Source organism: Oncorhynchus mykiss, chromosome 2 (assembly GCF_057628025.1).
Source record: "Oncorhynchus mykiss isolate SJ-2025 chromosome 2, ASM5762802v1, whole genome shotgun sequence".
NCBI lineage: Eukaryota > Metazoa > Chordata > Actinopteri > Salmoniformes > Salmonidae > Oncorhynchus > Oncorhynchus mykiss.
This window is the reverse complement of record NC_143023.1, coordinates 28,095,958-28,168,046: the sequence shown is the minus strand read 5'-3', so window position 1 is coordinate 28,168,046 and position 72,089 is coordinate 28,095,958. Positions and strand designations below refer to the sequence as shown.

At 41.7% G+C, this 72,089-nt stretch overlaps 1 protein-coding gene and 2 non-coding genes across 4 annotated transcripts; 2 read left to right on the top strand and 1 right to left on the bottom strand.

The window, feature by feature from the left end:
- Positions 1 to 13,239: 13,239 nt before the first annotated feature.
- On the bottom strand, positions 13,240 to 13,312 carry trnat-ugu (transfer RNA threonine (anticodon UGU)). Its single transcript has one exon. It is a non-coding gene; the product is annotated as a tRNA-Thr (tRNA).
- A 9,546-nt stretch (positions 13,313 to 22,858) lies between these two features.
- Positions 22,859 to 22,931, top strand: trnat-ugu (transfer RNA threonine (anticodon UGU)). Its single transcript has one exon. It is a non-coding gene; the product is annotated as a tRNA-Thr (tRNA).
- A 1,312-nt stretch (positions 22,932 to 24,243) lies between these two features.
- On the top strand, positions 24,244 to 58,486 carry LOC110485998 (protein O-linked-mannose beta-1,4-N-acetylglucosaminyltransferase 2). 2 transcript variants are annotated; one of them, XM_021557276.3, is made up of 3 exons: positions 24,256 to 24,544; positions 49,604 to 49,663; positions 50,399 to 58,486. In XM_021557276.3, the coding sequence occupies exon 3, from the start codon at positions 50,473 to 50,475 to the stop codon at positions 52,246 to 52,248; it is 1,776 nt and encodes a 591-aa protein (XP_021412951.1). In that variant the 5' UTR covers positions 24,256 to 24,544; positions 49,604 to 49,663; positions 50,399 to 50,472; the 3' UTR covers positions 52,249 to 58,486. The 2 variants fall into 2 exon arrangements, with proteins under 2 accessions (XP_021412959.1, XP_021412951.1); XM_021557284.3 differs by lacking the exon at positions 49,604 to 49,663 and having other exon boundaries at positions 24,244 to 24,544.
- The last annotated feature ends 13,603 nt before the right edge of the window (positions 58,487 to 72,089 follow it).

The following is a 72,089-nucleotide window of genomic DNA, read 5'->3' as shown; positions in this document are numbered from 1 at the left end:
ACCGATTAATCGAAATGGCCAAATAATTAGGGGCAATTTCAAGTTTTCATAACAATCGGTAATTGCCATTTTTGGACACCGATCATGGCCGATTACATTGCACTCCACGAGGAGACTGGCAGGCTGACTACCTGTTACACGAGTGCAGCAAGAAGCCAAGGCAAGTTGCTATCTAGCATTAAACTTATCTTATAAAAAACTATCAATCTTAACATAATCACTAGTTAACTACACATGGCTGATGAAATTACTCGTTTATCTAGCTTGTCCTGCGTTACATATAATCGATGCGGTGCCTGTTAATTTCTCATCGAATCACAGCCTACTTCGCCAAACGGGTGATGATTTAACAAGCGCATTCGCGAAAAAAGCACTGTCGTTGCACCAATGTGTACCTAACCATAAACATCAATACCTTTCTTTAAAATCAATACACAAGTATATATGTTTAAACCTGCATATTTAGTTAATATTGCCTGCTAACATGAATTTCTTTTAACTAGGGAAATTGTGTCACTTCTCTTGCGTTGAGTCAGGGTATATGCAGCAATTTGGGCCGCCTGGCTCGTTGCGAACTGTGTGAAGACCATTTCTTCCGAACAAAGAACGTAATTAATTTGCCAGAATTGTACATAATTATGACATAACATTGAAGGTTGTGCAATGTAACAGTAATATTTAGACTTAGGGTTGCCACCCGTTAGATCAAATATGGAACGGTTCCGTATTTCACTTAAAGAATAAACGTTTTGTTTTCGAAATGAGTTTCCGGATTTGACCATATTATGTATGACCTAAGGCTCGTATTTCTGTGTGTTATTATGTTATAATTAAGTCTATGATTTTATATTTGATAGAGCAGTCTGACTGAGCGGTGGTAGGCAGCAGCAGGCTCGTAAGCATTCATTCAAACAGCACTTTCCTGCATTTGCCAGCTGCTCTTCGATGGGTAATGATGCTTCGAGGCTGTTGTCGATGTGTCCCTGATTCGAGCCCAGGTAGGGGCAAGGAGAGGGACGGAAGCTATACTGTTACACTGGAAATACTATAATGCCTATAAGAACATCCAATAGTCAAAGGTATATGAAATACAAATGGAATAGAAAGAAATAGTCCTATAATTCCTATAATAGCTACAACCTAAAACTTCTTACCTGGGAATATTGAATACTCATGTTAAAAGGTACCACCAGCTTTCATATGTTCTCATGTTCTGAGCAAGGAACTTAAACGTTATCTTTTTTACATGGCACATATTGCACATTTACTTTCTTCTCCAACACTTTGTTTTTGCATTATTTAAACCAAATTGAACATGTTGCATTACTTATTTGAGGCTACATTTATTTTATTGATGTATTATATTAAGTTAAAATAAAAGTGTTCATTCAGTATTGTTGTAATTGTCATTATTACAAATAAATAAATAAAAATATAAAATCTGCCGATTAATTGGTATCGGCTTTTTTTGGTCCTCCAATAATCAGTATCGTCGTTAAAATCATAATCGGTCAACCTCTAGTCCAAGCACCCCCGCCTGGTCAATCTGGATGCACACTCAATCTCCAGAATTCAGCCTGTGCCCTTGGTTATCTCTGCTTTCACCTGAGGATTTACACACTGCAACCCATGGGTCATTTCCTGACAACACACTCTTATGGCAAGATCACTAATTTGTGACATTTGAATAACAGCCTCCCCTCTGTACTCCCATCGGTCTCCCAGTTACCAGTTACTAAGCCATGTGGCACGAGTCCTCAAACTGATATCCCAACAATGCTACTAAAATAACCTGTGCTACTACTAATATGGCCCATGCCTATTGCCTCCTTCAATTACGGTCCCTACAGCGACTGACGTGAGAATAACTCCTGCATGTAATCTGTCAAGTGTTCTGTTACGAGAATTATATTCTCATGTTCATTAACCAATTCAATTCAACTACTCAGTCTGCAATATCAGGATTTGTAGGATACTGATAGAAATTAAAACAGAGGCCCAGCTAAAATAGTCAAATGTTTATTCACGGAAACGTTCTAAAGTCAAGAATACAAAACAATTAATTTTATACTGGCTTCTCACGCACACACATTCACCCCACCATACGCACACACATTCACCCCACCATACGCACACACATTCACGCTAACATTAGCACACAATGTCCCGCTACGCACACACACATTCACACTAACCAGCAGACAAAGATAAGGGGATTCCGTGAGACTTACTCCCCCTCCTCCATCAAGATAGGGAGACTGGGAAGTACTGTCAGTGGCCCCAGCCAAGGTCGGCCCTGAATCATGCTCAGACAGTCTGTCTGTTATTCAAATGAGGTTTATAGACATATTGTACAGACTATGGTCATACATAATTCTAATCAATTTCATACTCATACGATTATACAGCTTCAGGGTTCAGGGTGGATTATTCTAGTCATTCATATAAATTCCATCAACACATCCACCCTTAATGACTAAATAATACACCCTGATACCTCATTTACTGTATGGAAATATAAATGGTATCCAAGAATAATTCAAACCAATACATGTATGTACATTTGATATTCATCAATGACTGTTATAGGCCTACATCCAATCATAATGCTTCCTGTTAGGATTTTTATTACAATCTCCATAAAAATACAGTCTTAACCCTCAAAAACAGTCTCATCCAACATTGGCTCCTCGTAGTTAAAAGAAACGGAGCCATCTCCTAGGCCTGGAGGCCCGTATTCGTCATCACACTGGCCGAAGCTCGAAATCGGTCCATAACTCACCATCTGTTGCGTCATTGACCTCTCCAGAGTCCTGGTAAGCAAACCTTTCACACCGGGGACCAGACAACATCCACACAGAACCAAAACACTCATACAGGTGAAAGTTGCCCACAACACAGTGATTATGAAATTTTTCCATTTCCCAAACACACTATCAAACCAATTTGTTAGAGCATTATCCACCCCAGAGGTCTCTGCTAATTCGTGAGCTAATGTGGTTAAACCAGCCAGGGCCTTGGTCACTGATCCGTCTGGAGCTGTGTTATCGGGGATGAAAGTACGACATTCTGCTCCGAACCTCATACACCCCCCTTTTCCGCCAGTAACATATCTAATGAATTAATCCAATCTACATTTTTATTGAGAGTTGACCACTCTAATCCTGCTAAGATCTGATTTCTTGCTTTAATCTCATCTAGCACTCCCCGTGGAACTCCAATGCTATCAATGTAAACTCTATTGTCAGAAGATCCTGATGGAGCACTCCTTCTTTCTCTTCTACCTGACCCTAGGTCCTTGTGTTTGATAAGGGTGAAGGGCATGCCTAACTGCACTAGTGTACAAATACCGGTCCAATTGGTAGGCAGGTTAGGCCACAGCCTCACACCTCCACAAACCACCAGACATCTGCTCTAGGCCTTTTCATCTGCCAGTCAGGTCCCTCATTGTCTTGTCGGTTGTAACATTCTCTGTCCTATTGCATGTTCTTACTTCCCCTACGTCCCATCCGTGTGTGATGTAGCGAGCCATACAATAATAATGTCCTCCTGTAACTGTGAAAGGGGGAAGTCTGGATGTAATGGGCACATGGGGATATAGATAATGCAGATCAATGCAACTGTCATTGTCTGGCTTCCCTGCCTTCATGAACAGCTTTACCATACAGGCCATTCCCCTGGGTGTATCAATTCCATCAAATGGAAAGGGAATGGTTGTCAATTGAGGTTTTGGTGCAGGCATAACATTCTTCTTTCACCACTGATCTGGCTGTATACTGAATCCATTCTAACCATAGGTTAGAATCCCCATAACCAGTTTCCACCTAAATCACTTCCTTAAGATCTTTCGTCTGCACTATCCGTACCGGCCCTTTGCTCTGGACGAGTCCACTGTCAGTATCTGTTTTGTCAGGGGCTCTGCTGATATTCTGGCTGACTATAGAGCTATCAACTGCCCTAACCTCTTCTACCCGGAATGGTACTATGGTGTCAACTGAAACCTGAGCAAACCCAACATACCATAACCCTAGATACTCCTTTAAGTTTTTAACAGTAATTCGTACCTTTATGCAATACATCTCTTGCTCCGGATTGCAGTCAAAAACCCTCATCTTCCCTATTCTCCACCTCCTTCCATACTGGGTAAGTGGATTCATATAGCCCTCTCTCTCTGTGTGGGCTATGACCTGCTTCCATGAACTACATGGGGACCTGCACAGATATCTTCCATAATGAATCATAGTCCTAGACTGCCAAGGAGTCAGAGACCCCATTTGGTCTACATAGAACTCCACTGAGACATCCTTCCCAATCTCCACTTATTCTTGGTTAATACAAAATCCTCATCGTCTAACTATGGGTCAAGTTACCACCATTCTCGGATTGGTCATGGTGTATTTATTCATATTGCTCCCACAATAAGACAGCTCAGACCAATCAGCACTCCTGTAAATCCCCACCCTTTCCCGGAGAACATATCATCAGCTAGAGTCCAGACCATACTTTCACTTCTATGAACGCACACAGGGAGGATAGGGCGGGGTCAGGGAATCTTCGTTAGAGAGATAACCCAGAACCCTATTGGTATTCGGTTCTTCTCCTAACTCTGTGATTGTTCAACAGTGTCAGTGTCTTACCCTCTTGCAATGTGTGATATGAACCCAGGTAGCTCTTAGAGCTATTCTCACCACGAAGGCTGTCACCCGGAGTACTTGGTATGGCCTCTCCCAACGGAGCTGCCTCCCGTCTATTCACCTCAGGGACTGGATTGAGTGAATCACCTTCTCCTGTAATTCACCTGTAGAGCATAAAATCTTGGACATACATACGGGTTTGGTTAACAAACAGTCTTCTCATGTGTTCTGCTAGTATATCTTCAACTTCTCTGCCTACTTGTTCTGCTCCCTAACTCTGTCATTCTAGTTGTTCTATCTGATTAGCTAGAATGTCATCCATTATTTAAAGAAATAGATCCTAGTAAACCAACTCTAATATCTTTACACGATTATGGTCAAATAAAATTGTTATTATTATCCAATAGGCCACAAAGTGTCCTATCCTATCCCCCCTTTGATACATGGCTCCACCCCTGTATCAATATTGCCGCATATCTAAACAATGACTTAGGTAAGATAAGTAAATTATCCTTATGTCAGACATTATCATGTAGGAGCGCCCCTATCATTCTCTACGTGTCCAATTCTCCCTGGGGCGTTCGGTCATGGCCATCCTGTAACAATTACAATTCTCTGTCAAGTGTCTTATCTATTTTAAGAGTTATCTGTGCTGCTTTGTATGGTCTTAGATGGTCTTAGATGTATATGTGCTTGACTATGTAAACAGTTGGGTCAAATCATTTCTGGGCAATGTTTCCGTGTTTAACACCTTAGTTCCTGCAACCAACTAAGCTTTCATTCCCCTTTTTTCTCCACTCAGTAACTGTTATCTACCCATTCTGTGTCACTCCTATCTTGCTGATTTCCTGGCCCCCCTTCCCCACCTTCTCCTCTCTGCTCCCAAACCTTCAAGGTCTCAGCAGTGCGGGGAGGGCTCCTCCGTCTGCCCTTTCTCCTATCTTTCTGTCGCTCTTTCTCATAACAGTCAGTATCAAATATGGGTTGTTTCCAAATCTCGACTAAGTGTCTCACTGTTTGGCATTGTCTGAACTCATGGATTGTAGAAAATAAACATGTTTATGGAAGTAATCTGTAAGTCTACCATTAGCCCAGGGCTATGACTTTTCTTTCTTCTCATTGGTTCAAATTACAACTATGTCAAAGAACTATAAAACTTGTTCATAATTATCAATTACTCAATTTACCCAACCTCTTATGGATAGGGGAGACGCTAGCGTCTCAACTGGCCAATTGCCAGGGGTAATGCAGAGCGCGAGATTCAAATAAAATGATTTTAAAAATGCTTTTCAGCGAAAGCATAAGAAGCTATTATCTGATAGCCTGCACCCATCTGCACCAGCAGTAAACAAAGGAGCTAGCATAGCAGGCGCTACACAAAATGCTGAAATAAAATATAAAATATGCATTACCTTTGACAAGCTTCTTTTGTTGGCACTCCAATATGTCCCATAAACATCACAATTGGTACTTTTGTTCGATTAATTCCGTCCATATATATCGAAAATGTCAATTTATAAAGCGTGTTTGATCCAGAAAAAGACAGCTTACAAAAACGCAACGCCACTACAAAATATTTCAAAAGTTGCCTATAAACTTTGCCAAAATATTTCAAACTACTTTTGTAATACAACGTTAGGTATTTTTAAACGTTAATAAACGATCAAATTGTAGACGGGGCAATCTGTATTCAATACAGGAACGAAAACAAACCAGCACTGCTGTTCACGTCTTGCGCAACTCACAAAAGTGTCCCCAGTTCCGAGTTGGCCTACTTCATCATAGAACAAAGGAATAACCTCAATCATATTCCAAAGACTGGCGACATTGTGTGGAAGCGGTAGGAACTGAAAATGGGTTCCTATTAAATATCCAATGGAAAAGACAATATAGTGAACAGAAAGGGAACAAAAAAAGAATTCTGAACAGTTAGTCCTCAGGGTTTTGCCTGCTACATAAGTTCTGTTATACTCACAGACATGATTCAAACAGTTTTAGAAACTTCAGAGTGTTTTCTATCCAAATCTAAGAATAATATGCATATCTTATATTCCTGGCATGAGTAGCAGGAAGTTGAAATTGGGCACGCTATTTATCCAAAAGTGAAAATTCTGCCCCCTAGCTTTAAGAGGTTAAAATCAGTATCACAAATGACCTTAAATTCATTATCCAAATGGCCCTCCCATGAGGCTGATCAGACCACAATGGAAAGCCATGGTAGACGTCAAAGGTCATACCACCCTTTTACAGTCCTGTTCCATACTATATTATACAACTTAAAGAAAAACCATCAAAAATGTTCTACAGGTTCCCAGAGCATCCCCTTTATCAGAATTCACGTGTTTAATTAAAACTCCATATGTGAGTGTACCCCTTTACCATCTCTAGGATAGGGGGCAGCATTTTGAATTTTGGATGAAAAGCATGCCCAAATTCAACTGCCTGCTACTCATCCCCAGAAGATAAGATATGCATATTATTAGAATATTTGGATAGAAAACACTCTGAAGTTTCTAAAACTGTTTGAATCATGTCTGTGAGTACTTATTGTGAATGAATTAGTCTTTCAATTTAACCTAAACAAGCTATGAAAACGTTCAGTTTATATCTTAAACAAACGTATCTTTCCAGGCAAAACCTTTAATTACCTGAATGAATCTGTCTATTGGGGCCCAGGCTGAGATGCGAACCCGAGTCTCCCGCATTGTAGGGAAGAGTGCTACCCCTCGACCACATGTATCTGTCTCATTCTCACAATCTATGTGTATGTATTTCTATGATCTATGTATGTTCTCTTTAATTATATCCAATTACTATAGTTGCTCTCCTGCCTGACTATGTGTGTGGTCTATTTAATCTCTTAATCTATGTGGGTCTCTCCTTTCGTGGAATAGTCAGACCTAATTTGCTATATCTATAGAGGTGTCGATCGGACATTAGGTCTCACCCGTATACAACAAGCTATTTTCCAGGGGTCGTAAATTCCTCAATTCAGAGGTCAGGTCTTTGTCTTACGGATCCTGGATCCACCCGTGCATGGTTTTCAGCAGTTCCTTGGGACAACAGAGGCAGGTATTGAGATCCGGCTCAAAGGACCAATTGTTACGATAATTATGTTCTCATGTTCATTAACCAATTCAATTAAACTACTCAGTCTGCTATATCAGGATATGTAGGATACTGATAGAAATGAAAACAGACAGAGGCCCTGCTAAAATAGTCAAATGTTTATTCACGGGAACGTTCTAAAGTCAAGAATACAAAACAATTAATTTTATACTGGCTTCTCACGCACACACATTCACCCCACCATACGCACACACATTCACGCTAACATTAGCACACAATGTCCCGCTACGCACACACACATTCACACTAACCAGCAGACAAAGATAAGGGGATTCCGTGAGACTTACTCCCCCTCCTCCATCAAGATAGGGAGACTGGGAAGTACTCTCAGTCGCCCCAGCCAAGGTCGGCCCTGAATCTTGCTCAGACAGTCTGTCTGTTATTCAAATGAGGTTTATAGACATATTGTACAGACTACGGTCATACATAATTCTAATCAATTTCATACTCATACGATTATACGGCTTCAGGGTTCAGGGTGGATTATTCTAGTCATTCATATAAATTCCATCAACATGTTCGCTTGCTGTTAGAAATTGGGAAAGATATTAATTAGTTGGAAGAATATCAAACCTAACAAAAGAGTCACAGTTTCTTTAAAGTTTACCATAGTGTCTGAAATGCCACCACTATCTCTTCTATTCTCACCATAACCTTAATTTATGAGCTCCAACAGATCTCCCCTGCAGTCACGTTCCCTCCCACTTAACAACTCTATGTAAACATTGTCTCAAACACCTCACCTCCTGCTACAGACACATTTGCACATACACTACCATCTAACCCATAACACACTTGTCACTACTCCTAATGCACTTCTTCAGTTATAAACATACTAAAACATCCTCAAATCAATTAGTGAATATATTTCAGTCCCTTCTCTGGAACAATGATCACTCATGTTCCACAAAACCTAAAAACGTATTGACTTGAAAAAAAGTACATGTTTAATAATTTCACACCACCCATTAACGCATTTAACATTCAATTTCTGATTACACGGTAAAACAAAAGAGAACAAAAAAGCTTGGGTCAACCATGAAAGTTATCATCCAGTGATTTCACTAACAAACAACCTCCCTGTTGGAGGACACTTACAGATAAGGTTTCTGGAGCCTCCCTCAGCCAAATACATTTTAGCATCGCCCCCACCTCTCACCGTTTTGTAGCAACTCTCTCTCGCTCTATCCAAATCATAACTAAAATATTTGATAAATTATCCAACACAAATTTTAAATTACAGTCCTTAGTGCTTACTTTGAGTATAGGACTCGAATTCCAGCTTCTAAACAGAGCACACATCATCCCTGTTAGAATGTACAATTATAAATTAAACCTTTTATTGCCGGGAATAACTCTTCTCATTATAGCCCCCCTTTGTCCCTGTTATCCTGTCAAGAATGGCCTGGTAATGAAAGATCAGTATCTCAACGGATCCTTAGTCTAAATTGTTCGCAGTGTGTAGACCACCCCCGTACTTCTTCCAGGATGTATCATTCTAGCCTGTCTTTTTCAGATATCGTTTACAGTTCATCTTCCCAACGGCACATTTAACTCTTGCCAACATCCAAATAGATACATCCGTTTCTCCAAAGGAAAGAAATCTCTCACCTGAGCTGTTCTCAGCACTCTGGTTTATGGCTCGGACTCAGATAGAAGTGTTAAAAAGTCACTGTCGCATTGCACGCCATCGTCGCTCTTTCTGCAGCCGGTTAGGGAGGGTTAACACATACTGTTTGTGGTCAAATTATTCCTACCATGCATTAAGACACGATCTGACGTCACCTTACATGATAATCTCAAAAAAGCACAGTTTAGAACAACAGTTTAGTTCAATTCAATTCTGTTTCAGGAAATCCAGACAAGCATTGACAATATGAAGAATTATTACATTAACCATTTCTTAATAACATTATCTCTACGACAAATGTCAAAGAGCATAAACTACTGTTATTGCTAAAATAATTTTCAACATTAGTCCATACTCCCTTATTCTACTGGTGACCTCTCTGAAGAGTTACTAGATCATGAAGTTAGCACCATAACCCCTCGCATAATCTCACACTCAAGTATCCCAATCTGGTGAAATTTGTAACGAAACAAACACAAAATGAAATCAGAAATTCCTGACATTTAATCCTCGTAAAAATTCCCTATTTTAGGTCAGATAGGATCACCACTTTATTTTAAGAATGTGGAATGTATGAAAAATAGTAGAGAATTATTTATTTCAGATATTTCTTTCATCACATTCGCAGTGGGTCAGAAGTTTACACACATTCAATAGGTATTTGGTAGCATTGTCTTTAAATTGTTTAACTTGGGACAAACGTTTCAGGTAGCCTTCCACAAGCTTCCCACAATAAGTTGGGTGAATTTTGTCCCATTCCTCCTGACAGAGCTGGTGTAACTGGTCAGGTTTGTAGGCCTCCTTGCTCGCTCACGCTTTTTCAGTTCTGCCCACAAATTGTCTATAGGATTGAGGTCAGGGCTTTGTGATGGCCACTCCAATATCTTGACTTTGTTGTCCTTAAGCCATTTTGCCACAAATTTGGAAGTATGCTTGGGGTCATTGTCCATTTGGAAGACCCATTTGCGGCCAAGCTTTAACTGATGTCTTGAGATGTTGCTTCAATATATCCCCATGATTGTCCTACCTCATGATGACCTCTATTTTGTGAAGTGCACCAGTCCCTCCTGCACCAAAGCACCCCCACAACATGATGCTGCTACCCCCATGCTTCACGGTTGGGATGGTGTTCTTCGGCTTGCCTACCTTCCCCTTTGTCCGGAGGACATTTCTCCAAAAAGTACAATCTTTGTCCCATTGTGCAGTTGCAAACCAGTCTGGCTTTGTTATGGCGGTTTTGGAGCAGTGGCTACTTCCTTGCTGAGCGGCCTTTCAGGTTATGTCAAGATAGGACTCGTTTTACTGTGGATATAGATACTGGAGGAAACGGGTACAAAAGTGTCTTCACAAGGTCCTTTGCTGTTGTTCTGGGATGGATTTGCACTTTTCGCACCAAAGTACGTTCAACCTCTAGGAGACAGAACGCAACTCCTTCCTGAGCGGTATGACGGCTGCGTGATCCCATGGGGTTTATACTTGTGTACTATTGTTTGTTTGTACAGATGAACGTGGTACCTTCAGGCATTTGGAAATTGCTCCCAAGGATGAACCAAACTTGTGGAGGTCTACAATTTTTTTTCTGAGGTCTTGGCTGATTTCTTTTGATTTTCCCATGATGTCAAGCAAAGACGCACTTAGTTTGAAGGTAGGCCTGGAAATAAATCCACAGGTGCACCTCCAGTTGACTCAAATTATGTCAATTTGCCTATCAAAAGCTTTTAAAGCCATGACATCATTTTCTGGAATTTTCCAAGCTGTTTAAAGGCACAGTCAACTTAGTGTATGTAAACTTCTGAACTCATCTCTCATGGCTCCCCCTCCCCATAGGGCATAAACCAACCCCTCTCCGTATTGATACTGCTACTACACGTAAATCAAGCAATGTTCAAATATCTTATTTTTCCATTTTGTTTTTTAACTCATTAGCTTCTAGAACTCTCGTCTTACAAAAACTCACTGCAACTGGGACTTTTGTCCCTTTTACAGACCTTGCAGGGGAATACCCCCACTGGGGACCTATCCTAATACGGAACCTACCCTCCACTGTATTGAAATGTTTCAGCAAAGGCAGCATTACTAGCTCCAGAGCATTGACACGATAGAACAAACCTCCTTAACGATATGCCTCGATGTAGGTGCAACTGTACGAAATACCAAAGCATTCACTCAAGTTTAGGTTAGACAGTATTTTTTTCATGTTAGTTGTCAAAAAGGCAATTTCGATTCTTCTTGATATCCTGTCTCCACCTACTGCAAAGTCAAATCCCACATCCAAACCTCGCAAGATGTTATCGGCGTTTTCTCCACACTCCCTGATGATGTGACCATAATGATAACATAAGAGGATTTAAAATGAGGTCCCAGAATTTGTACAACGATTTGATTGTATAATTTATGGCGACAAAAGTATGTAAAATGAATCCTTCTCCCTTGTATTATGTTTATCTTGCATAGACCACTAGTTACAATTAACTCACATGCAAACTACTTTGTTTTTCAGGACAAGCTATATACACATAACAAATTGCATGTAAAATGTTTATATAAGAAAACATTTGCACATACTGCATTTCTCCTCACAACTCCATATTACCTTTGGCATTTCATTAATCCTAGCTTGCACCCTTCTGACAGGAGGTTAGGGGACATTACTTTTGCATTAATCATGCTCAATCTTTAAATAAATGGAATCTACGGATTTCACATGACTGGGAATACAGATATGCATCTGTTGGTCACAGACACCTTAGAAAAAATAAAAGAGCACGCTTTTCCAGCGTGCCAGTGGCCATCAACGGTGAGCATTTGCCCAATGAAGTTGGTTACAATGCCGAACTGCAGTCAGGTCAAGACCCTGGTGAGGATGATGAGCACGCAGATGAGCTTCCCTGAGATGGTTTCTGACAGTTTATGTAGAAATGATTTGCTTCTGCAAACCACATTTTCATCAGCTGTCCGGGTGGCTGGTCTTAGACGATCCAACAGGTGAAGAAGCCGGATGTGGAGGTCCTGGGCTGGCGTGGTTACACATGGTCTGCATTTGTGAGGCCGGTTGGACGTACTGACGAGGGGAGAGTGAAATAAATGCTCAAGTAGGACTTCTTTCCTACTGCCATATACAATAATACATTGATCTCTGCCAGAAAAAGATCAATGGAAATAAAATGCAGAAACAAAACAAATCTGTAGTGGTGACATGATCAAATACAACGACATCCACAGTTTTCACACATTCATCTCATATGTCAACATTGATTGCATTGGTCCCTCAAGCAAGGCCCTTCCCCCGGGGACAAAGCTCCACACATGCCCCACCCCGGCTCCCGATCCAGGCATTGAAGATGTTAATAAAATATCTGCCCATAGGTGGAACAGTAGGCTACTCTGGCAAATTTCAATGATGTTCTGTCTGTCCATCAAATTGTGCAGCGTTGAATGATCATTGAGAGGCAAATGAACAGTTGTATGTTGCTAATAATCACCTGGTTTTACTGCAATGTAAAACAATGTTAGGCTGCACAGACACAGTGTGTGTAGTGCTGCTAGAGCACACATCAGCCGGGCTTAAACATATGACCCCTCAAGGAAGGCCCCAGCGTGACCTGAACTCACAACCCCTGGTTTACAAGACCAGTGCTCTAACCACTGAGCTATGGAGCTAGGACTGAAGGTAATAAAACCCAGTAACTCGCCAAAAAAATGTAAAAATAAATATAGATAATGTCAATAATGTAATTTCTGTTGACAAGAGACATAAGCTACTACAACAACATAATTCTGGGGAGCAGAATTGAACACAAATCGGGATTGTACTGACCTGGATTAAAACATGCGACCATTTAGTCAAGGCCCCAGCGAGAATTGAACTCGCGACCCCTGGTTTACAAGACCAGTGCTCTAACCACTGAGCTATGGAGCCTTACCTACTCACACCTTGAGACAACAGTCCATTTACATATTACAACGGATCTTGCCAATTCACAGACAGAAGGCCACACCTCATGCCACTCACTCCACCACACAGCTGTTAGTGCAGTCTGGCCTAACCAGCTAAACAGGTTGTTAGCATATGAAGCAAAGTGACCTACTCCAGGCTTTAGTGTCTGCTGGTTTTCAATCTTTCTGTTACATCATGATCTACATGAGATTTAGACCAGAAAAACATAATACACATTTTTAAATGCCAATTGGACCTGTGCAATAAAACACACACACACACACACACCCCTGTGGCACTGCAAGGACTTGCCACTAGAGAGCAGCAACAGACCATAAAATGCTTTGCCATTGCCAGAGAACAGCCTACAAATGATCACTGCATTTTATTGCCTGTTGCTGCGCTCTAGTGGCGTGTCCTAGCAGTGCCACAGAGAGTGTTTATTAGTCACATGCGCAGGGTTGCAGATGTAAATGCAGGGTACAGTGAATATCTTAAACTCCTACAGTGCAGGTCAAAGGGAAGTGAATGAAACAATAGCAACATAATAATAATTACATGTTTACAACTAACATGATAAATGTCCATTGGGTGGGGGCAGGTTAAATGTCAGATGAGGTGGTAGTGGTGGTGGGGGGGGTTAGGGGGAGCATCAATGTATAAACTTTATCTCCACTATAAAAAGCATGTAGACATTATCTCCCATTTCTTTTAGACTAGCATTTAGTTCTCAACAGCAGAGATTTGTATAAACTGGTCTGTCTCTCCGATCTTTTCAATATTGAATTGCGATCTCCACCGTCTCATATAAAGTGAATGTGTCGGAACGAGACAGACAGCAAATTGAGCTGGTTGTCATACAGTAGCAACATACAAAACTTTTTTTCAGTTGGCTGGCTAATTCGATAATTTGTTGCCAAAACTAAAATGGATGAGTGGAACATTTTTGGGCGGCATGACTATGGAATAATTGGGAAAAAGAGATGGCAATAATACACAGGCATGCATATTTGGAGGATACTGATTTGAATGACCTAGAGAAAAGCCACAACGGGGAAAAAACACAGTTAAGAATACAAACTGGGCTGTGCGTTGCTTCGAGGGCTGGCTAGCAGAGAAGAAAAAGGTTGTTGAGCCCTAGGACTACCTGACATGATGACTCCTTGCTGTCCCCAGCCCACCTGACCGTGCTGCTGCTCCAGTTTCAACTGTTCTGCCTTATTATTATTCGACCATGCTGGTCATTTATGAACATTTGAACATCTTGGCCATGTTCTGTTATAATCTCCACCCGGCACAGCCAGAAGAGGACTGGCCACCCCACATAGCCTGGTTCCTCTCTAGGTTTCTTCTTAGGTTTTGGCCTTTCTAGGGAGTTTTTCCTAGCCACGTGCTTCTACACCTGCATTGCTTGCTGTTTGGGGTTTAAGGCTGGGTTTCTGTACAGCACTTTGAGATATCAGCTGATGTACGAAGAGCTATATAAATTTGATTTGATTTGATTTGTTGACTTCAAAACTGTCACTAAGGAAGAGTTTACCATTGTTCTCCGACAGTTTTATGGAAATGTACGAAATGGGAAGGGGGAGGAGTACAGCATAAGTAGCTATCTGGCACTCCTGAGTGGGCTCAACGGGTTTCTAAATGACCCAACCACCAGTCGCAGCTAGTGTCTTATGAAGGACACTGAATTTACCACCTCGAATCATGCATTTCTGGCCAACATCAAACAGCTAAGGCAAGACAAATATATCACAAACAGCCACCCTCCCATCACTGATAAGGACATGGCCCAGCTCCAAAACTTCCAGGCTCTGAATCCCGGTACACCAAGGGGTCTGGTCCAGAAAGTGTGGTTCGACCTCCAGTTACATCTGGGTCAAAGAGGAAAAGAGGGGAACAGACAACTAAAACCCAACTCATTCCTCGTAAAAACAGACGAGAACAGTCTAAGGTATGTTGTTCATAGCCTGTTTGTTTTATTTCTAAGTTGTACTCGTAATAGGCTACTGGAAAGCAATATTATAACACCACATTCTCTCTCTCAGATACGCCACTCTCGCATATAAACAAGGCCAAGGGAGAGGAGCAGGGAGTCCATGAGGGGATTCATGTTTGAGCAGCCAGGGAACCCACTATGCCCGGTGGCTTGACTGGAGAAATATCTGCTGAAATGCCTGGAGAACAGCCTTGCATTTTATCTCCACCCAAGGAGGGGAGTGTATCGGGGACTCGATCTGGTACACGTCAGTGCCGATGGGCGTGAACTATCTGGCAGCACTTCTACCCAAGATCTGCAGGGCAGCGGGAAGAACTACAAACACAAATCACAGCATCAGGACCACGACAGTCCAGAAACTGGCCAATGCTGGTTTAGATGCGACGGAGATTATGTCAGTGAGTGGGCATCGGTACAGAACAAAAAGACTGGGTCTCGTCCATAGATACAGAACAAAAACAATGAATGACTGGGTCGCATCTCTAGCAACCCTAGATTTGTGTCGGGACTATATCTTGTGGAAGGATGACATTGTACGAATAAATTAATCAAAATATAGTTTTTAATTAAAATATGTCGATCATTATTTGAATATGTTGGTAACCCGTTGTATAAAAGTGATAATGTCCTCAAAGCCAGTGTTCGGCAGATATATTGGGACGGTTTGCCGGCCCTAGTCGAACACCCATGCCAATATGTCCTCCAAACACCGGCTTCTCGGGCATTATCACTTAAATGTCCTACACAGTTTTAGTGTAATTTTATGATTTCATGTCTATTGACTGTTTAGTGATGAACAAAACTGGAAATTGCTTCTCTGATGTTTTCAAGTAGCATCCCTGAGATGACTAATACAAGAAATTATGGATAGTGTAGCTCACACATGCATAATCTATGAGCAGAATTACTGCCTTACCTCAATTAGCCACAAAATTCCTAGTTTGAAAGCGACTGTTTTCTGGAAGCTGTGCCATTCCATTTTCCCTAGACTTCCCCCCATGTGGGCCAGCCCTCTATCAATTCGTGTTCCAGTCAATGAGTTCAGCCCCTCGCTACTTGATTGACAGCTAGCAAGAATCAGAGTAGAGCAAGAGAGAGCGCAATGACGTGGTGCACACATCTGCTGTCCTGTTGCACTTATCCAAGATGACCACTTGAGGGTACCAAACATCCACAGGAGTGCCTGCTTTCTCCACCACACACTGAATACAGAAAACACAATGTTTTAGGTCTGAAAAATACAATTCTACACCTCAGGGGGAGAAAAGTTGGAAACGCTTCCGGTTATGCGGGTGGTGGTGCATAGCTTTAAAATGGCAAAATTGTTTTGAGTTCGATGCAAAACTGTGTACAATTTCTGGAAATTAGCTTAAAAACTTCAAAATGTTCTCAGCTCAATTGACAGATGTAGAATTGCAGAAAATGTGCTTTACAACAGCAAAATTCTCTACACCGCCAAGATACCTTTCGAGCTAATAGACTATGTTAGTTTACATTTCCTCTTCCAATGAACTGTGGGGATGTGAAAACAATAACAGTCTACCAAATCTCTTCACTTTTAAAATGTTGATTACTTCTACTTGCCATTATCATTCACCTGATAAGAAGTGATTTTACATTTTTGCTAACATATGATGAGGGTTTGCCTGGCCGGGAGTCTCTGGGCAAGAAAAGTTTGAAAACCCCTAGACTATATCATTAAAATACATTATTAAAATATGTATACTATTGAACTACACTTCTACTAAACTCAGCAATAAAAGAAACGTCCTCTCACTGTCAACTGCATTTATTTTTAGCAAACTTAACATTTGTAAATATTTGCATGAAGATAACAAGATTCAACAACTGAGACATAAACTGAACAGGTTCCACAGACGTGACTAACAGAAAAGGAATAATGTGTCCCTGAATAAAGGGGTGGTCAAAACCAAAAATAACAGTCAGCATCTGGTGTGGCCACCAGCTGCATTAAGTACTGCAATGCATCTCCTCCTCATGGACTGCACCAGATTTGCCAGTTCTTGCTGTGAGATGCCCCACTCTTCCACCAAGGCACCTGCAAGTTCCTGGACATTTCTGGGGGGGTTGGCCCTAGCCCTCACCCTCCGATCCAACAGGTCCGAGACGGCTCTTCGCTGGCCATGGCAGAACACTGACATTCCTGTCTTGCAGGATATCACGCACAGAACGAGCAGTATGGCTGATGGCATTGTCATGCTGGAGGGTAATGTCAGGATGAGCCTGCAGGAAGGGTACCACATGAGGGAGGAGGCGGTCTTCCCTGTAACGCACAGCATTCAGATTGCCCACAATGACAACAAGCTCAGTCCGATGATGCTGTGACACACCGCCCCAGACCATGACGGACCCTCCACCTCCAAGTCTATCCCGCTCCAGACTACAGGCATCGGTGTAACGCTCATTCCTTCAACGATAAATGAGAATCCGACCATCACCCCTGGTGCGACAAAACCGCAACTCGTCAGTGAAGAGCACTTTTTGCCAGTCCGGTCTGGTCTGCGACGGTGGGTTTGTGCCCATAGGCGACGTTGTTGCCGGTGATTTCTGGTGAGGACCTGCCTTACAACAGGCCTACAAGCCCTCAGTCCAGCCTCTCTCAGTCTATTGTGGACAGTCTGAGCACTGATGGAGGGATTGTGCGTTCCTGGTGTAACTCAGGCAGTTGTTGTTGCCATCCTGTACCTGTCCCGCAGGTGTGATGTTCGGATGTACCGAAACTGTGCAGGTGCTGTTACACGTGGTCTGCCACTGGGAGGATGATCAGCTGTCTGTTCTGTCTCCCTGTAGCGCTGTCTTAGGCATCTCACAGTACGGACATTGCAATTTATTGCCATGGCCACATCTGCAGTCCTCATGCCTCCTTGCAGCATGCCTAAGGCACGTTCACGCAGATGAGCAGGGACCCTGGGCATGTTTCTTTTGGTGTTTTCAGAGTCAGTAGAAAGGCCTCTTTAGTGTCCTAAGTTTTCAGAACTGTGACCTTAATTGCCTACCGTCTGTAAGCTGTTAGTGTCTTAATGACCGTTCCACAGGTGCATGTTCATTAATTGTTATTGGTTAATTGAACAAGCATGGGAAACAGTGTGTAAAACCCTTTACAATGAAGATCTGTGAAGTTATTTGGATTTTTACAAATTATCTTTGAAAGACAGGGTCCTGAAAAAGGGACGTTTCTTTTTTTGCTGCATCACACATGTGCAGATGTGTGCACCACGTCATTGCGCTCTCTCTCGCTCTACTCTGATTCTTGCTAGCTGTCACTCAAGTAGCGAGGGGCTGAACTCATTGACTGGAACACGAATTGATAGGGGGCTGGCCCACATGGGGGGAAATCTAGGGAAAATGGAATGGCACAGCTTCCAGAAATCAAACTAGGGATGTTGTGGCTAATTGAGGTAAGGCAGTAATTCTGCTCATAGATTATGCATATGTGAGCTACACTATCCATAATTTCTTGTATTAGTCATCTCAGGGATGCTACTTGAAAACATCAGAGAAGCAATTTCCAGTTTTGTTCATCACTAAACAGTCAATAGACATGAAATCATAAAATTACACTAAAACTGTGTAGGACATTTAAGTGATAATGCCCGAGAAGCCGGTGTTTGGAGGACATATTGGCATGGGTGTTCGACTAGGGCCGGCAAACCGTCCCAATATATCTGCCGAACACTGGCTTCGAGGACATTATCACTTTTATACAACGGGTTACCAACATATTCAAATAATGATCGACATATTTTAATTAAAAACTATATTTTGATTAATTTATTTGTACTATTTCATCTTTCCACAAGATATAGTCCCGACACAAATCTAGGGTTGCTAGAGACGCGACCCAGTCATTCATTGTTTTTGTTCTGTATCTATGGACGCGACCCAGTCTTTTTGTTCTGTACCGATGCCCACTCACTGACATAATCTCCGTCTCATCTAAACCAGCATTGGCCAGTTTCTGAAATGTCGTTGTCCTGATGCTGTGATTTGTGTATGTAGTTGTTCCCGCTGCCCTGCAGATCTTGGGTAGAAGTGCTGCCAGATAGTTCACGCCCATCGGCACTGACGTGTACCAGATCGAGTCCCCAATACACTCCCCTCCTTGGGTGGAGATAAAATGCAAGGCTGTTCTCCAGGCATTTCAGTAGATATTTTTCCAGTCATGCCACCGGGCATAGTAGGTTCCCTGGCTGCTCGAACATGACTCCCTGCTCCTCTCCCTTGGGTCCAGACGATTCTTTGTGGCCTCGTTTATATGCGAGAGTGGCGTATCTGAGAGAGAGAATGCGGTGTTATAATATTGCTTTCCAGTACCCTATTACGAGTGCAACTTAGAAATAAAACAAACAGGCTATGAACAACAGACTGTTCTCGTCTGTTTTTACGAGGAATGAGTTGGGTTTTAGTTGTCTGTTCCCCTCTTTTCCTCTTTGACCCAGATGTAACTGGAGGTCGAACCACACTTTCTGGACCAGACCCCTTGGTGTACCGGGATTCAGAGCCTGGAAGTTTTGGAGCTGGGCCATGTCCTTATCAGTGATGGGAGGGTGGCTGTTTGTGATATATTTGTCTTGCCTTAGCTGTTTGATGTTGGCCAGAAATGCATGATTCGAGGTGGTAAATTCAGTGTCCTTCATAAGGCACTAGCTGCGACTGGTGGTTGGGTCATTTAGAAACCCGTTGAGCCCACTCCGGAGTGCCAGGTAGCTACTTATGCTGTACGAGGAGTACGAGGAGTTCCCATTTCGTACATTTCCATAAAACTGTCAGAACAATGGTAAACTCTTCTTTAGTGACAGTTTTGAAGTTTGAAGAACTTTTTTATTCTCTGCTAGCCAGCCCTCGAAGCAACGCATAGCCCAGTTTGTATTCTTAACTGGCTTTTTTCCCTGTTGTGGCTTTTCTCTAGGTCATTCAATTCAGTATCCCCCAAATATGCATGCCTGTGTATTATTGCCATCTCTTTTTCCCAATTATTCCATAGTCATGTTGCCCAAAAATTTTCCACTCATCCATTTTAGTTTTGGCAACAAATTATCGAGTTAGCCAGCCAACTAAAAAAAAGTTTTGTATGTTGCTACTGTATGACAACCAACTCAATTTGCTGTCTCTCGTTCCGACACATTCACTTTATATGAAACGGTGGAGATCGCAATTCAATATTGAAAAGGCCGGAGAGACAGACCCGTTTATACAAATGTAACGATTGTCTCTGGGTGAAAGAGAGGAGGACCAAGATGCAGTGTGATGATAATCCATATTTAATGGAAATACTTAAACCGAACAAAAACAACAAACCGACAAAAGGAACGAAGACGAAACAGTCCCGTAACTGGAACACTGGAACAGGAACAATCACCCACAAAATAAACAAAGAATATGGCTGCCTAAATATGGTTCCCAATCAGAGAAAACGATAGACAGCTGCCTCTAATTGAGAACCAATCTAGGCAACCATAGACTTACAAAAAACCTAGATAGGACACCCCCATAAACATACAAAACCCCTAGACAAGGCAAACACATACATCACCCATGTCACACCCTGACCTAACTAAAATTACAAAGAAAACAAAGACTACTAAGGTCAGGGTGTGACAGTACCCCCCCGAAGGTGCAGACTCCCGGCCGCACACCTAACACTATATGGGAGGGTCTGGGTGGGCATTAATCCGAGGTGGTGGTTCTGGCTCGGGACGTGGACCCCGCTCCACCCTTACTTAATGTCTCTGGAGCGGGAACCCTAACCGCCGACCCCGGCCTAGAGGACGCCACTGGACTGATGGTCGAGACTGGAGGGGAGACTCTGGCGGATCCGGACTGGAGGGGAGACTCTGGCGCATCCGGACTGGAGGGGAGACTCTGGCGCATCCGGACTGTAGGGGAGACTCTGGCGCATCCGGACTGGAGGGGAGACTCTGGCGCATCCGGACTGGAGGGGAGACTCTGGCGCATCCGGACTGGAGGGGAGACTGGCGCATCCGGACCCGTCGTGGGAGGTTCCGGTGTGCGGCCCGTCGTGGGAGGTTCCGGTGTGCGGCCCGTCGTGGGAGGTTCCGGTCTGCGGCCCGTCGTGGGAGGTTCCGGTCTGCGGCCCGTCGTGGGAGGTTCCGGTCTGCGGCCCGTCGTAGGCTCTGGACCGGGCACTGTTGCCGGACGCTCTGGACCGGGCACTGTTGCCGGACGCTCTGGACCGGGCACTGTTGCCGGACGCTCTGGACTGGTGAGGCGCACTGTAGGCCTGGTGCGTGGTGCCGGTATTGGTGGTACTGGGCCGAGGACACGTACCTCAGGGCGAGTGCGGGGAGGATAAACAGGGCGTACTGGACTGCCGAGGCGCACTGGTGGCCTGGTGCGTGGTGCCGGCACTGGGCCGAGAACACACACCTCAGGGCGAGTGCGGGGAGGAGGAACAGGGCGTACTGGACTGCCGAGGCGCACTATAGGCCTGGTGCATGGTGCTGGTACTGGTGGTACCGGGTTGGGAACACGCACCTCAGGGCGAGTGCGAGGAGGAGGAACAGGATGTACTGGGATTCTGTAACGATTGTCTTTGGGTGAAAGAGAGGAGGACCAAGATGCAGCGTGATGATAATCCATATTTAATGGGAATACTTAAACACCGAACAAAAACAACAAACCGACAACCGGAACGAAGACGAAACAGTAACGTAAACACTGGAACAGGAACAATCACCCACAAAATACCCAAAGAATATGGCTGCCTAAATATGGTTCCCAATAAGAGACAACTATAGACAGCTGCATCTAATTGAGACCCAATCTAGGCAACCATAGACTTACAAAAACCCCTAGATAGGTACCACCCCCATAAACGAACACATACATGACCGATGTCACAACCTTACCAAACTAAAAACAAAGAAAACAAAGAATACTAAGGTCAGGGTGTGACAACAAATCTCTGCTGTTGAGAACTAAATGCTAGTCTAAAAGAAATGGTAGATAATGTCTAGATCCCCCCCCCCCCCCCCCCCCCCCCCCCGTGGCACACGCCACTAGAGTGCAGCAACAGACAATAAAATCCAGTAATCATTTGAAGGTCGTTCTCTGGCAATGGCAAAGCATTTTATGGTCTGTTGCTGCTCTGTAGTAGTGTGTGTGTGTGTGTGTGTGTGTGTGTGTGTGTGTGTGTGTGTGTGTGTGTGTGTGTGTGTGTGTGTGTGTGTGTGTGTGTGTGTGTGTGTGTGTGTGTGTGTGTTTTATTGCACAGGTCCAATTGGCATGTAAAAATGTGTATTATGTTTTTCTGGTCTAAATCTCATGTAGATCATGATGTAACAGAGAGACTGAAAACCAGCAGACACTAAAGCCTGGAGTAGGTCACTTTGCTTCATATGCTAACAACCTGCTTAGCTGGTTAGGCCAGACTGCACTAACAGCTGTGTGGTGGAGTGAGTGGCATGAGGTGCGGCCTTCTGTCTGTGAATTGGCAAGATCCATTGTAATATGTAAATGGCCTGTTCTCTCAAGGTGTGAGTAGGTAAGGCTCCATAGCTCAGTGGTTAGAGCACTGGTCTTGTAAACCAGGGGTCGCGAGTTCAATTCTCGCTGGGGCCTTGACTAAAGGGCCACATGTTTTAATCCAGGTCAATACAATCCCGATTTGTGTTCAATTCTGCTCACCATAATTATGTTGTTGTAGTAGTTTATGTCTCGTGTCAACAGAACAGAAATGACTGCCTCCGTGACAACCTGTGTAGCCTAACATGCAGTCTTGTCTACACATTGCATTGGAGAAAAACAATGTGATTATTAGCAACATAGAACTGTTAATTTGCCTGTCAATGATCATTCCACGCCTCACGATTTGATGGACAGACAGACATCATTGAAATTTGCCAGAGTAGCCTACTGTTCCACCTGTGGGCAGATATTTTATTAACATCTTCAATGCCTGGATCGGGAGCCGGGGTGGGGCATGTGTGGAGCTTTGTCCCCGGGGGAAGGGCCTTGCTTGAGAGACCAATGCAATCAATGTTGACATATGAGATGAATGTGTGAAAACTGTGGATGTCGTTGTATTTGATCATGTCACCACTACAGATTTGTTTTGTTTCTGCATTTTATTTCCATTGATCTTTTTCTGGCAGAGATCAATGTATTATTGTATATGGCAGTAGGAAAGAAGTCCTACTTGAGCATTTATTGCACTCTCCCCTCGTCACTACGTCTCGTCTAAGACCAGCCACCCGGACAGCTGATGAAAATGTGAGTTTGCAGAGGCAAATAATTTCTACATAAACTGTCAGAAACCATCTCAGGGAAGCTCATCTACGTGCTCATCATCCTCACCAGGGTCTTGACCTGACTGCAATTCGCCATTGTAACCAACTTCATTGGGCAAATGCTCACCGTTGATGGCCACTGGCACGCTGGAAAAGCGTGCTCTTTTATTTTTTTTAAGGTGTCTGTGACCAACAGATGCATATCTGTATTCCCAGTCATGTGAAATCCATAGATTCCATTTATTCAGAGATTGAGCATGATTAATGCAAAAGTAATGTCCCCTAACCTCCTGTCAGAAGGGTGCAAGCTAGGATTAATGAAATGCCAAAGGTAATATGGAGTTGTGAGGAGAAATGCAGTATGTGCAAATGTTTTCTTATATAAACATTTTACATGCAATTTGTTATGTGTATATAGCTTGTCCTGAAAAACAAAGTAGTTCGCATGTGAGTGAATTGTAACTAGTGGTCTATGCAAGATAAACATAATACAAGGGAGAAGGATTCATTTTACATACTTTTGTCGCCATAAATTATAATCGTTGTCCAAATTCTGGGACCTCATTTTATATCCTCTTATGTTATCGTTATGGTCCCATCATCGGGGAGTGTGGAGAAAACGCCGATAACATCTCGCGAGGTTTGGATATGGGATTTGACTTTGCAGTGGGTGGAGACAAGATAGCAAGTTGAATCGAAATCGCCTTTTTGACAGCTAACATAAAAAAAATACTGTGTAACTTTAAACTTGAATGAATGCGTTGGTATTTCGTACAGTTGCACCTACATTGAGGCATATCGTTAAGGAGGTTCATTCTATCACGTCAATCCTCTGGAAGGTTTCTGCGGAGAGTATGCTCTGGAGCTTGTAATGCTGCCTTAGCTGAAACGTTTCAGCTGCAGTGAAGAAAAGAAAATACCTTTCCGTTTTATCGAAACTCCCCGGTAAGAATAATAAAGACGTTTTATTATCGGTGCATGTCATGTTTTCAATGTGCTGTTTGAAAACTTTTAGTTTCATGACAAAGTTTCGAATTCAAAAGCACTGTGGCTCTTGGCGAATTATCTTGACGCTACTGTATCTTGACGTTACCCATGCATTCTGCTCATGGGCATGACACACAATTTATTTTAATGCAAGAGTGTAACGTTAACAGTTTGCCTGGACAAATTACGTTATGGCTTCAAATATGAACAGGACCTGTTGTATCTAAGTAGCTCATGGAGTCTTTATGAATATCAATCAAGTTTATTCCTACAATGGCTAGGCTATACTTGTTCAATCATAACTATGGTAATCTGAACCGACATTTTTATCAATCGCGATTGTTCATGAACACAGTTTTGTCTAGGCCTAAACAAGACTGAAGTAGTAAACACTAATTTGTCCTTGCTTTAAATCTGTCATTACTAGGGTTATATGTGCGTTCATCTCAATTCAGGATGACTTAAATGGTAACTTCTAACACAGTTTGGTCAGGTAGTATTGTCTGGGATTGAATGTTTTTCCTTCAAATCAATCATCCTGGAGAGATTTAGCTAGACTAGGACAATCACAAACCAAGTAATTAATCCCTTAGATTTTCAACAATTACCTAAATCCATGTTGACTGAGGATGACTTTTATGAAAATCCCACCAACTAAAATTGAAAACCAGCATTCACGGTTGGGATGTGTTCTTGGAGTTGTACTCATCTTTCTTCTTCCTCCAAACACGGCGGGTGGAGTTTCGACCAAAAAGCTCTATTTTTGTCTCATCAGACCACATGACCTTCTCCCTTTCCTCCTCTGGATCATCCAGATGGTCATTGGCAAACTTCAGACGGGCCTGGACATGCGCTGGCTTGAGCAGGGGGACCTTGCGTGTGCTGCAGGATTTTAATCCATGACGGCGTAGTGTGTTACTAATGGTTTTCTTTGAGACTGTGGTCCCAGCTCTCTTCAGGTCATTGACCAGGTCCTGCCGTGTAGTTCTGGGCTGATCCCTCACATTCCTCATGATCATTGATGCCCCACGAGGTGAGATCTTGTATGGAGCCCCAGACCGAGGGTGATTGACCGTCATCTTGAATTCTTCCATTTTCTAGTAATTGCGCCAACAGTTGTTGCCTTCTCACCAAGCTACTTGCCTATTGTCCTGTAGCCCATCTCAGCCTTGTGCAGGTCTACAATTTTATCCCTGTTGTCCTTACACAGCTCTCTGGTCTTGGCCATTGTGGAGAGGTTGAAGTCTGTTTGATTGATTGTGTGGACACGTGTCTTTTATACAGGTAACGAGTTCAAGCAGGTGCAGTTAATTCAGGTAATGAGTGGAGAACAGGGGGCTTCTTAAAGAAAAACTAACAGGTCTGTGATAGCCGGAATTCTTACTGGTTGGTAGGTGATCAAATACGTATGTCATGTAATAAAATGCTAATTAATTACTTAAAAATCATACAATGTGATTTTTCTGGATTTTTGTTTTAGATTGCGTCTCTCACAGTTGAAGTATACCTACGATAAAAATTACAGACCTCATGCTTTGTTAGTAGGAAAACCTGCAAAATCGGCAGTGTATCAAATACTTGTTCTCCCCACTGTGTGTGTCTATCAGCAAATTCATTGGTGTGTTATTGACAATACTCAGTTTCTGCTTTTTATGAAGATCTGTGTAATGCACACAATGCTTCTTAGACCTATAAATGGGGCGGCAGGTAGCCTAGTGGTTAGTGTTGGACTAGTAACCGGGAGGTTGAAGGATCGAATCCCTGAGCTGACAAGGTAAAACTCTGTCGTTCTGCCCCTGAACAAGGCAGTTAACCCACTGTTCCTAGGCCGTCATTGAAAAATAATTTGTTTTTATCTGACTTGCCTAGTTCAATAAAGGTAAAAATAAAATAGATGTATTTTCTTCTGGACTATTTCATACTATTGCATTTAATTTTCTGGCCTTTTAGGAGTCTGTCATGTGGCTGAATTCTGTGCTATGCTGCAATGTTTCCATAGGATGATCTGTCCTCCCTTGTGTCTGACATTTCTCCTCACCCCCTGCAGAATAGATGCATCAGCACCCATTTCTCATGGGCACCTGGGGCAACGTCTGGAAACAATCTAGAGGTCGACCGATCGTGATTTTTCAACGCCGATACTGATTATTGGAGGACCAAAACATGCTGGTAGTGATTTAATCGGCTGATTTGTTTTGAATTTTTATATATATATATATATATATATATATATAAAATGACACTTTTTTTAAACTTAATATAATACACAAATAAAAATCTATTTAGTCTCAAATAAATAATGAAACATGCTCAATTTGGTTTAAATAATGCAAAAACACAGTGTTGGAGAAGAAAGTAAAAGTGCAATATGTGCCATGTAAAAAAGGCTAACATTTAAGTTCCTTGCTCAGAACAAATGAAAGCGGGTGGTTCAATATTCCCAGTTAAGAAGTTTTAGGTTGTAGTTATTATAGGAATTATGATGCGTCGACTCTTTCTCTCTATACCATTTTGTATTTCATATACCTTTGACTATTGGATGTTCTAATAGGCACTTTAGTATTGCCAGCCTAATCTCAGGAGTTGATAGGCTTGAAGTCATTAACAGCGCTGTGCTTCAAGCATTGCTAAGAGTTGCTGGCAAACGCAGTAAAGTTTGAATGAATGCTTACGAGCCTGCTGCTGTCTACCACCACTCAGTCAGACTGCTCAAATATCAAATCATAGACTTAATTATAATATAATAAACACAGAAATACGAGCCTTTGGTCAATAATATGGTCAAATCCGGAAACTATAATTTTGAAAACAAAACGTTTATTCTTTCAGTGAAATACGGAACCATTCTGTATTTTATCGAACGGGTGGTAACCCTAAATCTAAATATTGCTGTTACATTGCACAACCTTCAATGTTATGTCATAATTATGTAAAATTCTGGCAAATTAGTTCCCAACGAACTAGGCGGCCCAAACTGTTGCATATACCATGAACCTGTGTGCAATGAACGCAAGAGAAGTGACACAATTTCCCTAGTTAATATTGCCTGCTAACATTCATTTATTTTAACTAAATATGCTGGTTTTAAAAAATCTACTTCTGTGTATTGATTTTAAGAAAGGCATTGATGTTTATGGTTAGGTACATTCGTGCAACGATTGTGCTTTTGTTAAATCATCACCCGTTTGGCGAAGTAGGCGGAGATTCGATGATAACTTAACAGGCATCGCATTGATTATATGCAACGCAGGACAAGCTAGTTAACCTAGTAATATTATCAACCATGTGTTAGTTAACTAATGATTATGTGAAGATTGATTGTTTTTTATAAGGTAAGTTTAATGCTAGCTAGCAACTTACCTTGGCTCCTTGCTGCACTCGCGTAACAGGTGGTCAGCCAGCCACGCAGCTTTCTCGTGGAATGCAATGTAATCGGCCATAATCGGCGTCCAAAAATGCAGATTTACCAATTGTTATAACTTGAAATCGGCCCTAATTAATCGGCCATGTCGATTAATCGGTTGACCTCTAAAATAAACGAAGTACTGTTAACTTTAAGGAATCTGGAAGATTTTTTGTAAGGAGAATAATCTAGGCTATTAAGTGGTTTATTTTAGAATGATTGGAAACCTTACAGACTACAGTGGCTTTAACTGTATCTGGGTTGTTGTGGCAGGCTGACAGTGTGTCCCCAGCAGTGAGAAAGAGAGGGAGAGTATGGTACAGCCACTGTTGTGCATTGGGCTGTAGCTCTAGCTAACATGAGCACTAGGAGGCTTGATCCAACCTGACATGCCACAATTGGGCCAGGAATAAAAATGACAAGCCTGGAGGACACAGGCAATAAAGCAGCCGAGAAGAGAGGCCTATTAAGTGGTTCTTTGTGAGAGTGGAGAGGTGAACAAGTTGTCCTTCAAAAGGATGAGGATACAGAGCAGGGAGGAAATCTCCAAGGTGATCCTGAAGGGACAAGCCAGCGACAGGCAGTGAGGAGAAATGCCAGAGTAAGATACTAGCAGCGCTGTTTGCCTATCGTGGAGCGGGAGCCTTATTAAAATGCATTAGAATCTCCAGGCTGCTCCGCTCTACGCTACTTCTCCCATCCCCATCATCAGGGTGCTTATCGTCTCCAAGGCAAACGGCAATACAAAACACTAGGGAGCCGTGCAAGGCCTGTCAGCCAAGTCCTGATAGAAGAGACCTGGCACTCTCGGCCTTAGCTCAGTTGCTACAGCTTTGATGGCATCAGAGAGGCTTAATAACATTCGCCTTGGTTACTGCTGCTACTGCTCACCCTTTTGTAACCAAACCCATATAGGAGCAGTTTGGAAACACTACTGTCTCCTGCTCCCATCACTACAAATGTCAGAGGTGTGATCATGTATAGATGAAAGAGAATGGTGACTATGTGAAAAGGATATAGTGATTTCCATATAAAAGAACCCATGAGCAGCAACATGTGAAGTTCATAGGAGCATGTCAAATTTAAGTCTTTTTTTATTAAGTGATATCTAATTGTTTTTACAATTTTCCATCTTAAAATGTAGGAATAAGCAAATATGGAAAAGGGGTCTTTAAAAAAAAAAAAAATCTACCAGAAATAGTTTAAAGGTATTAGAAACACATAACACTCATATTGATGTAAAAGACCCCTTGCCAACAAATATCAACACTTTATATTTAGTTTTGGATATATTTGTCTGCCTTCTGTACGTTGTTGAACAATTGCCTTGTGCCTTAATATTCTGTTAGCAAAAACCCACATATCTTTAAGATATTTTCTAATTGCTCTCCCTCATTAGGATGGGAGCATAATGAACGTTCAGAAGTAACAAATAAAGGTAGATCTATTAATTAGTCAGTGTTTTATTGGTATCAATTTTGTTTATTAATTATTGTGACGATAACTTGTTCGCTAACTGTATTTCTGCAGTTTATTGGCTACAATGGGGAAAATCATAATAGTCAGAAGTTGGGTTCACAAGTTTGGACAGCAAAGTAGAGCACAGAAAAGTATAGCACAGGGCAGTACTGTTCAGTAAATAACTAGAGTATAGTTCAGTAGAACACACAAGTTAAATACACTAGAGTACTGTACTCGAATGCACTCTGCTGTGCTGTACTCTGCTGAGCTCTACTGTGGAATTGCCCAGATGCTGAATTGTCTTTACTATTTCAAAGACCTTTTCAGCTTCCGTGAAACAAGGGCTCTTTTTCAATTGTCTTTCCTTGATTCCTCGCATCCTCTCTCTTTGCCTCCTCAAAATGCATTGGAGGAGAAGATTAGACAAAGGAACCTAGGCTCTTCTGTGCATTTTGAGGATGTGAAGAGAGAGGATGTGAGGAATCAGGAGGACAATTGAGAAAGAGCCTAGGGATTACTAGGTCACCCAGGGACATCTCAAAAAGACAGAACTACTCCAGGCTGTTTGTCTTCTCAGAGAGACAAAAGTAGAAAGCCATTTGTATTGTAAAAGCATAGAGAGAAGTCAGGTGAAACATCAGGCTAGAAATGTGTTGTCCAGTCTGGTTGGTTTAACAGTTTTTCTACGCACGGCATATTTACTTTACTGTATCGCCTGCCTGCTGCCTTCTAAGGGACTATTTACTTTTCTTAATGCCTGTTTCATTATTTATAAGCAGAATTCAGTATAACAAAGATTTTGGGACGATTAGGGGAAAGCGGATGTGGGCGAGGTGGTTGACTGAGAAGCGTGGTGGGTGGGTGGGATCTCTAGGGAGACTGAATACTGATGAAGTGGAGCTGGAGCGGTAACATTAAACCAGACAGAAATATAATTTAAATGTGAAGCATTCCCAGTTGTAGCCCGAGTTCATGCATATGATTATGATGGGAACTATGCTGACCTTTCTCCAATTGGATCATGTTACTCTTAAGGCAACATTTACTTCCTCACACAGAAAATGTCAAGCAAAAAGCGCTCTGTTTACTCTTCATTCAGATAGGCTATGGGGAATAACACAAACTTCTATTGCTATGTGAGGACATCAGTTTTCAAACAATCTAGGCTGTCAATGTCTATTTAGGCCTAATCATTTGTTTAGAAGAAGTGTAGTTCTATACTATATCTTTCTTTAATTATTTAGTCTAGGGGTTTTCAAACTTTTCTTGCCCAGAGACCCCCGGCCAGGGGGTCCCAGTGAATGATAATGGCAAGTAGAAGTAATCAACATTTTAAAAGTGAAGAGATTTGGTAGACAATTGTTTTGACATTTGAGAAAATGCAGAGCGCCAAATTCAAATAAATTCCTATAAAAATCTAACTTTCATGAAATCACACATGTAAGATACCAAATTAAAGCTACACATGTTGTGAAGGCTTTTCGGCGAAAGCAAACGATGCTATTATTTGAGGATAGCACCTCCGTAAACAAAAGAGAGAACATATTTAAACCCTGCAGACGCAACACAAAACGCAGAAATAACAATATAAATCATGCCTTACCTTTGACGAGCTTCTTCTGTTGGCACTCCAATATGTCCCATAAACTTCACAAATGGTCCTTTTTGTTCGATTAATTCCTTCCATATATATCCAAAATGTCCATTAATTTGCTGCGCTTGATCCAGAAAAACACTGGTTCCAACTTGCGCAACGTGACTAAAAAATATCTCAAAAGTTACCTGAAAACTTTGCCAAAACATTTCAAACTACTTTTCTAATACAACTTTAGGTATTTTTTAAAGTAAATAATCAATAAAATTGAAGACGGGATGATCTGTGTTCAATACAGGAAGAAAACAAACTGATGCTAGCTTTCTGGTCATGCGCCTCTATCAAACAGTGCACATGAAGTGACCCTCGTTCAAGATGGCCGTACTTCTTCATTACACAATGGAATAACCTCAACCAATTTCTAAAGACTGGTGACATCCAGTGGAAGCGGTAGGAACTGCAAGCAAGTCCCTAAGAAAGCTGGATTCCCAATGAAAAGCCATTGAAAAGAGTGACCCCCCCCCAAAAAAAAAAATTCTGAATGGTTTGTCCTCGGGGTTTCGCCTGCTACATAAGTTCTGTTATACTCACAGACATGATTCGAACAGTTTTCTATCCAAATCTACTAATAATATGCATATCGTATCTTCTGGGGATGAGTTGCAGGCAGTTGAATTTGGGCATGCTTTTCATCCAAAATTCCAAATGCTGCCCCCTATCCTAGAGAAGTTAAGTTTGCTGATGACACAACAGTGTAGGCCTGATCACCGACAACGATGAGACAGCCTCTAGGGACGAGGTCAGAGAACTGACTGTGTGGTGCAAGGACAACAACCTCTTCCTCAATGTGATCAAGACAAAGGAGATGATTGTGGACTACAGGAAAAGGAGGACCACGCATGCCCCCATTCTCATCGATAGGGCTGTAGTGAAGCAACAAACTAACATGGTCCAAGCACACCAAGACCGTCGTGAAGAGTGCACGACAAAACCTATTCCCCCTCATGATACTAAAAAGATTTGGCATGGGTCCTCAGATCCTCAAAAGGTTTTACAGCTGCACCATCGAGAGCATCCTGACTGGTTGCATCACTGCTTGGTATGGCAACTGCTCTGCCTCTGACCGCAAAGCACTACAGAGGGTAGTGCATATGGCCCAGTACATCACCGGTGCCCTGCTTATTGACAAATTGACTCTGTCCCGGTACCCCCGTGTATAGCCCTGCTATTGTTATTTACTGCTACTCTTACATTTTTTGTTATTCTTATATTTTTTACATTTTGGGGGGGGGGGGGGGGGGGATTTTATTAAAACTGCTTGTTGGTTAAGGGCTTGTAAGTAAGCATTTCACTGTAAGGTCAACACCTGTTGTATTCAGCGCATGTGACAAATACAATTTGATTTGATTTATTTTGGAGTTTCACCATTTTTCTCTGCAGATCCTCTCAATGTATCTCAGGTTGGATGGGGAGTGTTGCAGCACAGCTATTTTCAGGTGTCATTCAGCTTGAGACCCTGGGTCTCGACCCCGTCCTGTGCTACTGTGCCCTGGACTTTCTGACGGGCCGCCCCCAGGTGGTGAGGGAAGGAAACATCTCCACCCCGCTGATCCTCAACACTGGGGCCCCACAAGGGTGCGTTCTCAGCCTTCTCCTGTACTCCCTGTTCACCCATGACTGCGTGGCCATGCACACATTCAACTGAGACGACACTACAGTGGTAGGCTTGATTACCAACAATGACGAGATGGCCTACAGGGAGGAGGTGAGGGCCCTCGGAGTGTGGTGTCAGGAAAATATCCTCATTCAACGTCAACAAAGGAGATGATCGTGGACTTCAGGAAACAGCAGAGGAAGCACCCCCCATTTTTACATCAATGGGACAGTAGTGGAGAAGGTGGAAAGTTTTAAGTTCCTCGGCCTACACATCACGGACAAACTGAAATGGTCCACCCACACAGACAGCGTGGTGAAGAATGCGCAACAGCACCTCTTGAATCTCAGGAGGCTGAAGAAATTTGGCTTGTCCCCAAAAACACTCACGAACTTTTTACAGATGCACAATCGAGAGCATCCTGTCGGGCTGTATCACAGCCTGGTACGGCAACAGCTCCGCCCACAACCGTAAGGCTCTCGAGAGGGTAGTTAGTCTGCACAACGCATCACCGGGGGCAAACGACCTGCCATCCAGTACACCTACACCACCGATGTCACAGAAAGGCCAAAAAATTATCAAGGACAACAACCACTTGTTGTTGAACTTGCTGTTCACCCCACTATCATCCAGATGGCGAGGTCAGTACAGGTGCATCAAAGCTGGGACCGAGAGACTGTAAAACCGCTTCTATCGCAAGGCCATCATACTGTTAAACAGCCATCACTAACATTGAGTGGCTGCTGCCAACATACTGACTCAAATCTTTAGCCACTTTAATAATTAAAAATTGGATGCAATAAATGTATCAATAGTCACTTTAAACAATGCCACTTGATATAATGTTTACATACCCTACATTACTCATCTCATATGTATATACTGTACTCTATACCATCTACTGCATCTTGCCTATCGCTCATCCATATATTTATATGTACATAATAATTCCTTTACACATGTGTGTGTATAAGGTAGTTGTTGTGAAATTGTTAGTTTACTTGTTAGATATTTCTGCACAGTCAGAACTAGAAGCACAAGCATTTCGCTACACTCTCATTAACATCTGCTAACCATGTGTATGTGACCAATAAAATGTGATTTGATTTGAAGCCGGTTGGACGTACTGCCAAATTCTGTAAAATGGAGTTGGAGGCAGCTTATGGTAAAGAAATTAACAATAATTATCTGGCAACCTGACAACAGCTCTGGTGGACATTCCTACAGTCAGCATGTCAATTGTACGCTACCTCAAAACATGAGACATCTGTGATATTGTGTCATGTGACAACTGCACATTTTAAAGTGGCATTTTATTGTCCCCATTACAAGGTGCACATGTGTAATGATAATGCTGTTTAATCAGCTTCTTAATATGTAAGGTGGATGGTTTATCTTGGTGAAGGAAAAATTCTCACTTACAGTGATGTAAAATGCTCACTTACACTGTGCTATCTAACCTCCAAACGAGCTTCAATGCCATACAACACTCCTTCCGTGGCCTCCAACTGCTCTTAAACGCTTGTAAAACCAAATGCATGCTTTTCAACCGTTCGCTGCCTGCACCCGCACGCCCGACTAGCGTCACCATCCTGGATGGCTCCGACCTAGAATATGTGGACATCTATAAGTATCTAGGTGTCTGGCTAGACTGTAAACTCTCATTCCAGACTCATATCAAACATCTCCAATCCAAAATCAAATCTAGAGTCGGCTTTCTATTCCGCAACAAAGCCTCCTTCACTCACGCCGCCAAACTTACCCTAGTAAAACTGACTATCCTACCGATCCTCGACTTCGGCGATGTCATCTACAAAATAGCTTCCAATACTCTACTCAGCAAACTGGATGCAGTTTATCACAGTGCCATCCGTTTGTTACTAAAGCACCTTATACCACCCACCACTGTGACCTGTATGCTCTAGTCGGCTGGCCCTCGATACATATTCGTCGCCAGACCCACTGGCTCCAGTTCATCTACAAGTGCATGCTAGGGAAAGCTCCGCCTTATCTCAGTTCACTGGTCACGATGGCAACACCCACCCGTAGCACACGCTCCAGCAGGTGTATCTCACTGATCATCCCTAACGCCAACACCTCATTTGGCTGCCTTTCCTTCCAGTTCTCTGCTGCCTGTGACTGGAACGAATTGCAAAAATCGCTGAAGTTGGAGACTTATCTCCCTCACCAACTTTAAACATCTGCTATCTGAGCAGCTAACTGATTGCTGCAGCTGTACATAGTCCATCGGTAAATAGCCCACCCAATTTACCTACCTCATCCCCATACTGTTTTTATTTATTTACTTTTCTGCTCTTTTGCACACCAGTATCTCTACCTGCACATGACCATCTGATCATTTATCACTCCATTGTTAATCTGCAAATTGTAATTATTCACCTACCTCATGCCTTTTGCACACAATGTATATAGACTTTTTTGTTATTGACTTGTTTATTGTTTACTCCATGTGTAACTCTGTGTTGTCTGTTCACACTGCTATGCTTTATCTTGGACAGGTCGCAGTTGTAAATGAGAACTTGTTCTCAACTAGCCTACCTGGTTAAATAAAGGTGAAATAAAAAAATACAAAAAATGTGAACAAACCTTGAGAGAAATTTAGCTTTTTGTGCATATGGAAGACTTGGGGGATTTTTTATTTCAGCTCAGGAAACATGGGACCAACACTTTACATGTTGCATTTTATATTTTTGTTCAGTGTACATTTGACCGGTCATGCTTATCAGTCTGTAATTCTGCTTAATTTAGTGGAATTAAATTGGCGTGTGTACAGTATATTCGTTATGTATCTTATCACACTCGTACAGCATACATGTACAGAGCCTTTGAGCGGAAAATCTGTCAAACAGCGCGAGAGCTGCTGCTACAGCATCTCAAACAGCAAATGCTTAGGCAACGGAAGGCAGGCTTCATCAGTGTGTCACACACCACTTTGCAATGAGCTGAAGACCCTATGCATTTTGAAAACATATATACTTAATGGTTTGAAACCTGAAAGTTTTAATACATATTATGACGTGCAGGTCTTACCTTGCTTCAAAGTATCCTAGCCAGGTTTTGACAGGTTTTACTGCTAATTGCATTATAGAACAAACATTCACGCTATTAGGCTATTACTTTCTCAACAAGCTGACCAATAGAATAGGTCAACTGTCCTACTATGGGGCATAGTAGATTGACATAGGCTAGTGATTTTGCTGTTCGTTACTTGTCTTGTTGGCTGAGGAAAAGTAAATGTAGTATTTTGGTATTTTATTAGGATCCCCATTAGTTGGTGCAAAAGCAGCAGCTACTCTTCCTGGGGTCCACACAAAACATTAAACAATACAGAATGACATAATATTGAACATCAATAAACAAGGACAGAACTACATACATTTTTTTTTAAAGGCACACGTAGCCTACATATCAATGCATACACACAAACTATCTAGGTCAAATAGGGGAGAGGCATTGTGCCGCAAGGTGTTGCTTTATCTACTTTTTGAAACCAGGTTTGCTGTTTATTTAAACAATTTGAGATAGAAGGAAGTTCCATGCAATACGGGCTCTATATAATACTGTACGCTTTCTTGAATTTGGGGACTGTGAAAAGACCCCTGGTGGCATGTGTGGTGGGCTAAGTGTGTGTGCCAGAGCTCTGTGTAAATTGACTATGCAAATAATTTGCGATTGCATATGGGTCTGGTCAATTTCTCAAATTTCCGGTAGATTTAAATGCTGCTGGTCAAAATGTCAGGTGCCACCTTCTCCTAACGGAAACCCTGCCATTGTGGTATTCTGTTGCAGCTAGTGATATTAATAAAATATTTTTTCACATAAAATCACCCAAAAGACCCCTCCCCCCATTTTGAAAACCCCTGATTTAGTCAGATAAACTAGATTAGATAAGCCTACTTTGTCTGTTGTTCACAAAAACACTTTACACTTTACATTAGAACATGCATTTAGCTACATTTCATGGACTTCAAGGCCGTCTCTTAGTAGTGTGTGTACCGCAATATTATCTGGAGCACAAATGTCGGCTAATTGAAGTCATTGTGCCTGAATGGTTATGACAGTGAACCGTGGTGCAACAAATCTTATATAGAATATTTGTCTAGTTCTGTGTTCCTAGTAACAGGATGACCAAGCTTTTTTAACTTGTTCTGTAATTTCTGCATGCTGGTCACGGTTCTTAGGAAGTGCACAATTTGACAATAAATCTGAAGACTTTCCATTACGCTTTGTAATCATTAATAATCCACGTCTTAAATTGAGACAGTGTTCTGTTTTGTCCTGAGTACAAGCATCTCCAAATACATCCTACCATCATTTTTTATACATCTGTATCATTTAGAATTGAATTAAGCTATTACACAACAGGATATTTTAATATGGAAAGCATCATGGGGCGCCTCTGTACAGGGATGCAAACTAGTCATCTTTCGGCAAATTCGCCGTTTTGAATCCAAACTATGCGAACTACGTGATTCTTGTCAATCCGATGAGAAACGTTTTGGGGGGGGGGGGGGGCTTTGGATGACTACTGGCTGTATGCGAACGAGTGATGCGCGTTTCGAGCAATACTGGCTGCATCCAAGGCTCAGCCAACCATTCACATAACAACAGAATGCAGCACACGACTGAAGAGAGAAGGGACAACCAATGTGCTAGTTACAGCATCAGTGCGCATTCTAGAAAGACAGCGGAGAGTGGAATGGCAGTTTGCCAGTTAATTTACAGCAGGGTGTCCTGGCCTTGAACATAACGAAGAGGTAGGTGAGAAACCTGACCACGGAGATGGGGGTGAGGAAGCGTACTTCATGAGCTGTAACCTGAAAAACGACTGGCATTTGGAAAGTTGGAGGTGAGGGAGAAAGTGTGGTGGAACAAGTAATGTTAACTTTACTTAAAAATGCTATCTTGCTAGATGGATCGAATTCTCCGTTAGCTGGCCAGAGAAATATTGTGCAACATTAGCCAACAAATAATTTAGTTTATGGTGTGAAAATTAACTAGCTAATAAAGTCAGACCGCTAACGTTACAACATCAGATAAGCTAACATTAGTAACCTAACCAATTCGCTATGGAATTGTAGCGACCCTCACGGACAGCTGTGTGTTATGTGTTAGGCTATTGGTTGGTTGTGTTGTATTTACCAGTTCCCAGTGTTCGCGGGGTCCGACATGCCAATCGACCTGCTATCTGCCAACAACAGGAATGCCTCAAATGTTCTGATGCCGTGCATCCTGGTGGTTGGCGGAGTGGCGTGGAGGGAGGTTTGAGCATTGGGTTTAAGACCGGGTTTAGCCATGGTTCTCTCTCTTACGTCTGGCCGTCACAAGAGAAGGTCACGGTTGTTTTATATGGTATCCATCATTTATTTGGCGTGGGCTACGGCCAAACAGTAGCCTGTGTGAAGTTGGGTTAATAAACCGTAAATTGGGAAACTCAAGCCTCTGTCTGGACCCTTGTTCCTTTATGATCTAGTCAGGTCATTACAGTATTAACTGGCGTACGACTCCTTGTGCAGAAAAGCTTGCGTGAACGCACTCAAATCCCCCCCCCTCCCACCTTCTATCTTGGGTCTGCAAGGCCTGGCACACTTCAGAATCATTTTGGTAGCTCATGTTGACCAGTAGTGTGTGCCACAGAAAACAAAATTAGAGTATAAAGAAACATAAACATTTATTTTAGAAACATTTTGTAATGTTTAAGAAAATAATGATAATACACAACTATTATCACACAATAACACAACATCACAGACAGTTACGTTTGTTAACAAGCATTAAATAAGAAATACAAATGTCGATTTGCATAAGATATAAAATGATAATAAATCAAATATAAAAAGACAAATAACAAACAAATATTGAAACGCTGCAAACGCTTGACTAAACATTTAGTCCACTTTAACTCAAGCCTAACCTAGTCCTGACAGGCGGCGCAGACATAATCCTCCAATGATGTGATGGTTTGGACTGGTGGAACCATCGTGGGCAGCGGTCACAACCAATCTGAAATTTATGATGAAAAATGTTAAATATTAAACATTCAATACATTTTCTTGAATTACAATTATTTAATTATCAGACAAAGTGGATGATGCTACCTCTAGAAATATTACTGCTGATACAAATTCGTACTCCTAAAAATGTGCCTTTTTAGAAGTAAACAAGCAATTACCCAGTTAGTGTCTTTCTCATTATTGTCCACCTCCCCACATAAGTGGCACAATTGTCTCAGGTCATCTAGCAAAACATAATGTCAAGTAGTCTATACATCTTTACATGTATTTTTCTGAGAAAACAGGGAACAAGGGAATAGTGTAGGGTTCTTGTAACATACTTATTTAAATACATGTGTTTTAGTGGCTGTCTAGTTAGAAGTTGGATCACAGATAACCTTGAAAGATCCATATAAATGTTTTATTTTTATCTACAATTATATTAAATTAGAAATTGAACATACCGGTGTTTTGGAGAAGAGTGACTGCTATTTCTTCTCTTATGATGTTAACATCTTTATCCATATTTGAAAAGACAATCGACTCCTCGTTCAGAACACATTCATCAAACTGGGGAAACAATGTGATGGGCATTTCAGTTTTCCTCAACAAAATGATGTTACACTTAATTCTAATTCGCAAGTATACAACGACACAGCTATAATATAATTTCACAGTTCTGTTTTGCCTTTTAGTCAGTATGCTTTCAGCAGTTTAATTGTACATTACTTATACTCTCATACTTACTTTCAAGGCAAAGACCTCACAAGATGTAACTGTAATTGTTGGCATGGGTGACCATCTGATAATACACCCCTTCTCTCTCAGGAATGATCTGAACATATATGTTAATAAAAGTACAGCATTTTGAAACACTTTATTGATTACAATATAGAGATTAATAACAGAGGGGAATCTGAGAAGGCAGGGATTCCAGCAGGGTGTGAGTTGTAGTAGTCAAATCTGGAGCTGACAAGGGCTGGAATGTAAATGACGTGATAATCATTATCTAACATCTGAGAAAGGCCGGCATTCCCTCGGATGAAGAGCATCTCCGTCTTGCTGATTATGTGCTGTCATCCAGGTGGAAATGTCATCTGTATATCTGATGTAGGAAAATAGATAAGAGATAAGTTGAGTCCTGTGCACATGTGTCCTGTGCATATGTATATGTACTGTGTGTGTGTGTGTGTATGTATATATATATATATTTTAATTTTATTTCTATTATTATCATTATTGTGTTTGATTGGTGGGGGGAGGTTGATGGGGATGGTGGAGGAGCTGGGGGTGTCCTATTGAGGGCGGAGGGACCTATTGGGGAGAGGATTCTTTATGGAGGCACATTGTCATAGTTTTGTTTATTATATTATTATACATTTATACTTTTTTTTAAATTGTATTATAACAGTTGACTGTGATTATGGATATGCACTCATGTTGACTTATATATTTGAACTTTTTTAAGCAGAGTACAAATTTTATTATTATTATTATTTTATTATTACTACTGTACCTACATTCTTAAAAACTAAAACAGAAAAAGTTTAAAACAATGTAGGAAAAGCCATAAGAGGGAAAAGCACGATGGGATGGGGGATTGAGGGATGGGTAGAGAGAACAGTAGATGGCTCTGAAAACTATTATTGCTGAAATAACCACTTCCTTTTGTGACTAGAGTCTAATCATTCCTGTGGCACACATCAGAGGGCATGATAGGTCACCAAAAAGGATTCTGAAGTGTCCTAGGACATGCAGTCCCAATTAATAATTAATGTATGTGTGTTATATTAAACATAGAGGAGGGAGTAAAATGTAGGCAAGAAATAAACATTTCAGAACAACTACTAGTCAAATAAGACATGGGAGAGATGACAAATTTTGGCAGTGATTTATTTATAGACTAACACACTTGAAACAAATAGCCAAACTGAAAACTGCAGACATTACTAGTGCCTCCCCCGCGATCAAACCAACATAAAAAATTAAATGAAACACAGCCGAACGTGATCATAAATCTCAACTAGCAAGCAAGTCACAGCAATGAAGAATTGAGTCGTGTGCGTGTTCATGTGAAGGGGGGGGGGGGGGTTCTGGCCTGGGGGGCTTTTCAGCACACCGTTCCTCAAGTTTTAATGCGTTAGTTGCTTACTGGACCCTGGCAAAGCTAACAAACTAACTACTATCTGTGAACTGTTTTCCCTCTACAATATGTGGTTAATTTTCAGAATGAGAAAATTGGTGAAAATGAGGCGTTGCTTGTTAAACAAGTGGATTCAGGGATCAAGTGTAGCTGGAGCTGGGCCTGGCTTAAGCTGGATGCCTCTATAGAGGTGAAAGGAACCCCACACACTTTCCCTCTTTCTCACTTCGTAGATACAGTGGATAAAAAGGGTGACTCTCTGCCTGAAAGAGCTCAATTATGCCAACAAAGGGTATTATGCTCTGCTGGCATGTTGTAGAACAGATGTCCACAGGCAGAAAGTGTAAAATGTAATAATGTGCAGTGTAGCCCAAAGATATTGCTTTTGTTGTGATGAACTTGACAGTAACGTGTGTGTGTGAGAGGGGGATTGTTACTTGTTTTACTCAGTGAACATTATCTTTGCACACATGTAGCCTTGTGCACTTGATCGATCTCTTCTATAGTGGGCAATTATTTTGAGCAAAAATAGAATGTTTTCCCAAGTGCAATATTTAGATGTGTGTGTGGTCACAATCCTTCTATTATAAAGGCTGTCATGGCTAACTGCAATATTAGTGTATTGTTTTTTTTTTCTCGAGACTTGAGTGTCATTGCAGTAAAGTCTAGGCAGCAAATAACATTGGATTTGCATTTTTTTTGCTGTGAGTTAGGTTCACATTAACCACTTTTTATTTTACACACACAGAATGAGCATGTAGGTCATATTCTTTTGTTGTTTCATTAGTTAAAATCTGCATTTCCCCCTAGCAGTGCAAAAAAAAGAGAAGCCTTTTATGGCCCTCACCCGATTGCATCCCTGCTCTGTAGGGAGAACACTGGAGAGCTGAGCAGTGGAGTTTGATTCACATTTTCGCTCACAAAAACATTCAATCTCAAGCCTGAAACCTCAACGGCTGGGTGCAGTGTTAGCTGAAGATGGTGCCATGGAATTGCCTGCTAATTTATCACAGAGGCAGGCTGACCTTTGGAATGCCCTTCAGTACTTGGCACAGTGGAATTGCAATAGGCCCTGCACGCATCCCTGTGGGCCGCCTGTGTGCATCGAGGAGAATTAACCACTGGCACTGGCACCATTGCCCTTGTCCTCATGGATTGGAGGGAAATGCTGCTTTAGGTCTTCATGCTGTGACATTTAAGCAGCAGAAAAATGCATTGAGCACTATTAACCTATTAGTAAAATGAAGTGGTATTGTCTGAATGGCATACCAACTTGTAGGAATTTGTTAAATTGGTAGGCTAAAAGGGAAAGCCGAGGGATTTGGGAAAGCTGAGGGGTTTGTGCTATCTGCTTATACAGGTACATTTAAAATCTTAGAAGTAATTTCTGGACCTAAATCCCATGTAGGGGGCTTGGCAAACTTCAGAAGAACCATGTAGGTAAATTAATTTGTTTAGGGACAGCCAGAGGTCACTTCCCAAATGGCACCCTATTCCCTTTTTAGTGCACTACTTCTGATCAGGTCACATCAAAAGTAGTGCACTGTAAAGGGTATAGAGTGCCATTTGGGACAACCTTGTCCTCCTGATGACACCCAGGTCATGAAGCCTATAGGTCCAACTGTCAAGGTCACCAGCGGTGTCTAATTATGGGCTTTAGCCCCCTGTCAGTACAATATGGATCAGTGGGCAAAGGTGAGTTAACCAAACCTGTCTCCTCTGCCAGTGCCCTTGGCGAATGGCGATCCAAGTCAAACATTTGGGGAGAGAAGAATAAAGGAGGCCCGGGTATGGATGACAAATGAACGATGGGATTCACTCAGTTTAACTTCAAATTTAGTGCAGTTCACATATGAGTATTATACGTCTGCATTGCTATCATATTGTATCTATAGATGGAGATAAGGGCTTCCCCAAGACTTTTCTCACCTGAATTAGTATCATGCTCTTTTGGTAAACTAAATCTCAAGTCGTAATGAAAACAAGTGGAAAAGGCTCTTGTGTAACTGATCTTTTTCCTGTAACTTAGCTAAAACTGCAGGGTATTACCACAAAGACTGAGCCTACTACTACCACTGACATATTGTAGCCTAGGTATTTGGATGTCAAAATAGCCTGAGGACTTTTTAGCCTGTCTCTATTGCAGCATATGAGAGCAGATATGGAAAGAGAATGAGAGCAGCAAGAGCGAGAGTGAAAGAGAGAGCAGGGAGGGAGAGATGGAGCCATTATGTCTTTGTTCAATCCGGCTTCTTCCTCCAGGGCCCTTGGCTTGGCTGGCTGTTGGAGGAGAGAGAGTCCGGGGCTTTAGGAGAGTGTAAAGCTGGCTGTGTCCAATGGGCCCTGGTCAAAAGTATTGCACTAAATAGAAAATAGGGTGCCATTTGGGATTTAGACAGAGTCAGGCCAGAGATACTGGAGTTCATTATGAGCTCAGTCTGGAGAGGAGAGAGACAGGAAGACCGTGGGGGGATGGCTACTCTCTGGGGATGCTAGTAGCAAAGGAGGATTCTCAAGGAGTTTTTAGGATAGAGCGATTTGACCCAAGGAAAAAATGAAGAAATCAGAGGTGCATGTGTGTCTGTGCAAATATGTGTTGGAAGTGGCAATGACCGTTCATTATGTTTGATATCTGCTGTATGAATCTTGTGCTCCATAATGTCTGCTGCTCAAAGCATTAGAGGCATTGAGGTAGGGCTAAAGTTATTTTACTTAACCTGGGATTGAAGGACAGATTGGCTTGGCTGCAAGGTAGGCTTGGGTGGTATCCAGATTGTCCTACCTTCAAACCAACCTTGTGCCATCCTGGGATATTCGGTAATACCTGCACCGGACACAAGGGGCGCTATTTTCAAACCCCACTTAGCCTCTAATCCCAAGGTTAGCAATGCTAACAAGTACATGGAAAATACCATAGAGATTGCTAGTCAAATGCAAACTAGTGCATGCAATTATTTTTATATAGTCTCTGATAAACTGTTTGCAGGACAGATATCACAGCTCATACAGTTTATAAAAGTAACAAAAAAAAATGCTACTCAGAGTTTTCTGCATGCACAAAATGAATATTAGACGGCATGGTAGGTTTATTTATCAAAATAGTTTAACCTGCTTTTTTTGTAATAATCACTGATCTGGCTTTCAAAGCTAAATATGAAAATGCCCTTTTTGTTACAAATTTAACCAGAATAATGTACAATGCACATCCACTAATAATAACCAATTTCTGGTAGCAGGCATTATAGAAAATTAATACTGGTTTCATAAAAATCTCTCAAGCACAAGCCTACGCGCTAGTAAGTAGCCAGTGAATCTTTATATTTAAAGTCAGCCAACTTGGATCTACAGTGCATTCAGAAAGTATTCAGACCCCTTGATCTTTTCCACATTTTGTTACGTTACCGCCTTATTCCAAAATGTATTTAAAAATAAATAATTCCTCATTAACCTACACACAATAATACCCCATAATGACATGGAAAAAAATGTTTTTTAGAAATAAAATAAACTGAAATATGACATTTCCATACACTACCGTTCAGAAGTTTGGGGTCACTTAGAAATGTCCTTGTTTTTGAAAGAAAAGCTAAACATTTTATCCATTAAAATAACATCAAATTGATCAGAAATACAGTGTAGACATTGTTAATGTTGTAAATGACTATTGTAGCTGGAAACGGCAGATTTTTTTTTTGTGTAATGGAATATCTACAGTTGAAGTCGGAAGTTTACATACACTTAGGTTGGAGTCATTAAAACTCCTTTTTCAACCACTCCACAAATTTCTTGTTAACAAACTATAGTTTTGGCAAGTCGGTTAGGACATCTACTTTGTGCATGACAAGTCATTTTTCCAACAATTGTTTACAGACAGATTATTTCACTTATAATTCGATGTATCACAATTCCAGTGGGTCAGAAGTAGAGGTCGACCAATTAATCGGAATGGCCAATTAATTAGGGCCGATTTCAGGTTTTCATAACAATCGGTAATCTGCATTTTTGGACACCGATTGTGGACTATTTTTTTTTAACCTTAACCTATTTAGGCAAGTCAGTTAAGAACACATTCTTATTTTCAATGACGGCCTAGGAACGGTGGGTTAACTGCCTTGTTCAGGGGCAGAACGACAGATTTTTACCTTGTCGGCTCGGGGAATCGATCTTGCAACCTTCCGGTTACTAGTCCAACGCTCTAACCACCTGCCTTACATTGCACTCCACGAGGAGCCTGCGTGACAGGCTGACTACCTGTTACGCGAGTGCAGCAAGAAGACAAGGTAAGTTGCTAGCTAGCATTAAACTTATCTTATAAAAACAGTCAACCTTAACAGAATCACGAATTAACTACACATGGTTGATATTACTAGTTTATCTAGCTTGTCCTGCGTTGCATATAATCGATGCAGTGCCTGTTAATTTATCATCGAATCACAGCCTACTTCTCCAAACAGGTGATGAATTGATGGGAAATGATGTAAATATATCACTAGCCACTTTTTAAACAATGCTACCTTATATAATGTTACTTACCCTACATTATTCATCTCATATGCATACGTATATACTGTACTCTATATCATCGACTGTATCCTTCCTTATGTAATACATGTATCACTAGCCACTTTAACTATGCCACTTTGTTTACATACTCATCTCATATGTATATACTGTACTCGATACCATCTACTGTATCTTGCCTATGCTGCTCTGTACCATCACTCATTCATATATCCTTATGTACATATTCTTTATCCCCTTACACTGTGTACAAGACAGTAGTTTTGGAATTGTTAGTTAGATTACTTGTTATTACTGCATTGTCGGAACTAGAAGCACAAGCATTTCGCTACACTCGCATTAACATCTGCTAACCATGTGTATGTGACAAATAACATTTGATTTGATTTAACCAGCGCATTCGCGAAAAAGCCGGCTAACATGACTTTCTTTTAACTAGGGAAAATTGTGTCACTTCTCTAGCGTTCCGTGCAAGCAGTCGGGTATATGCAGCAGTTTGTGCTGCCAGGCTCGTTGTGAACTGTGTGAAGTCCATTTATTCCTAACAAGGACCGTAATTAATTTGCCAGAATTGTACATAATTATGACATAACATTGAAGGTTGTACAATGTAACAGCAATATTTAGACTTAGGGATGCCACCGGTTAGATAAAATACGGAACGGTTCTGTATTTCACTGAAAGAATAAACTTTTTGTTTTTCAAAATTATAGTTTCCGGATTTGACCATATTAATGACCAAAGGATCGTATTTCTGTGTTTATTATATTATAATTAAGTCTCTGATTTGATATTTGATAGAGCCGTCTGACTGAGTGGTGGTAGGCAGCAGCAGGCTCGTAAGCATTCATTCAAACAGCACTTTAGTGCGTTTGCCAGCAGCTCTTCATTGTGCTTCAAGCATTGAGCTGTTTATGACTTCAAGCCTATCAACTCCCGAGATTAGGCTGGTGTAACCGATGTGAAATGGCTAGCTAGTTAGCGGGGTGCGCACTAATAGCGCTTCGATCCGTGACGGCACTCGCTCTGAGACCTTGAAGTAGTTGTTCCCCTTGCTCAGCAAGGGCCGCAGCATTTGTGGAGCAATGGATAACGATGCTTGGAGGGTGGCTGTTTTCGTTGTGTTCCTGGTTCGAGCTCAGCTGGGGGCGAGGAGAGGGATGGAAGCTATACTGTTATACTGGCAATACTAAAGTGCCTATAAGAACATCCAATAGTCAAAGGTATATGAAATACAAACAGTATAGAGATAAATAGTCCTATAATTCCTATAATAACTACAACCTAAAACTTCTTACCTTGGAATATTGAAGACTCGTGTTAAAAGGAACCACCAGCTTTCATATGGTCTCATGTTCTGAGCAAGGAACTTAAACCTTAGCTTTTTTTTTACATGGCACATATTGCACGTTTACTTTCTTCTCCAACACTTTGTTTTTGCATTATTTAAACCAAATTGAACATGTTTCATTATTTATTTGAGGCTACATTTATTTTATTGATGTATTATATTAAGTTAAAATAAAAGTGTTCATTCAGTATTGTTGTAATTGTCATTATTACAAATAAATAATAACATTTTAAAAAATCGTCCGTTTAATCGTTATCGGCTTTTTTGGTCCTCCAATAATCGGCATCGGCGTTGAAAAATCTTTATCGGTCGACCTACATGCACTAAGTTGACTGTGCCTTTAAACAGCTTGGAAAATTCCAGAAAATTATGTCATGCTTTAGAAGCTTCTGATAAGCTAATTGACATAATTTGAGTCAATTGGAGGTGTACCTGTGGATGTATTTCAAGGCCTACCTTAAAATTCAGTGCTTCTTTGCTTGACATCAAGGGAAAATCAAAAGAAATCAGCCAAGACCTCAGAAAAAATATTGTTGTCCTCCACAAGTCTGGTTCATCCTTGGGAGCAATTTCCAAACTCCTGAAAATACCACGTTCATCTGTACAAACAATAGTACACAAGTATAAACACCATGGGACCATGCAGCCGTCATACCGCTCAGGAAGGAGACACGTTCTGTCTCCTAGAGATGAACGTACTTTGTTGTGAAAAGTGCAAATCAATCCCAGAACAACAGCAAAGGACATTGTGAAGATGCTGGAGGACACAGGTACAAAAGTATCTATATCCACAGTAAAACGAGTCCTATGTCGACCAAATCTGAAAGGCCGCTCAGCAAGGAAGAAGCCACTGCTCCAAAACCAGCATTAAAAATCCAGACTACGGTTTGCAACTGCACATTGGGACAAAGATTGTACTTTTTGGAGAAATGTCCTCTGGTCTGATGAAAAAAAAAATTGAACTGTTTGGCCATAATGACCATCGTTATGTTTGGAGGAAAACACCATCCCAACCGTGAAGCACGCGGGTGGCAGCATCATGTTGTGGGGGTGCTTTGCTGCAGGAGGGACTGGTGCACTTCACAAAATAGATAGTTTTCATCCCTCATGATGCTATGTGGATATATTGAAGCAACATCTCGAGACATCGGTCAGGAAGTTAAAGCTTGGTCACAAATGGGTCTTCCAAATGGACAATGACCCCAAGCATACTTCCAAATTTGTGGCAAAATGGCTTAAGGACAACAAAGTCAAGGTATTGGAGTGGACATCACAAAGCCCTGACTTCAATCCCATAGAAAATTTGTGGGCAGAAATGAAAAAGTGTGTGCGAGCAAGGAGGCCTACATCCTGACTCAGTTACACCATCTCGGTCAGAATGAATGGGCCAAAATTCACCCAACTTATTGTGGGAAGCTTGTGGAAGGCTACCTGAAACGTTTGACCCAAGTTAAACAATTTAAAGACAATGCTACCAAATACTAATTGAGTGTATGTAAACTTCTGACCCACTGGGAATGTGATGAAAGAAATAAAATATGAAATAAATCATTCTCTCTACTATTTTTCTGACATAAAATAAAGTGGTCATCCTAACTCACCTAAGTTAACTGAATTTTTACTAGGATTAAATAGTGAAAAACTGAGTTTAAATGTATTTGGCTAAGGTGTATTTAAACTTCGGACTTCAACTGTACGTAGGCGTACAGAGGTCCATTATCAGCAACCATCACTCCTGTGTTCCAATGGCACATTGTGTTAGCTAATCCAAGTGTATAATTTTAAAAAGCTAATTGAGCATTAGAAAACCCTTTTGTGATTGATAGCACAGCTAAAAACGTTTGTCCTGATTAAAGCAGCAATAAAACTGTCCTTCTTTAGACTAGTTGAGTATCTGGAGTATCAGCATTTGTGGGTTCGATTACAGGCTCAAAATAGCCAGAAACAAAGCATTTTCTTCTGAAACTCGTCAGTCTATTCTTGTTCTGAGAAATGAAGGCTATTCAATGCAAGAAATTGCCAAGAAACTGAAGATATCGTACAACGCCGTGTACTACTCCCTCCACAGTACAGCGCAAACTGGCTCTAACCAGAATAGAAAGAGGAGTGGGAGGTGCACAACTGAGCAAGAAGACAAGTACACTAGAATGTCTAGTTTGAGAAACAGACGCCTCACAAGTCCTCAACTGGCAGCTTCATTAAGTAGTACCCGCAAAACACCCGTCTCAACGTCAACAGTGAAGAGACGACTCCGGGATGCTGGCCTTCTAGGCAGAGTCCCGTGGCTATTACCAAATACTCTGGAATGCGGCATATACAGTATACCGACCAAGTCTACTGCAGACCGTCTGGCTCCAGGGAGAGGAATGAAGTGTATTTAGTGTCTGCAGCCCAAAGTTGAAGGTTAGGGAGATAGCGTAGTCATTGGCATCTACGGACTAAATCTCTTGACTCTTCTTTTTGAGTATTGCTAAGTTATGGTGATATAAAGCAGTGAACACCCTCAACTTTTTTATACTGCAAAAATTATATTATTGTAATATCAGCCGCTATTATGGGAAGTGATATTTATAGTATCTCAGGCAGAGGCTAGCCTATAGAAACATTTGTTCTTGTAGCAGTTAACCTTTAGATGACTATTTACCCCCATAGTCTGGATGCAATTGCTTGGGATCCCAAATAGTGCACTACTTTTTACTGCAGCCCTATGGATCCTGGACAGATCAAAAGTAGTGCACTATATAGGGAATAGCATTTAGGATGCAGATGGTCTGTCTCACCACATGACTCACTTGTTCTCTCAATATGCAGATTAGTGTAGTTTTAAGAGTAACTTTTATTTTCCCCTTTCTCTCCTCACAATGTCATTCATCAAGACATAACCAGGAGGGGAGTGGGATTTGAGGTTCCTGGAAAGCCTGTGCTTATCCACCAAGGTAAACAAAGGATATGGCTCAAATGGCACACTTTTCCCTAGCCTATACAGTGCACTACTTTTGATCAGAGCCATATGAGTCCTGGTCAAAAGTAGTGCACTTAAAATTAATACTTTGAGGTTTTGGCAATGAGGCCATTTGTCTACTTCCCCAGAGTCAGATGAACTTGTGGATACCATTTGCATGTCTCTGTGTCCAGTATGAAGGATGTTAAGAGGTAGTATTGCGAGCCTATGTTAACTAGTGTTGTTAGTTTCCATAGACTTCCAGTCATTGCCTTAAAGCTAGATAGCCATTGAGCTAACGCTAGTGAGAAACTTCCTTCAAACTGCATGCAGAGGCACAAAAATGGTATCCACGAGTTCATCTGACTCTGGAGAAGTAGGTAAAGGGCTTCATTGGCAAAATCCCGGAGTATCCATTTATTTGGGACACAGACAAAGGCTTCTCCAAGGGAAAGGGGCTCTGAGCCATGCTTTGATCCCTAAAATGGAAATTGTTCTACCGGTATGTAGACCTTCATCAATAGCACTATAAATAATAGGCTTGCGCTTTGTTTGATATTATTTATATGATTACTTTGAGTTTGAATGTAATTTGAATTTGGAAAGTCTGAAATATATTATGTTCAGTTGGAAACATGATATCAGTAATATGCTAAAAATAATCTCTCTCCCTCCCTCCCTCCCTCCCCCCACCATCTCTCTCTCTCTCTCTCTCTCTCTCTCTCTCCAGGTGTATCGGCGCCTGGCTAGCGGGAGTCGAAGCATGCGTGTGAGGTCAGAGATCAAATTGGACGTGGAGCTGTGATGCGTGCGGCGAGCTGCAGGATGAACGTGGCGGCGATACTGAACGGCCTGCTGGTGTCAGTGGTGGCAGCACTGCTCTGGAAGTACGTGAGGCTAAGCGAGCACGCTGCAGTACTGGAGGAGGAGCTGCAGCTGACCCGCCAGTCCCAGGAGTTGTCCCAGGCCCGGATAGACTACCACGCTGCTCTGCTGGCCCTCCAGGAGTATGGCACCCGTATGGTCTGCACCGGCAAGATGCACACTGATCGCATCTGCCGCTTCGACTACCTGTGCTACTGCACCGAGGCCGAAGAGTTTGTCTTCTTCCACAGCAACTCCTCCTTCATGCTGCCCAACCTGGGGCCCCGGCGATTCCAGCCGGCTCTGCTGGACCTGTCCTCTGTGGAGGATCACAACACCCAGTACTTCAACTTCCTGGAGCTGCCCGCAGCTGCCCTCAAGTTCATGCCCAAGCCTGTGTTCATTCCTGACGTCACCCTCATCCTCAACCGGTTCAATCCGGATAATCTGATGCACGTCTTCCACGATGACCTGCTTCCCATCTTCTACACCATGCAGCAGTACTCGGACCTGGACGATGAGGCCCGCCTGGTCTTCATGGAGGGCTGGGGTGAGGGCGCACACTTTGACCTCTACCGCCTGCTGAGCAGCAAGCAGCCACTTCTCAAAGAACAGCTGAAGAACTTTGGCAAACTTATGTGCTTCACAAAGTCCTATGTGGGCTTGTCCAAGATGACCACATGGTACCAGTACGGCTTTGTCCAGCCACAGGGCCCCAAAGCCAACATCCTGGTCTCTGGGAACGAGATCCGGCAGTTTTCCTCATCGCTGATGGAGAAGCTCAATATCACCACGCGAGGAGGAGAGGAGAGCGCAGCGGAGGAAAAGGACGAGTACATCGTAGTGTTCAGTCGCTCCATCAACAGACTCATCCTGAATGAAGCGGAGCTGATCCTGGCGTTAGCGCAGGAGTTCCAGATGAGAGCGGTGACAGTGTCTCTGGAGGAGCAGACCTTCCCCAGTATCATCAAGGTCATCAGCGGGGCCTCCATATTGGTCAGCATGCACGGGGCCCAGCTGGTCTCCTCTCTCTTCCTCTCCCGGGGGGCCGTCGTAGTGGAGCTCTTCCCCTATGCGGTCAACCCAGAGCAGTACACCCCTTACAAAACCCTAGCCTCTCTACCAGGCATGGACCTGCAGTATGTGGCCTGGAGGAACATGGTGGAGGAGAACTCTGTGGCCTACCCAGAGAGGCCCTGGGAGCAGGGAGGTATAGCCCACCTGGATAAGGAAGACCAGGAACACATCCTGGCCAGTAAGGAAGTGCCCAGACACCTGTGTTGCCGCAACCCAGAGTGGCTCTATCGCATCTACCAGGACACCATAGTGGACATCCCTTCTTTACTAGAGGCTCTCAGAGCGACAGTGAAAACCAGGCCCAATCTGAAGAAGGCCAAGCCTGCCAGCACGGTCCACCCAGGCCAGGTCAGAGAGCCCCAGTGCCAGACATCGGTCCAGGCCACCAACGAGGCCATGCTGACTGTGTCGTGGCAAATCCCCTGGAACCTGAAGTACCTGAAGGTCAGGGAAGTGAAGTACGAAGTGTGGATCCAGGAGCAAGGAGAGAACACGTACATGCCTTATATTCTCCCCCACCAGAACTATACCTTCTCTGAAAACATCAAACCCTTTACGACGTACCTGGTGTGGGTGCGCTGCATCTTTAACAAAAACCTCCTGGGGCCCTTTGCAGATGTACTCACGTGCAGGACATAATTTGAGTTGATATTTACAGATGATAAGATGTTGGGGCTTTGGATTATTGAAGGTGATGCAAGAAAGGTTCTGTATAATTTCAACCAGTAGTTTTGAAAGTAGCGCTCACGAGACAAAATGGGTCCCGGAGAATGGTGCACAATTGTATACGACGTCATTCATTTTGTATGACATGTTACGTCCTGCACGATAAATGTATGTTTCCTGCAATATGTTATGAATTTGCAAGTGCTTAAGATCTCGTTCAATCTCTTTTTAAAAGGAACTTCTGTGATTGAGGATTGTCTCCGATTTGAGGATAGTTGATATGATGTAATCTGTATCTAGGATGAGAGACTGTGCTGTTTGATGAGACAACCATGTCCTCACACAGAGCGTGAAATGCAGTAGAAATTCAATGGCATTTAGCATGGGACGAGGGAATACATGAGTCACGATTTAAGGATGCATTGTCTGTACCTGCAGAAAGTGCTACACAACATGTATTTTTGAGATATAGGAATTTCTTTAATATACTTATTTATGAGCAAAAATGTATAGTATAAATTCATGGATGTTTTTTTATTAGTCTTAAACACTGAACCTATCTATCTATACCTGTACTTATTTGAGTGTGTAATGTAGGTTTTCAGCAAAGCCCAGGTGGGACTTTAGGATGACTTGGTCTTGGTTTCATACTTGATTGGTTTGTGATTTGTTATACAGTTATCTGATAAATCACACCTTTGTGGCTTAGCCTACCCTCCTGCACAAAGTTGTAGCTTTGTCATGTTGCCTTTCTAATTGGCAATTTACATAATTGCAGAATGTTGCCAAAACCTTAAAGGGATACTGTGAGATTCTGGCAATTGTCTACTTACCCAGAGTCAAATGAACTCGTGGGTACCATATTTATGCCTCTGCGTGCAGTATGAAGGAAGTTAGAAGTAGTTTCGCGAGCCAATCCTAACTAGCATTAGCACAATGACTGGAAGTCTATGGGTATATGCTAGCTGGGTATCTGCTTCAGGCCTGGGAAATTCCAGTCCTCTGAGACCTGATTGGTGTCACACTTTTCCCCCGATCCCTAGCAAACACATCTGATTTAAACTAATAGTTTTTTTAACTGAAGCTCATGATTAGTTGACTATTGGAGTCAGGTGTGTTAGCTGGGGCAAAAGTGTGACACCAATCAGGCCCCCGAGGACTGGAGTTGCCCAGGCTGCAGATACCCATACACTTCCAGTCATTGTGCTAACACTAGTAGCGCTAGCAACTTCCTTCAAACCACACACAGAGACATAAAAAGGGTATCTATGAGTTCATCTGACCCTGAGGAAGTAGATAAAGGGCTTCATTGCCAAAATCCCGAAGTATTCCTTTGAGAGAAACCAAAGTGAATTTGAAAATATGGTCACCAGTCTACAGTACCATTAAGTATGTGTTATTAGTTGTGATTTGGATTATCTTGTGCTTCATTGAGGCTTTAATATTTGCCATTAACTGTTTTGAACTATTGTGGCCCATGGATAATAAATTATTCCCCTTCTAGATTATTTGAGATATTAATTCAAGGCAGATAAAACTTTCAAAGAGTGTGTCCAGGAAAATATGTTGCCAGTTTTCTAAAGATGCTGACTAAAACATGCATTATTCATTCAAATGTAGTAGTCTTTTAAGAACAGGGTTCCTCTAAATGAAAATTAAGAGAATCTATTATCATGTATTTATGTCAAAGGTTCTGTTGCTGTGCGGTCACTAGATATGCAAGGGGTAGTTCTATTTCTTTCAGAAAAACTGGAGTTTCTTCAATCAGTTTCTTTGCCATTGCCCTGTGTGTCAAATGATAAATACAAAAAGGTTCATATCACTTCAGTGTCCCCATTACAGCAATTCTGAGTTCAATTGTCCTATTTTTTGTTATTCAGTCTACACAGTTGCAGAAAATGATCAGAATTCCTTACTTACTATTAATGGGTACCATTTCTGATTGTGATCATTTACATTTTGCGCAGGTTATATGCATGCATAAACTTGACTATAATTAGCCTGTTATGCTTTTAATTTGAAAGGGTGGTAATGACTGCTCTACCCCAAATCAAGCTGGACGAGTAACCCATTCTACGGCTCATCAGTGCTGCTAACCATCCGTGATGCAGGGTTTGTATCCCAAATGGCACCCTCTTCCCTTTATAGTGTACTACTTTTGACCAAGACCGATAAAGGTGACCAGAGCCTAAAAATAGTGCTGATTTTGGGACTGAGCCCAAGTCTATATGATAGTGTTACTTTTCATTGCCTTGAGGTGTGCAAAACTAAAGTAATGACTAGCTTCCCAGTATGTACCAAGCCCCCAGAGTAAGAGTGCTGATGTAGGATCAGGTCTTGCTACAGCCCTCCTGTCCTACTAAGCGTATATACATTGCCTTCAGAAAGTATTAACACCCTTTGACTTTTTCCACATTTTGTTGTTACAAAGTGGGATTAAAATGGTTGAAAAAATGTACAATTAAATTCCTCTACAAATAATCTGTAATGTCAAGTGGAAGAAAAATACTAACATTTGTAAATGGTATATCTTTATTACGTAAGTATTCAACCCACTTAGTCAACACATGTTAGAATCACCTTTGCCAGCGATTACAGCTGGGAGTCTTTCTGGGCAAGTCTCTAACAGCTTTTCACACCTGGATTGTGCAACATTTGCCCCTTATTCTTTTCAAAATTCTTCAAGCTCTGTCAAATTGGTTGTTGATCATTGCTAGCAAAATATTTTCAGGTCTTGCCATAGATTTTCAAGCAGATTTAAGTCAAAACTGTAACTCGGCTACTCAGGAACATTCACTGTTGTGAGAATGACACAAATATTAATTTACACAAAGTTTGCTGCTTCAGTGTCTTTAGATATTTCTGTCAGATGTTACTATGGAATACTGAAGTATAATTACAAGCATTTCATGAGTGTCGAAGGCTTTTATTGACAATTACTTGAAGTTGATGCAAAGAGTCAATATTTGCAGTGTTGACCCTTCTTTTTCAAGACCTCTGCAATCCGCTCTGGCATGTTGTCAGTTAACTTCTGGGCCACATCCTGACTGATGTCAGCCCATTCTTGCATAATCAATACTTGGAGTTTGTCCGAATTTGTGGGTTTTTGTTTGTCTACCCGCCTCTTGAGGATTGACCACAAGTTCTCAATGGGATTAAGGTCTGGGGAGTTTCCTGGCCATGGACCCAAAATATCGATGTTTTGTTCCCTGAGGCACTTAGTTATCACTTTTGCTTTATGGCAAGGTGCTCCAACATGCTGGAAAAGGCATTGTTTGTTACCATACTGTTCCTGGATGGTTGGGAGAAGTTGCTCTCTGAGGATGTGTTGGTACCATTCTTTATTTATAAAATTGTGAGTGAGCCCACTCCCTTGGCTGAGAAGCAACCCCACACATGTATGGTCTTAGAATGCTTTACTGTTGACAGGACTGATGGTAGCGCTCACCTTGTCTTCTCCGGACAAGCTTTTTTCCGGATGCCCCAAACAATCGGAAAGGAGAAAATGACTTTACCCCAGTCCTCAGCAGTCCAATCCCTGTAACTTTTGCAGAATATCAGTCTGTCCCTGATGTTTTTCCTGGAGAGATGTGGCTTCTTTGCTGCCCTTCTTGACACCAGGCCACCTCCAAAAGTCTTTACCTCACTGTGCGTGCAGATGCACTCACACCTACCTGCTGCCATTCCTGAGCAAGCTCTGTACTGGTGGTACCCCGATCCCACAGCTGAATCAACTTTAGGAGACGGTCCTGGTGCTTGCTGGACTTTCTTGGGCGCCCTGAAGCCGCCTTCACAACAATTGAACCGCTCTCCCTGAAGTTCTTGATGATCTGACAAATGGTTGATTTAGGTGCAATCTTACTGGCAGCGGTATCCTTGCCTGTGAAGCCCTTTTTGTGCTAATCAATGATGATGGCACGTGTTTCCTTGCAGGTAACCATGGTTGACAGAGGAAGAACAATGATTCCAAGCACCACCCTCCTTTTGAAGCTTCCAGTCTGTTATTCAAACTCAATCAGCGTGACAGAGTGATCTCCAGCCTTGTTCTCGTCAACACTCACACCTGTGTTAATGAAAGAATCACTGACATGATGTCAGCTAGTCCTTTTGTGGCAGGGTTGAAATGCAGTGGAAATGATTTTGGGGGATTCAGTTCATTTGCATGGCAAAGCGGGACTTTGCAATTAATTGCAATTCATCTGATCACTCTTCCTAACATTCTGGAGTATATGCAAATTGCCATCATACAAACTGAGGTAGCAGACTTTGTGAAAATTTATATTTGTGTTATTCTCAAAACTTTTGGCCACGACTGTAGATTTGGACTTGTGTTTTAGGTTATTGTCCAGCTGAAATGTGAATTAATCTTCCAGTGTCTGGTGGAAAGTAGACTGAACCAGGTTTTCCTCTAGAAATTTGCCTGTGCCTAGCTCCATTCCATTTATATTTTACCCTGAAAAACTCCCCAGTCTTTAGCGATTACAAGCATAACATGATGCAGCCACCGCTATGCTTGAAAATATGGAGAGTGGTACTCAGTAATGTGTTGTATTGGGTTTGCCCCAAATCTAACACCTTGTATTTAGGACAAAAAGTGAATTGCTTTGCCACATTGTTTCAGTATTCCTTTAGTGCCTTGTTGCAAACAATGCATGTTTTGGAATATTTTAATTATGTACAGGCTTCCTTCTTTTCACTCTGACGCACAGTTTATAAGGAAATCAGTCAACTTAAATAAATAAATTAGGCCCTAATCTATGGATTTCACATGACTGGGCAGGGGCGCAGCCATAGGTGGGCCTGGGAGGGCATAGACCCACCCACTTGGGAGCCAGGCTCAGCCAATCAGAATTTTTTTAAATTATACAAAACGGCTTTATCACAGACAGAAATACTCCTCAGTTCCATTAGCTGTTCGGGTGGCTGGTCTCAGACAATCCCGTAGGTGAAGAAGCCGGATGTGGAGGTCCTTTGGTTGGCATGGTTACATGTGATCTGTGGTTGTGAGGCCGGTTGGCCATACTGCCAAATTGAAAAATGAAATGATGTTAGAGGCGGCTTATGGTAGAGAAATGAACATTAAATTATCTGGCAACAGTTCTGGTGGACATTCCTGCAGTCAGAATGCTAATTGCACGCTCCCTCAACTTGAAACCTCTGTGGCATTGTGTTGTGTGACAAAACTGCACATTTTAGTGGCCTTTTGTCCCCAGCACAAGGTACACCTATAAAATGATCATGCTGTTTAATCAGCTTCTTGATGTGCCACACCTGTCAGGTGGATGGATTATCTTGTTAAAGGTTAAATGCTCACTAACAGGGACTTAAAATAAATTTGTGCTCAAAAATGGAAAGAACATTTCTGGGATCTTTTATTTAAGCTCATGAAACATGGGACAAACATGTTGCGTTTATATTTTTGTTCAGTATAATTTTGAAATGTTTTGAAAATCATTATTCCACTTTGGCATTATGCTGTTTTGTGTGTACGACAGTGGAAAAATCTCACTTGAATCAATTTTAAATTCAGGCTGTAACACAACAAAATGTGGAAAAAGTCAAGGGGTGTGAATACTTTCTGAAGGCACTGTATTGTGATCGAAAAGTTTAAACTGTCCTAAATCAGCACTCCTACTCTGAGACACTTGACATGCGGACCCAGATCTTTCTGTCCCGGGGTTGAGTTTTCAGCAGAGGTCACAGGTTTGAAACTAGTTTGATGGTTTTTGAGGCAACTGAGAGTGGTGACATGAATCTGTGAATCAATAGCATTGGATTGGGTTTCTCTCTTCCCCTAGAACAGCACGAGTGACACATAGATTGCCAGTGCCAATTCATGGACTTTGCAATGCGTGTATTGGTGTAACAATTTAATGGACATTAGTGGTGTCATAATAATCAAGGGATTTAAATGTAGTGCTGACTGGCTAGTGTGTGAATATCCTACCCATTGTGCTGTACCCATTGAGGTATCTTACCAATTAACTAAATTCCTCATTAACTGGAATTGATCGCTTTTTGATTGAGATATGTTTCGGTTTGAAAGTCAAAACTTGAACTGTTTAAAAAAAAAAAAAGAATCTCAAATGCAGTTCTGTCAGTGTTGAGATTATTTTGAACTGTTGTTCAATGTGATTTAGTATTTTGTGTGTTTGTAATGCTTGTCAGTTTGTGTATACCACCTTCAGTAAATAAATTATATTTGCTAAGACTGAAGTGTCAGAAACTAGTGTACATGTATTATGTTTACTATAATGATCAAAAAATAAGCGCATTGAGTAATTGTGAGTAATTGAATAAAACTTTCTTTTATATACAGTACCAGTCAAAAGTTTGGGCACCTACTCATTCAAGGGTTTTTCTTAATTTTTTACTGTTTTCTACATTGTAGAATAATAGTGAAGACATCAAAACGATGAAATAACATATACGGAATCATGTAGTAACCAAAAAAGTGTTAAACAAATAAAAATATATTTGAGATTTGAGATTCTTCAAAGTAGCCACCCTTTGCCTGGATGACAGCTTTGCACACTCTTGGCATTCTCTCAACCAGCTTCATGAGGTAGTCACCTGGAATGCAATTCAATTAACAGGTGTGCCTTGGAAAGAAATTCCACAAATGAACTTTTAACTTTTTAATGCGTTTGAGCCAATCAGTTGTATTGTGACAAGGTATGGGTGGTATACAGAAGCTAGCCCTATTTGGTAAAAGACCAAGTCCATATTATGGCAAGAACAGCTCAAATAAGCAAAGTGAAACGACAGTCCATCATTACTTTAAGGGATGAAGGTCAGTCAATCCAGAAAATGTGCAGTCACAAAAACCATCAAGCGCTATGATGAAAAGTGGCTCTCATGAGGACCGCCACAGGACAGGAAGACCCAGAGTTACCTCTGCTGCAGAGGATACGTTCATTACAGTTACCAGCCTCAGAAATTGCAGGCCGAATAAATGCTTCACAGAGTTCAAGTAACAGACACATCTCAACATCCAACTGTTCAGAGGAGACTTCATAGATAAATTGCTGCAAAGAAACCACTACTGAAGGACACCAATAAGAAGAAAATACTTGCTTGGGCCAAGAAACACAAGAAATGGACATTTGACCAGTGAAAATCTGTAATTTGGTCTGATGAGTCCAAATTTGAGATTTTTGGTTTGACCAAGAAGGAAAGTGATGGAGTGCTGCATCACATGACTTGGCCTCCACAATCACCTGACCTCAAACCAATTGAGATGGTTCGGGATGAGTTGGACCGAAGAGTGAAGGAAAAGCAGCCAACGAGTGCTCAGAATATGTGGGAACTCCAAGACTGTTGGACAATTATTCCAGGTGAAGCTGGTTGAGAGAATGCCAAGCGTGTGCAAAGCTGTCATCAAGGCAAAAGGTGGCTACTTTGAAGAATCTAAAATATGTATAACACTTTTGGTTACTACACAATTCCATATGTGTTATTTCATAGTTTTGATGTCTTCAATATTATTCTACAATGTAGAAAATAGTAAAAATAAAGAAACTCTTGAATGTGTAGGTGTGTCCAAACTTTTGTCTGGTACTGTATATTTTGTCTTTTTTTATTGCTCTGGCAAACATCTCATGAGAATAATCATTCTAAGCAATTACATTCATATTACATATGTAATCAATATCATTTTTGATTGAGAAGTAAATTGCACACACGAAAAAGAAGCGCGACCTAGATAACTTCTATAACTGATACTCCTAGACTGAGTCAAACTCAAAGCAGTATTTACCTGCTTATTTTTAGGTTCTAAATAAGGGCATTACCTTGGTTCATTTTTTGTGGCTCTAATGATATCTTAGGCCATACATACAGGTTTTTTAGTTACACATGGCCCCCAGAAAAAACTGTACTGCATCAAAATGTAATTATAACAAACATCTGAGACAGAAAGTGAGTGCATGCACTCTTGGTCTCATCATCATACGTTGTCCTATAAAAAGTAGACTACCTGCATTTCCCTTGGAAGACAAGTTGCCTCCTGGCATCCCTCATTCTCTTCCCTCCCATCCTTCCCTCTTCTCCACGGGGATATTTTCTGCCAGCTTAGCCTGGGAGATGAGATGCGCTCTGACAAGCCCAGATGGGCAGCACTGGCATATGGGGGTAAGTGACAGTGGCCTGCCCCCAGAGTGGAGGAGTGGCAGGGGGGAGCCGGGTGGCAGAGCATAGCAGAATGAATGTGCGTCCCAAATTGCACCCCTTTCTCTATAAAGTGAACTACTTTTGACCATAGGGCTCTGCTCAATAGTAGTGCACTATGTAGGAAATAGGGTGCCATTTCGGACTCAGCTTCTGAGTGAATGGCTGTAATGGAGGAAGAATGAGAAGAACTCTCACAGTGGCTATGAAGAACATTCAGCACTAGAAGTTTGGAGTTTGTCACCTTACCAAGTGTAAAAGCAAGCTGGAGAGACATAACATATAGTGTGACTATATGATTTGTGGGATGATGCTCATCATAAAAATTTTAGGACTCTTCTACTCCCTCCCCATGACGCGAAGCAGCAACCGAGCCTGATGTGATGGTAGCCGAAGTGGGGATACACCTTCTGGAAAGCCATTTATCCATGCAGACTTGGTGTCAGTCTAAATATAAGGGTGTCAGCTGCATTGTCTCTAATCAGCTGGTCACAAAGGACTAGCCTGGGTGTAGAAATATATATATTTTTTTGTTTGCTCAAGGTCCCACCAGTGAGCCTCACATAAGTCAAGCCACTCAATGTGCAAAATACGTTATTTAGGGAAGTCAGAAGTTGGCAGGTAGCAGCTACTGAACTGCTCGTATAGGCCTGTGTGTCCGACTGCAGAGGGAATGGATGTGTCTTTCTTATTTGTATTCAGACGGGGTTAAACCAGTGGCTCTTTTTCCTCCAAAAGAGAGCAGTAACTCAGCAGTTGTTTTTTTTTATACTTGCAGAAATGCCCCAACGCTGAAACAAGGGGAGAAGGTTAATCTGCCGGCTTTTGAAGTCAGGGTTATGTCTCATTGACTATACACAAAAGGGAAAGCTACTCAAGGCTGCTTTGAACTCAAAATAATGCAGCTTTTCCATCTCTGTGATTTATCTTTGAACTGCTTAGTAAAGGGTTAAGGTGACTTTGGGGATTTAGCACACAACATAATGTAGTGCTGTATTATACAATACATTTCCTCTGTGATATCACAATGATATCCTCATAGTAAACTCAAGGTTATTTTGACAAAATGTGCTGCTAACAAAATTCTTTAGCAGAAGAAGAGCAATTAACACTTTGTGGCCTGGTTTGGTTAATGTGCAAACCATGTTCAGGACTTGATACTGAAAGCTTGAGTTGGTTTTCATTTCCACACCAGATATTTTCCCACAGCACACCTGAGAAGTTTCAAAAACATGCACGTTGACATGTTCATTTGCAGAACACCTGAGACCAGCCTGAAGAAGGTGCTGTAAATGATGCTATGGCAATGCACCTTTCATCATTACAGCAACATACCTGAGAGAGGAGCCGTAAAGATTCTCTCATTATTATCACAGACAGTCTCCGACTTGAGTACATTTCCTCACAAAGTATTCATATCCCTTGACTTATTCCACATTTTGTTGTGTCAAAATTGATTAAATTGATTGTTTTTCTCACCCATCTACACACAATTCCCCATAATGACAAAGTAAAAACATGTTTTAGAAATGTTTGAACATTTATGGAAATTAAATACAGAAATATCTCATTCACTTAAGTATTCACAGCACTGAGTCAATACTTATGTTAGAATCACCTTTGGCAGCGATTACAGCTGGGAGTCTTTCTGGGTAAGTCTCTAAGATCTTTACACACCTTTATTGTTCAATAGTTGCACATTATTATTTTAAAATTCTTCAAGCTCTGTCAAGTTGGTTGGTGATCATTGCTAGACAGCCATTTCCAAGTCTTGCCATAGATTTTCAAGACAATTTAAGTCAAAACTGTAACTAGGCCACTCAGGAACATTCAGTGTTGTCTTGGTAAGCAACTAGGTTATTGTCCTGCTAAAAGGTGAATTTGTCTCCCAGTGTCTGGTGGAAAGCAGACTGAACCATGTTTTCCTCTAGGATTTTGCCTGTCCTCAGCTCTATTCCATTTATTTTTATCCTAAAAAAACTTCCTAGTCCTTGCCAATGGCAAGCATACCCGTAACATGATGCAGCCACCACCATGCATGAAAATATAAAGAGTGGTACTCAGTGATTTGTTGTGTTGGATTTGCCCCAAACATGCTTTGTATTCAGGACATTAAGTTAATTTATTTGCCACAAACAGGACGCATGTTTAGGAATATTTTTCATTCTGTACAAGCTTCCTTTTTTTCATTCTGTCATTTAGGTTAGTATTGTGGAGTAACTACAATGTTGTTGATCCATCATCAGTTGTCTCTTATCACAGCCATTAAACTCTGTAACTATTTTAAAGTCACCATTGGTCTCATGGTGAAAACTCTGAGAGGTTTCCTTCTTCTCCGGCAACTGAGTTAGGAATGACGCATGTCTCTTTGTAGTGACTAGGTGTATTGATACACCATCCAAAGTGTAATTAATAACTTCCCCTTGCTCAAAGTGATATTCAATGTCTGCTTTTATATTTTTACCAATAGCTTCCCTTCTATGCGAATCATTTGAAAACCTCCCTGGTCTTTGTGGTTGAATCTGTGTTTGAAATCCACTGCTCGACTGAGGGCTAGGGACCTAGTCATTCAAAAATCATGTTAAACACTATTATTGCTCACAGAGTGAATCCATGCAACTTATTATGTGACTTGTTTAAGCACCTTTTTATTCCTGAATTTATTTAGGCTTGCCATAATAAAAGGGATTGAATACTTACTGACTCAAGATATTTCAGCTTTAATTTGAATGAATTTGCAAACATTTCTAAAAACATTATTCCACTTTAATATTGTGGCCAGTGACACAACATATCAATTTAATCAATGTTGAATTCAGGCTGTAACACAAGAAAATGTGGGAAAAGTCAAGGGCTGTGAACTTTCTGAAGTCACTGTACCTGGAATAATAGAAAGGAATGAGTTTTTTCCTTTCCCTTTTCTTGTTTTCCTTTCCTTTCATTTGCTTTCCCTTTCCATTCCTTTCCCTTCCTTTCCTTTCCTCCCCTCTGTTCCAGCCTGACCTTTTCCTTATCTCTCCATCCTCACCTCCAAGCCGAGGGAACAAGCCCAAAGACGTCATCATCAATACGACGTGGTGGTGTGCCGTTACTAAATACCCCAATGCGAAGAGAGAGAGTGGAGTCTGTAAGTGAGGTACAAAGCAAAGACCATTGGAAAAAACCAAGAGCCCGAAAATAGTATTCCACAAACAGGTAGAACATCACAAATGGATTCCAAGGGCAAAAAGTGATGAGTTTGCCAGTGCTACAAAAATGGGTTTAAAATGTTAATTGTTTGTCACGCTTTACATTGCATTGTTGGTATTACTGTTATTACTGTGTTTTTTATTTTATTTTCTTATTTTACCTTTATTTAACTAGGCAAGTCAGTTAAGAACAAATTCTTATTTTCAATGACGGCCTAGGAACAGTGGGATAACTGCCTGTTCGGGGGTTAGAACGACATATTTGTACCTTGTCAGCTCGGGGACATGAACTTGCAACCTTTCGGTTACTAGTCCAACGCTCTAACCACTAGGATTAGTGTGTACTTATTTACATAAATACAGTGAAACAAGTATTGTATTCTATTTACTCATTGTTACAGTGTATTCACACAAAGAGGGTGTTAAGGCTTGGGTTGGTGTTAACGGTTAAGGGTTAGGGTTGTGGTTGAGGCCAGTGTTAGGGTTGGGGTTAGGGTTGTGGTTGAGACTAGGGTTAGTGTTGAACTGGGATGTGGACATGAAGCTAGGGTTAGGGTTGTGGTTGAGGATCGGTTTAGGGTTGAACTGGGATGTGGACATGAAGCTAGGGTTAGGGTTGTGGTTGAGGATCGGTTTAGGGTTGAACTGGGATGTGGACATGAAGCTAGGTTTAGGGTTGTGGTTGAGGATCGGTTTAGGGTTGAACTGGGATGTGGACATGAAGCTAAGGTTAGGGTTGTGGTTGAGGATCGGTTTAGGGTTGAACTGGGATGTGGACATGAAGCTAGGGTTAGGGTTGTGGTTGAGGATCGGTTTAGGGTTGAACTGGGATGTGGACATGAAGCTAGGGTTAGGGTTGTGGTTGAGGATCGGTTTAGGGTTGAACTGGGATGTGGACATGAAGCTAAGGTTAGGGTTGTGGTTGAGGATCGGTTTAGGGTTGAACTGGGATGTGGACATGAAGCTAGGGTTGTGGTTGAGGATCGGTTTAGGGTTGAACTGGGATGTGGACATGAAGCTGGGGTTATGGTTGTGGTTGAGGATCGGTTTAGGGTTGAACTGGGATGTGGACATGAAGCTAGGGTCAGGGTTGTGGTTGAGGCTGGGGTTAGTGTTGAACTGGGATGTGGACATGAAGCTAAGGTTAGGGTTGTGGTTGAGGATCGGTTTAGGGTTGAACTGGGATGTGGACATGAAGCTAGGGTCAGGGTTGTGGTTGAGGCTGGGGTTAGTGTTGAACTGGGATGTGGACATGAAGCTAAGGTTAGGGTTGTGGTTGAGGATCGGTTTAGGGTTGAACTGGGATGTGGACATGAAGCTAGGGTTAGGGTTGAACTGGGATGTGGACGTGAAGCTAAGGTTAGGGTTGTGGTTGAGGATCGGTTTAGGGTTGAACTGGGATGTGGACATGAAGCTAGGGTTAGGGTTGTGGTTGAGGATCGGTTTAGGGTTGAACTGGGATGTATACATGAAGCTAGGGTTAGGGTTGTGGTTGAGGATCGGTTTAGGGTTGAACTGGGATGTGGACATGAAGCTAGGGTTAGGGTTGTGGTTGAGGATCGGTTTAGGGTTGAACTGGGATGTGGACATGAAGCTAGGGTTAGGGTTGTGGTTGAGGATCGGTTTAGGGTTGAACTGGGATGTGGACATGAAGCTGGGGTTAGGGTTGTGGTTGAGGATCGGTTTAGGGTTGGACTGGGATGTGGACATGAAGCTAGGGTTAGGGTTGTGGTTGAGGATCGGTTTAGGGTTGAACTGGGATGTGGACATGAAGCTGGGGTTAGGGTTGTGGTTGAGGATCGGTTTAGGGTTGGACTGGGATGTGGACATGAAGCCTCAACCCTAACCTTATGTACAGTTTAGCAATACCTATCATGACCTAGGCCTAGATTAAATCCATAGCGCGAAATATCAGAGTAAAGCGTCATTGACATTTAAAGGCAATATTCCTGTGTTTGCGGAGACTGCATTCACGGTAAAAGCTGCATATCTCGGCTCAGTTGGAAATTACCTTTAAATGGCAACCGCTACAACATCTAGCGTCTAGCCCTTAGCATTATGAGCTTTTGTTGCAAGGTGCCCCATAATATTATATTGTGCTCAGCTGACATAGTCCCAACACTATTGGGTGCAGTCAGTGCAATTTAGTAACAGGAAATTAGCTCTGCCAGTGCACTGGTTAATATATCCTCCAAACGCTTCCAAACTGGAAAATCTACCGGAATTCATACTTTCCAGAGGGGAGAGGGAGTGAGCAGAATGAGAGTGTACTAGGTTGTGAAAATAACATTCTGTTCTCCAGTGTGAATTTCTGTCCTGTTGAATATCCTCTTTTTCCAGTTTCATTGGTCCATCAACTATTCATTTCAACCCCTTTCACCATTCCATGATATACTTTTGATCGTTGAGGTTTACAAAGCTGCATATCTTTACACATATTTTGCTTTAAGCCCTTTTCCATGTAGCCTATTAGGAATTGCCTCAAATGGTGATTTCATGTGAATATGGAAGTCTGCTTTTACTTGACAAAGTCCTAGACTGGTGTTTGGTGTGAGGTTATATTAGTTAGGATTCTCAGTTTTATGGCTTTGCTAAGTGTTGCTTTGCCTGGAAGAATTTATCTTGATGGGCCTGCCAGTCAGCAGACGCAATTACAAAGAGAACAAAGCCTTAGCTCTCTGAGAGATGTATAATTACCTCAAAGCATCTCTGTCTCTCGATCTCTCTCTTGATCTCTCTGTCTCTCAATCTCTGTCTCTCGATCTCTCTCTTGATCTCTCTGTCTCTCAATCTCTGTCTCTCGATCTCTCTCTCTCTCGATCTCTCGTTCTCTCTCTCTATATCTTTCTGTGTAATCACAATATTTGTGTTTATGACAGTTGCTCCCCTAGTTATGATTAATTGAAAGGTTTCCATAAAAATAATTGCACGCTCAGGAAACACGTTGGAGACTTCTGTTGTGAGGACTAAGCTTGACTAAGCTTGAAACCACAGTGCATTCCATTTGGTTGGAGGCTGTGCCTTTATTTCTGTTATGTCTGATGGTGTGGTTTTTCTCCCCTAAAAGACTAAATGTTAGTTTTGGTAAATAGATCCACTAAAATGCAACTTTTGTGGAAAGGCTTATACATACCCATTGGCAAACAGATCATAGAAAAATAAGACATGACGGAGGAGAAAATAATAAAAGAGGACAATAAATAATGATTGCCAGTTGAAGATCAGAGATGAGAAGTGTTCATTGCTTTTTTTTAAACCATTAAAATGTTGCTCTTATCTAAGGCCAAATGACAAAGTGGCCCAATGGCAGAGGATGAGTCAGGTTGAAGAGGGAGGGACAGGTGGCTCAGGGATATGTTTATCTGCAACGATTAACTTTAACATTTACATGCAAATTAACTGGTAAGTGGCAAGTCCTCTGAGCATCAACACTGAGTTAGCCCGCTGAGCTGAAGCCTAGGCATTAGCTCACGGGAGCTAATGCGAGTCCTCAAATCTCATGCAAGGTTAGTCATCAGGCAAGCATGGTTCTGGACCACTTCTTACACAAGCACTCTGCTAGGGTTTATTTGTGGTGCATTAACGTCTGTCAAGAAAATTTAAAAGCTGAAGATGACAGCAAATGTGTAAACATCCTTTTATTCATGTCTGGGTAGCAGTAATAAGAGCATGCAGGGAATGGACTGCCAATTAAGGGAAGATTTCAGGGGGAACGCAGAGATTATAAAATGAGCTGAGCCTAAAGCTTTGCACTGTTGGAATAATCATGATTTATAGTAGAAGCACTGACAAAAATCCTTTCTGTACATTTACATCAAACTGACAAGAAAATAAGATAACACTCCTCTTATCGTGATTAATTGAAAAAGTGCACAACTTTATTTAACAACAAAAGACAGACTTTAGAGATCTAACGGTTATCATTCAGATTCAGGCGTTTCCTCTCATGTTGGAACGATATGGAATCAACGTGAATGTGATTTCAGGGAGCAACCTCAATCACTATTCCTCAATATCTGTGATCCAATTAAATCTTTCCACATGGATTGGGAGTATCACTGTCTGAAGCTTTGAATATTTTTTGGAGGAAGAGACTACTTAAATCTGTAGATATGAAGTAACTTCATGCACTCACATTTTTTTTTTAGCACATAGCATGCAAGAAAGTTGCCATAAATGTTTTACCAATGATCAGGTTAGCTCTTATAATAAGAGCACAACTGTGACTGACTGCTAAGCTATTGGACTGTAGATGGATACCACCATCCATGGGACGGTCCCGAATGGCACAAGCAAGGTAATTGCTCCAGGGGAACTGTTCAATGGTGACCCTGGCTGTGACCCCAATCCCTGCGGTGTCTCAGGGGGGAGTTGGGACATGCAAGAAACATATTTCCATGACACACCACCCACTGGACACAGACATCAATTCAAAGTCTATTCCACGTTGGTTCAACCTAATTTACTTGACATGACGTGGAAACATTGATTCAACCAGTGTGTGCCCAGTGGGTTGTGTGTAACAGGACAAATATAAGCACCCTCAAAAATATTATTATTACAGTTTTTTCCAACTGCTTACACAGGTTTTCAAAACGGTCTCCTTTTTTTCAAATCTCTACACACAATTCCCAAAACTGCACACACAAAATGCAAAATGCCTCACATCTCCTTCAAAATGTAACACTACATTCAAAATGCCAGAAACACATGTCAGAATGAAGCATTTGCATCAAATGGCCAACACTGCTTTCATAATACTACATTTTTGGATATACCATGTAAACACTGTTGTTCTAAATCTAAAACTCTTCGGTCTTTCATAGGCTTATATCTACATTTCAATACAATGTTCTACAGTGAAAGTAATCTGCTGAGGGGTAACAAGTACACTGTAAACACCAATGCAATGTAGAAACAGAAAATATTTATTCGGCCAAACATTACTGTTGTATTCAGTAGCATACAACAAAACCATAAACATTTGTAAACCAAAAGTATATTCTTTAGAATAAACATCGAGGGAAGTATCTCCTAGCATGGCGTATCCAACCTTGGACAGAGGCAACCTCTATGTCCCCACATGCATCCTCCATTGCCTGGAGAAGCAGCATGCGGGCATAGGGTTGGCGATCATACACTTTCCAGCGCCAGGCTGAGAATAATTATTCTATGGGATTTAGATAAGGTGAATATGGGGGTAGGTACAAAACTACAAATTGTGGATGGGTGGCAAACCAGTTTGGGACCAGAACAGCCCGGTGAAAACTAACATTGTCCCATAAAACCACAAATCTAGCAGGCTCCTGATCTGGATCAGGGTCAAGCATTGTGTAAATTGCTTCCAGAAAAGTGAGCATATGGCCGGTGTTGTACGGACCCACCCAGTGTGATGGAGAACCCGTTTTGAGTGATGGCAGCACACATGGTTATATTACCCCATGCTGTCCAGGGACATTGGTAATTGCCCTCTGTCCTATTACATTTCTTCCGCGGTGCCTGGTTTTGGTGAGGTTGTATCCAACCTCATCCACATAAATAAATGAATGGCGAATTACATGGGCATCCAGCTCCAATACTCTCTGTAACAGACAAAAGGATATACAGATGAGTAAATATGGTATGTCTGAAGTACTGGAAGTAGTGTTGCATACATACCGCTACAAAGTCATGTCGCATATTCTTGACTGTCAGAGTTTCTCTCAAATGGCACCTTGTAAAGTTGTTTCATCGTCACTCGGTGCCGTTGGAGGATGTGTTGTATGGTCGACAGGCTTACAGCATTGATGTTGTTAAATATGGTGTCATTATTCAAGATAAGCTCTCTTATCTCGCGAATCCTAATTGCATTGTCGACCAAAACCATATTTATAATTGCAGTCTCTTGTACATCTGTAAACAAGTGTCCTCATCCTCCATGATGTCTTTGCCTTTCCACTCTAAAGAATTCAAACACAGTATGTGTTCAGCATAGGAACTGTAAACAATGTACAAAAAAATTTAGTACAGCATGATAACCAACCTCATTCATTCAATGCAGTGCAGTAAATGGATGGATGAGAGTTACAAATGTTTATGCAATACTATGCAGTCATACGTGTTTTACAGTACATTACTGTAATGCTAAAATAGTCATTAGATAGTTGCATACCTGTTCTCATTTCTGAAGGTTTGAATTATGGATGCCACTGTAAATCGACTCAAGTTGGGCTGGACTCTCAGTCCAGCCTCTCTCATGGTCAAACTGTGGTTGATCACATGATCAACAAGTGTTGCCCTAATCTCATCAGAGATGGCTCTCCTTCCTTCTCTTCTTTGCCCTCGTCCTCTTCTTCCTCTTCCTCTCCCTCCTACTCCTCTTTCTCTCTGTCCATTGTTGGCATCCATTGTTCAAAACAGGTATTCTGACCTTTGACCTATTTATAGGCCTATACTACAGTAAAGCAGTGATTGGTTAGTGATCAGTTAAGCTATTAGTGTTTGCACATGTGAGGAGTGTGTGTGTGACCTGGTGAATAAGTGTAGCATTTTGATTGGTTGTGTTTGGAAAAGGAAAGCAAGTCACTTCCTGTTAGATTTTTGTGTTTTAGGTAGAGAATTGTGTGTAGTGTTTTGAAAAAAGTGTTTTATGCAATTGACAAGTGAGTCAAAGGCTGAGAAATAGCTTATGGTTTTGGATATTTGGTGTGTAGTTTAGCACTTTGAGTGAGAGGTTTCAAAAATCGTGTGACATGAAAAGATTTTGTGTGTAAGCAGTTGAAAAAAACTGTAATATTATTATTGTAAATAGTGCCCTTGTTTTGACCAGGGCCCTGATCAAATGTAGTGCACTATGAAGGAAACACTTTAGTTACCCATTCAATTTCATCTCACAGAGAAAAGGCCGTCTTTAATTATCTTAATCAGATTTTTCTACAGCTGAGTTGGTTCAGTGGCTGGCTGTTCTATTGATAGTTTTCTATTTTTAATAGAATGGGTAGCATGGATAAAACGCTGTAATAGCCTCCAAAGTGAGAGAATATAGATTGAACACAATCAAAGAATGCAATTTGTGACTCATCTCTTTTAGAGACATTTTATAATTGTTTTTGTTTGCTCAGCCTCTTTGTACCTTACAAAGTAGTTTTCCATCTTATTGTGAGATTTTCTTCTCTGAAACAACCTGTATTCTGCATTGGCTATGTAACGATGACTATTCCCCTTGCAGTAACAAAGAAATGGATTGGCGATACACTACCACTCCACACACAGATGGTCAGTCTGTCATGATGAATAACATTGTCGCTGGGAGATGATTTTCTCCACGTGTAATGTTGAGTTTTAATAGCATGCTAGCCCTGACCTGTCTCCTGTTACTTCAATTATGCATGGAGAGTACTGTGCTGTGCTCCTCCCTTAAGAATGTGTAATGTGTGTTCAGTGGCGGTTCTAGCTTGTATGGCTCTCTGGGCTAATTTTTATTCAGACATTTGGAACAACACAAATAAATAATCCTAACATTTAAAACTATATAAATATACAAATATATGTACAAATAACACTAATAAATAACAAAAATAAGTAACAAAGACAAATAGAAACACATTTTTTGTTGATATGGCACTCGAGCAGCAATACATCACCCAGCCCCCAACACTGTCAACCAAGAGTTAAGACTAAACCAATTCACCTTGGTGGTGTGCAGACTGGTTTTATATTACTCTTAATGATTTCACACAAACCAGAAAAAAATGCAACAATATGTCTGTGAAACTATATATTCACAGTATTATGAATGAATTGTGGTTTATTTGGTATCATTTCGTAGTGTGACTGATTTTACTAATTGCATTAGTACTGTACAAAGTTGGTACTCTATTTGATAAATTCCCCCGCTCCCACTACCCCTGGCTTCCAGTGGTAGGGGGACCTCAGGAGACCTGAGGTCAACCTGCCCCTGCCCCTGCCCCCCTCCCCATCTCGTACTTCTGAGTGGGAGGCTCACAAACTAGAATCAGGGCGCCCACTCCGACAAGGTTAATTGACCCACAGTCCCACACCGTGACATGATATCATTGAAGTGACGTGCAAATGAGCGATAGAAAACAGATCGTGAAAATGTCACCATTCCTAATTTTTGGCTGCGGGCGCCCTGTGCCGCCCCCAGCAAGATGCCAACCTGTCGCCTATACCTAAATCCGCCACTGTGCGTGTTTGTCTGACATTACGGGTTTGACAAGACACCAGACCAGAGAGTCTTTTACTCACGACACATCCACCATGATGAGAACTCACCTAGCTATGCATTAGAATAGTATGACTAAGTCCGTATCCTTAATGGCACCCTATTTCCTATGTAGGGCCTATAGGAAATTGGGTGCTATTTAGGACACAGCCCTGTTTAACATCTGTGTACTGCAGATTCTCAGGGTTAAGGTGCCAACCATTATCTGATCATAGGGAGATGCTGTATGAAGG

What these genes read in the sequence shown, in the direction of transcription:
- LOC110485998 (XM_021557284.3), top strand. Translation starts at nt 50,473, where the DNA reads ATGCGTGCGGCGAGCTGCAGGATGAACGTGGCGGCGATACTGAACGGC.